Here is a 59943-nt window from a genome sequence, read left to right as displayed (position 1 = left end):
GATAATCAACTGTGGTTATATGTGGGGCTATTTGTCAACAAGTCAGTCAACGTGTCGGTAACTTATCTAGATAATCAAACAAGTGAAGACTTTAATATGTTTGTGGGGAAGGAAGGTGAGGGGCGTCTAATTTGGCTTCGAAGGACATTTGGACTTTGTTAATTTTTATATCTTCCTCTATATATACAATTCATGTATGTAACTATATTCCTCAAATCTCATATATGTTTTAGCCCCAGTTTTGATACATGTTAACAGGAAATATGATATAATTGTTAGTACGTGGAAATAGTAACTACATAAGTTCAGACGTACCAATATTAACATTTTTCAAATCTTATTACAAGATATAATTTCTTTTTATTGGTCTAAGCTCTATGATAACCTGCAATTCAATTCATTATGAACTCTTAATGCTGCGCAAATAGTGTTCATGTTAACTGGAAAGCAGATATGTTAAAGTCAAGTAATAATCCTAATTTAAAATGACATAATCTGTTAAATACTGGCTTAATCATGTTAACACTACAAAATGTAAAAACGACGAATCAATGAATAAAAACCCCACGATTTGAGGCAGGGACTTAAATTACAGTCTGAGTGATTTTAAGGAGGATTCACATCACACATTCTTATCAGTGGCGGATCCGGGGGGGGGGGGGGGAGTTTTATTTTTAGGATCAATGCATTTGAATGGGGACATGTAGTTGAAACCCCCTCTTTGTCCTGGGCTAGGAGCCACTTTTATAAATGGCTGGATCAGTCCCTGATTATAGTGTTGTATTCGTTCATACTAATTATAATTTGTAACAATTTCTGCAATGACACAGCTGTGTGAACTTTGAGAAGTAAGTTAAGTGAGTTATAAATCAAAATGTGGCGATTACATATTAAAAGAGCGTATAAGCAAAGGATTTTTAATACTTTAAAGTGACCTTGCAGTGTATAGAGTGTAATAGCATATAAATCTCATGGTTACGTAATACAGCACCAATTAAATATTCAACACTAATTAACCATACACAATTTTAAGTGTTTTCTTTCTTCATTCTAAGTCAAGTATTTTAAATCCAATTTATATGAAAAATTACTTCCTTATTGCGAAAAGAAGATAATTTTGACTCTAGTCCAGGGTCAAACAGTGCAAGGTCTGAAACATATCAATTATCGGCTGCAAGGCGTATAATGACAACACCTTATTATCGGCTATTGTTACAGCAGATACAAATTGGATCTCTGTTGCGTGCTTGCTTTGTCAGATTTTTGTCTGAGTTTCCATACGTCAGCATCGTACTATGGATTTTGCAACTATGTACAACAGATGTAAGCATGTGTTTCAAATTGCAGTCGTAGTACATTGGCTTTTGTAATTATAATAGATAAGAAGGATAGGGGGTATCCGATGTCCAGAAAATTTGAGACTGTGTTTCCGATGTCCAGCAGATTTTTGTCTGTGTTTCCGATGTCCAGCAGATTTTAGTCTGTGTTTCCGATTGTCCAGCAGATTTTTGTCTATGTTTCCGATGTCCAGCAGATTTTTGTCTATGTTTCCGATGTCCAGCAGATTTTTGTCTGTGTTTTCGATTGTCCAGCAGATTTTTGTCTGGTTTCCGATGTCCAGCAGATTTTTGTCTGTGTTTTCGATGTCCAGCTGATTTTAGTCTGTTTCCAATGTCCAGCAGATTTTTGTCTGTGTTTTCGATTGTCCAGCAGATTTTTGTCTGTGTTTTCGATGTCCAGCAGATTTTTGTCTGTGTTTCCGATGTCCAGCAGATTTTTGTCTGTGTTTCCGATGTCCAGCAGATTTTTGTCTGTGTTTCCGATTGTCCAGCAGATTTTTGTCTGTGTTTCCGATTGTCCAGCAGATATTTGTCTGTGTTTCCGATTGTCCAGCAGATTTTTGTCTGTGTTTCCGATTGTCCAGCAGATTTCCGTCTGTGTTTTCGATTGTCCAGCAGATTTTTGTCTGTGTTTTCGATTGCTATAGTAATACATCAGTTTTATTTCTATTTTGATCTCGGGTTTACTTATTGCATCTTCCTGAACGAAAGTTGGCAATATGATGTCCTAACGTCATCTCAATATCCAGTCTTTCATATATTTTTTTTTATAATATTCGACATAGTTTACCCAGTTGATAGCATGTTAATGTGGTTTTAAATTATTCAGATTTAGATTTGATTACAAAAGTTGACAAACCAAACACAGTATTTAAAACCAAAAGATGTTTTTGAAGTAAACACATATTCTGAGGATATTTAAATGCCCAGTGTTCTTACAAAAAATAAGAATGAATATTGTTTATATCATAAATAAAAAAGGCTTAAAAAAATGAAATAAGTTTTATTGTGTTTGGTTATTTTCGCAATAACGTATCCTTCAGAGTTTTACTAATATTGTCGTTATTATTATCATATTTCATGGACAAACAAGCTACAAGAAGCCTTGCGTTTAATACCTCGAACTTAAATTCTTTAACACGAACAGCTAGGTCCACGGTCATTGGAATTAATATACTGCACAACATATAAAACCAAGACAGATATCAGCAGTCCGAATAGCTAACATACAGTTGATTGAATACAACATAAAACATTGTATGGATGTATAAATACAGCTATCACGTCCGGTCAGTGTGTTGTAACTTGTATTTCTGCTTTGTAGCGATCTTATGAGTTATGGCCCTTTTAATCAATTTGTACAGTTGTTCAAATGTCATACTGTTACACCACTGTCCCAGATTAAGGAAGGGTTGGGCGGCCGCTGACATGTCTCATCCCGCTCCATTCTGTTTATGCATGTCCTAAGTAAGTAGCCTGTAATTCTTGTTGCTGTATATCATTTTTGTTCATTGCTGCTTTTTAACATAAATCATTGTTTTTTTTTCGTTTGAATTATTTAACACTCATTTCAGACCCTTTAATAGGTGACTATACAGTATGGGTTTTGCTCATTGTTAAAGGCACCACGGTGACCTATTAGTGATAACTTCTTTGTCATTTCGTTTCTCTGATTGAGAGCTGCCTCTTTTACAACTATGTCAGGCATATCTTATTATTTTTATATTTTTAATTTTTTTTTAAATATTAAATCTGTATGTATGTACTTGTTATAGAACAGAATGGAATTCAGTAGGATCCCGTCTAGAACAAATCGGAATTCCAAGATCTACTTGTAAAAAATATGATAGGTGGGTCTCACTTCCCAATAAAAGAGTTATTTTCTTTTTTTTTTATAATGAAACAAACGTATATAATCATTTTTTTTCAATATCTAAAAAGAAAAGAAGTTATGAATTCTATACACCACATCAGAGCCTTTCTCTAAGCTCGCCAGTCTTAAACAGAATTCCTTCAAGTTCTAATGAGGTACGTACTATTAACAAAACGTTAGTATACATATATTTAAGACAAAAACATGATAAATATTCAATTATGTTTCAAAATTAATATTCTGGAGACAATCTTGTTAATTTTTACAAAATTAGTTTTCTTGAATTCTGTTCATATTGTAAACTCGAAATTATTTGCTTATAAAAGTGCCCTAAATAAAACATTGTCAAATGTGATTACAAATAAAAGAATTTTATGTATTTTTCCATATTTTGCTTGTAATAAAGTATTGAACGTAGTATCATATTATAATTTATTTTGTTATCCAATTATCAAGTGCATCAGGGGAAAAAGTAATATTAATCCAGAATAATCCATTAACATATCAACCATAGCAATATCCTGGATCAAACTGGAAATATAGTGCAACCTATAATCTTCCCAGTACTAATCTGGATATTCCAATTTCTATTATTTATATTTGAATTTCGATTTCCACTTTGATGATTCTGGGTCCTAATAAGTTTCGATTTGTACTGTAACTCGTATAAAAGAAGATGTGGTTTGATTGCCAATGAGACAATTCTTCAAAAGAGACCAAATGTCACAAATTTCAAATAACTTTAGGTCACCGTACGGCCACCAACAATGAGCAAAGCCTATACCGTATAGGCATCTATAAAAGGTCCAGAAGTGACAAATGTAATACAATTCAAACGAAGAAAAAAAAAACCCGGCCTACTTCAGGTACAAAATAAAAAACGAAAACAAATATGTAACATAGCTGTATACAACCACTGATTTACAGGCTCGTGACTTGGGACAGACACATACAGAATATGCATAAAATTTTTAATAACATTGTGCATAAAACTAAAACCCAAACTATTTCGAACTAATGTACGTGTTTTTTTTTTAATTGTTTATTTAATTTTGCATTTATAGTATCTCGAATAAATATTCATGACTGTAACAAGTAATTAATCTTATTTATTTGTATAACACACACAGATATTTCCAGTCGTTATAATACTTGTCTAAAATTTCCTTTACTAAGTTTTCTATATATCTTAATGTATGTGTACATAACAATCTTTTATTGTTTCTAGGAAAAAGAACATATAAATGAAACAGAAACTCGACAATAATTTATATCATCATTCAACGTTTTAAAGAAATCTATATAATATTAAAAAAAGGGACTGTTAAAGTCTTTCTGTCTCGCATTTTAATATCAATCTATGGATAATTTTCATCAGCCTTGTACCAGTTCATTGTAATCTAAACTGACCTAAAATGTATGTTGTGAAACTTGTAATATACTTAAATAATACTTTTGTTAAGAAAAAACAACTTTTAACTGCTGCTATTAACTCAAGCATGAAAATAAAAATGCCAACTTACCTTACATTAATGTATTATTTCACTTGTTTTTGCTCAAAATATAAAATATAGTTTAAATAAGATTTTCCTTGTCGTTAACTTGTATCCGGAAATATTATAAAATGGAGCATAAGTGTACTCAAGGATACTATAAATCGAAACAAAGGTACATATGTATGTCGTGTGTATTGTAATTTAAATGTGTAAACCGGAATCTATTTTACCTGCTATCGTCTAAATTTAGTCACATTTTATCTATTTTCTTCACAAGGATTTAAAATATGATCCTTGCTTTATCCTCTTTGAACCTTGCGGCTTCCACTCAGTGATAAGTCAAGCCGACACATGATGTCTACTTCCTAATCCTGCTGATCGTTCTCGGAATTCAGCCATTCATAAAATGTGACAAACTGGATTTCCAAAGGGTGTAAACACATTCTTTAAACAGGGGATCCGCAAAAAAAAGTTGATCGATTACAAGTGACTTACTTCATACACATTATATAACCTTTAAACGTGTTGAGAAAAAAATTCATAGAAGTCATAGAAACTAGTTCATACATATGAACAATTCACCCTAGATGACACAATTTTTTTCTATTGGTTGATATAGAAGCCAATAAACCATAATTAAAAGATATATTTAAAGAAGATGTGGAAACCAATAAACCTTAATTAAAAGATATATTTAAAGAAGATGTGGTATGAGTGCCAAATTGGCAATGAGACAATTCTCCATCGAAGTCACTTTGTAAAAGAAAAAAACAACAACCCACTAATGGTGAAAATACGGTCTACAACACACGGAGCCTTCGGTCACACCGAACAGCAAACTATAAAGGGCCCCAAAACATGACTAGTGTTAAACCCTGTAAGTCTTGAATATGTATAAAATATTTGTCACTGGACTTTTAGCAAATAACAATCGATCAATCTTAATCGAAATACACTGAAAATATGTATTTTTTTATAACTAAAACGGCAAAATTAAAAGCAAAACTAACATTAGTTCGAGGAGTATGAGCGCTCATCCCATAATTTGGCTTGCCATATTCTTCGTGTTCCTTTTCCCAAGCAAGGAGCATGTAGTTCAGACGTTGTAGTTGTTTTTATATTTCGTTTCTAGTTTTGAACGTACATCATGTTTTCTCATTTTATGATTTCGGAGTCTTATATTGCAGATATATATGAGTTTTTCTCATGTCGAAGGCCAACACGGTATGTTGAACTATAATAGTTAATTACACCCACGTCAGTCTGGTCTCCTCAAGTGGATTATTGCCTAATTGCCCGGCATCATACTTCATTAAAAAAAATAATTTCAAAATAGATTCGTAAAAAGACATGAACAATGTTAGTATGTATACAGATTGAATGAAAGTACATGTATATAAAAGATTCTTTTCTTCAGATTTTTAATAAATTATGGAATCCTAATGCTACGTATTTTGTAGTTACGGTACTGGTTATTCGTTTCTACAACAACAGTAGATAGTATACGGTTGAACTCATTTCAAAATATCAGAAGTGGTTTATATGTAAACATTCATGTACTCTATTTATCTTTGCATTCAATCGATCTATATCCGTCTAAATAAATGTGTATTTTGATTCATACTCAGTAATTTGTGATTGTACTATTTTATTACAATAACTTCAAAGTGCTAAACATGAACTTATATACTATCAACATACAACTAAGTGGATATGGTATTGGTCGGTGTTGGAACTTATACAGGACATGGATATAATAACTAAGTACTTCCACCTTATTGTATCAATGAATTTTCATAACTTACCAACATTGATTTATAATACACGCTACTGGTGTTACTTTGGTGAAATCACGGACACGACACATTCATCTTGTTAAATTTTAAACATAAAAAATAAAATATATAAAGTGTTGTATATCCTTTTAAAGCTTTTAAACTCTTCTTTCAGATTATTGCAATTTTGTATATGTAACAGACCATTTTCATCAATTAAAACTCAATAAAACCTTTAGTTTGCAATATAATTTCCTTGTCCCGCGTTACACTTTTAGTTTTGTGAAATTCTGAATACCGTAAAAAACATATATTTTTTTTTACCAAACGATATAAAAGTTTGTCTAGAACAAGCAATTTATAAGTAGGCGATGACTTAATGTCGATTTTTCTCTCTCGAAAAGACGGAAATATGAAAAAAAGCGATCAAGATGATACAAATTATGTGTCCCATGCGCGCAAGGTTGCCGTAATTTTTTTTAAATTGTCTCAAAAAAGGGAATTCCAGAGCAATCCCCATGTCGAAAGTAAATAATTCTTATACTAGTATTTTGTACAAAGATCACACTTTCGCCTCATGTAATTATCAGGAATTTTTAAAACAAATTCTTTTTATTCGAGTTGATTAGCAATGTCCGACATTTTGTCCCCTTCAAACCAAATTAAACGTAGGGGTTACGTTTTCTGTTTTTCCATGATGTTTATTTAATACAGTGCCATTCGCTACATAAAAATCATTATCATAGATAAAAGTACAAACATTTATCTCTATTTTGATATTAAATTCCCATAAATTATGTCTAATATACGAGATATCAGATAAAACTAAAATGTCCGATACAATGTCCCCACATACGATTTTGACGTTATTTAATAAAATATGCTTCTAACGTTCCGTCTAACTGTCATGATTGCGGGTTTCACAGACGATTTGGAATACGGCTGTTTTATTTAGTTGCTTAATAAGAAAACTTTAAAATTAATGTTGTATGTTGAAGCTCTTTCGATTCATAAAGAAGGGGTGGGGGAGAGAGATTTCCTCGCGGAACTGAAGTGTTTTCCGGACTAATATAGTCGGATCCGCTAAAATACAAATTAATGGAAAAACAGCTATAATAATTGTTCCCGCTAATTCCTTTGCATACATTTGTGCAGAACTGCAATGCAAGATATGCCGTAGACTACCCCTTTCACCTTGCCATTCTGAAGTGCAAAAATAAATGATTTGCAGTGCATAGTGTATCCATAAAAAATCGATTGCCTTTATAATTATAGTGTATATAATTTTTAAATGGTTTCACTTCAAGTTACTTTTTTATTCTTAATTTGTTAATAAAACTAAAGCTAAACATTTTTTATCTAAGAAAAAAAAAAAGTCTTTTCTTAGGGAAAAAATCAATCCTTTATATAATTAAATGTAAAAAGACTAAGTCATCTGAACAACATGCATTCCAACGTTTTTATTTTGTCTTACGTCTTTGGGTGTGTAACGTTAGGTGACACCAGTATCGTGCGACGTCCCTATACTTTTGAACAAGTTGAAGTACCAGTTTTGTATTTTAAATATTGTGAAATACTATTTGTGTACATGTTTATAGTTGTAAATCAAGTTGCAATTTTCAGTATAACCGAAATACTATCTTGTTTAATAAACAGAAACAAAGTACTACTTGTGTATAACCCACTAGTACTTTTATACATCTATAATACTAAAATTACGAGGTCCAATTTGTCAGCCGTCATCACGTAAAAACGACGAATCACAGAATTCAACTTAATATATAACTAATATAGTACAAAGGTGTAGATTAAAAATTACACCACTCCAGGCCCTTTTGTTTTCCACGTAATTAATATTGCCAACAATTAAGAAGTTCCGGATCGAGTCCGCTACCGATACCAATAGTATATTCACCTGTTACCTATTACCTTATCTGTACGTTCCGCATCTGACAGGCGCACCACCAAACGTTGTATTCAGGATTAATATGCTATATACACGGGTCATAACCACAGGGTTGACACTACTAGATTGTCAAATTGTTACCTATTGTAGTATTTTAATCAGTAAGACTTTCTAAGATAACAATACGAATACTAAAAATATGTGACTAAAAATAAGGCGTATAGGTACAGTTTTTAATTTGTTAACGGGCATGACGTAAAACAGCGAAGCAAAGAATTCAACTTTATTTATAACTTATATAGGACAATGCTGTTGATTAAAAAATTTTGTTTTTTTGTTTTCCAAATAATTAATATTATTGTTTCAGTTCGACGGGTTCAAACAGAAAGACTTGAAAGCAGAGAAAAACTGTGTATCTTATAATCGGCATGACTTTATCAGATGACAATACTAATACTAAAATAAGGCTTGCGCATAGTTATATACTTTAATTCAGTCACGGACCCGTGATATCACTGGTGTGTTCTAGTTAATATAATTTCTCCTGAAAACAAAAAATAATTTTGGAGAGTTCATGCACCTGTATCTACTAAAGTATCGACATGATAACTTTAATACATCACATTTCTAGACAATGCAAAATAAGAGTTTTATGGTGAGGTCATACGTTCAGCAAATACAAGATTGGTTGATTTAACCATTGCCGTGACTTCAGTATTTTCATTTACTGTGGTTTCTTTTTTAAGAATACACGCATCCTAAATTAGACTACCGGAATTATATTTATTCGTTTTCTTTTAGTGATTGGTAATTAGCTAAATTAATTTGCCCTCAAACAGGCAACCTACATAACGGCCAAAACGTCATTTATATGCGTCATAAAATTCTATTTCCCAAATCAGAAAAAAACAATGAGTTTATACATTCTGCACAGTCAAGAGGATTCCTCTCTATATCATGTGTTTCGCCATACAAAGGCTGTGGTCGGTTTTATTTACAGATTTGAGTATCTTGGGTCTGTAAAAGCAGACGAATCAATGCGACAGTAGTAAACCGTTGTTGAAATCTCGAAGATCGAACCAAAAGACAAATAAAGCCAAAAAAAAAGGTAAGTCAGCCTTATCATGTTCATGTGACTGCGAATCTGTTTGCAACCCACATAATCACAATCGCTAGGCTTAAGCACCAAACAAAATATATTGTGCAAATGGAACGGGATTGTAGTTACGACATAAGGAACATATCCGATATCATCTGTGAAACGGATATTCCATAACGGTCAACTACCTCGTGATAGCGTCCGTAAAATTTACCAAGGAATGATTACATCCTCACTATTTGGAACTCTTGGTTTAATAGTTAGCAGCAACCCTCTATCAATTGGGAGATATACACTCCGTATGCGGGCGCTGCTGGAATGTTGCTACATGAAACTGTAAAGTTCACAATTGGTAAGCTGCAATCATATCTTTTGTCATAGAGTTTTATTTGCAGTTCAATGGGATAGATACGTTCAACATAGTCACCACATATATGAAGTCATCCTCATAATAATAAAGGAACAAATCGGCAAGAAGAGGGTCACAATTGGTTTCCATAGGAATGCCGATAGTTTGTTGAAAAACACGTCCTCTATTAAAACATTACAAATATGTTGTCAATCAGGAAATCAATCATCTTGATAATATCAGTTTTAGATAATGTTTTCGTTTGAATCAGAGTGATTCTTTACAAAAAAGCATGAATTGTTTTACATTGTCTTATCGGGGCCTTTTATAGCTGACTGTGCGGTATGGGCTTTGCTCATTGTTGAAGGCCGTACGGTGACCTATAGTTGTTAATGTGTGTGTCATTTTGGTCTTTTGTGGATAGTTGTCTCATTGGCAATCATATCGCATCTTCTTTTTTATATGAGCTACTCGACGGGTGCCACATGTGGAACAGGATTTGCTGACTCAGTTTTTGGTGGAGTTCGTGTTGCTAAGTCTTTAGTTTTCTATGTTGTGTCGTTGTACTATTATTGTGTCTGTTTGGCTTTGTCTTTCTTGTTTTTTGGCCATTGCTTTGTCAGTTTTATCAGTCTATGAGTTTAAATGTCCCCCCTTATTTCTATCAGTTGAGATTTAGCTGTTACTGAAAAATAATAGAAATAATCCCGATGCTATAAGTTGATGTTCTCTTCGATTCATTATTGCACATTTGGTAGTTAGTTTTATACTTGCGTGATACATATTTTTATTTCTAACAATCTCGTACAACTGCATATATATATTTACCTAAAAAAAGTATCGCACCAAAATGTTATACTATCATTTATAACCTTTAAAGTACTAGTATATGAATTTTGTTTTTGAAAAGATAACATGTTGCTTAGTCTTTAGTTTTCTATGTTGTGTCTTCTGTACTATAAGTGTCTGTTTATCTTTTGATGTTTAGCCATGGCGTTTTCAGTCTATTTTCAATATATGAGTTTGACTATCCCTCTGGTATCTTTCGTCCCTGTTTTACAGACATAATTAAACTAAAAAGGTTGAAGAAAAAAACTAATCTAAATAACGTTCTATTAAAAAAAACTAAGAGGAGGTCGTTCGTTCTAAAACTGAAAATGTTAAACTATGGAAGTTATAGTAAGAACACATCAAAATCCCTTTTGGTTTGAAAAAAACAGAATATTCGTCATTAGTTACGATAACCCTTACCATGTCTAATACCAAGTGAAACCTACTTTTACACGAATCATTAATTCTAACCGTATTCGTATTCCATGGAGCCTTTGTGCTGTGTAGTTTTTACCATTTTTGCTACAAATCATGAGTTGATTTTGAAATAGCGGTACCTTCTCGCGCATAGCTTGACGATTAATTATTCCTAGATTTGCCTGTTCAATGATGATTAATGACAAACTTTGCACCAGTAATGACCAAGACTCTGCTACAGCAATTCATTCAAGACGGGTAGTATCGGTGGTTCTGGGGGAAAAGTGAAACAACAAAACACCAAACTCCCAGAAAAATCCAAAACGGAAAGAGAATCGTGTAAACCTGGCTTTACAACTAGCCAAACCTCTCACCTGTATAACAGTTGCTCAATATTCCACCATTTTGCCAACGATGTGGGAACAAAACAAACAGATATAAAAGGCAAAAATGTAAAATTAGCGCCACAGCAGTCAAATTTGTGTTACGATTTCAATCTCTATAAAAACAAACAAATTTGTCAACAAAGATAGACAAAGAAGCTTATAGACACAGCACACGAGTAAAAACAAAAGACAAGAATACAAAAAATCACCATAGCATAACAGCACAATTAAGTACCGAGCCACGTCAAATGGACATAAGCAAAAAAGAATTAATAGCAAAAGCAATATACACAAATACGGTGGTTTCAATGAACAGTTTTGTGTTTGTTGTTTCTACTGACACATATTCTCATTTCCAAGAAAATGACCTTTTTCTTCTTGTTAGCTTTAAGCAAACATTTAAACATTGTTTGATAAAAAAAATGCATTTGATTTGATTAAATATTTTTTTTCGTTATTCAGTTTTTTTCATTTCTTTTTTTATTTCTTTTTTTCTTTATTATTTACGGTTGTAGACTGATAATTTTGAATAAACTCATGATAGATTCGAGGACTACAATTTTACACTTACAACAGGCGCGCGTTTTGTCTACAAAAGACTCACCAGTGACGCTCGAATCAAAAAATGTTTAAAAGGCCAAATAAATTACGAAGTTGAAGAGCATTGAGGACCAAAAATTCCTAAAAGTTTTACCAAATACAGCTAAGGTAATCTATTCATGAGGTAAAAAAGCCTTAGTATTTCAAAAATTCAAAGTTTTGTTAACAGTTAATTTATTATTATAAACATATCAATACTATTATCGCTATTTTACGAAATTGTCTTTCGATCTTACTGTTTGATAATTTCCTTTCTCAGGACAGTAGGTTATATAAACAATTAACGCTAGAAGTTAAGGGTGCATGTACTGTTGTCAATGAAATAAACAACGTTCTCTCATATGTTAAATAGCGATAAACAGATTAGCATTGATCATTTCATCTCGATTGCTTTTCTCCTTTCGCTGTAACGACTGAAGCTAGAAAATCAATCTCCGAGGGTATCACCAGCCCAGTAGTCAGCACCTCGGTGTTGACATGAATATAAATTATGTGATCATTTTTATTTTCCTGATACAAAACTTTGAATTTTTCGTAAAACTAAGGATTTTCTTATTCCAGGCAAGGCATAAATTACCTTAGCTGTATTTGGCACATTTTTTTTGGAATTTTGGATCCTCAATGCTCTTCAACTTTGTACATGTTTGGCTTTATCAATATATCGATTTGAGCGTCACTGATGAGTCTTATGTAGACGAAACGCGCGTCTGGCGTACTAAGTTATAATTCTGGTGCTTTTGATAACTATTTAAACCACTTGGTTGATGTCACTGCTGGTGGACGTTTCATCACCGAGGGTATCACCAGCCAAGTAGTCAACATTTCGGTGTTGACATGAATATCAATAATGTGGTCATTTTTATAAATTTCCTGTTTACAAAACTTTGAATTTTTCGAAAAACTAATGATTTTATTATTCCAGGCAAGGGATAGATTACCTTAGCAGTATTTGGCACAACTTTTTGGAATTTTGGATCCTCAATGCTCTTCAACTTTGTACAAACTAAGGATTTTCTTGTCCCAGGAATAGATAACCTAAGCCGTATTTGGCACAACTTTTTGGAATTTTGGATCCTCTATGCTCTTCAACTTTGTATTGTTTGGTTTTATAACTATTTTGATATGAGCGTCACTGATGAGTCCTATGTAGACGAAACGGGCGTCTGGCGTACTAAATTATAATCCTGGTACTTTTGATAACTATTGTTGAGATGACAATCGATAATCTATAATTCTCTTATGGTTGTGACCTGATTTATATTTCTTGCATGGAGTGATAATTCTTGTGTTACACTGTTTGAAATGTGATACGTAACCTACTTTGATTTGTTTGGCATATCAAACATCATGAGACGATTTTACATTTCCATTGACGTTTCGTTTTGTCATTGATGATCTACCAAGGTTAAGACGATGTACATTTCGTTCATGGTAATAGAAATGTGTGACACCTTCAATAATATACAGAACACTCAAATATTTTTCTGAAAATTTTTCAAACTGTAAAATCTTATTTTGTCAAATGTTAATAAAAAAAAAGATTTAAAATGTGTTATGTCTAAATTTTACATTCGAACATCACATGCGATATCATATTTGAATGTGCAAAATACTAGTTCAATGATTCACGGAATTTTTAATTCACGCAACGCTCACAAATGAGAGTGTTGATCATAAGATACATAGGTTTAACATTTTTTGAGAATTGGATATTTAAAACCTATGTATCTTGTGAGTTTATCATAGCTTTTCTAATTTTTCATATTTAAAAGTATACATTAATAAGATAGTGATATGATAGAACAACTACATAGACACGAAGCACCTCAATGAGAGACCTAACTGTATAGTAACTTGATATTCTATATATATATATGTGCCTGTCCTAGGTCTGTAATTCAGTGGTTGTCGTTTGTTTATGTGTTACATATTTTTTTTCATTATTTTTTTGTATATAAATTAGGCCTTTAGTTTTCTCGTTTCAATTGTGTTACATTGTCATTTCGGGGCCTTTTAGCTGACTATGTGGTATGTGATTTGCTCATTGTTGAAGACCGTACGGTGACCTAGAGTTGTGACATGTGGTCTTTTGTGGAGAGTAGTCTCATTGGCAATCATACCAAATCTTCTTTTTTATATGAGTGACTTGTTATAAAAAAATACAAAAATAGTTTGATATACGATATGTCACATATGCACTAAAAGAGGCACGAAAAATACCAGAGGGACAGTCAAACTCATAAATCGAATATATAACTGACAACGCCATTGCTAAAAATGAAAAAGACAAACAGACAAACAAAACAATAGTACACATGACATAACATAGAAAACTAAAGAATAAACACGAAATCCACCAAAAAACTAGGTGATCTCAGGTTCTCTGGAAGGGTAAGCAGACTCTGCTCCACATGTTGCACCCGTCGTGTTGCTTATATGATAACAAATCCGGCAGGTCACATTCATAAAACGGAAGGGGATTGTAGTTACGACGTAAATAAACTCATCATAGATACCAGGACTAAATTGTGTATATACGCCAGACGCGCGTTTCGTCTACACAAGACTCATCAGTGACGCTCGAATCCCAAAAAGTTAAAAAAAAAAAAAAAAAAAATAGCCAATAAAAGTTTGCCAAATCCAGCTAAGGTAATCTATGCCTGAGGTAGAAAACCTTAGTATTTCAAAAATTCTTAAATTTTGTAAACAGTTAATTTATAAATATAACCATAGCAATGATAATTCATGTCAGCATAAAAAAGGAACACATTCGATATCATTTGTGAAACGGTTATTCCATAACGGTCAACAAACTCGTGATGGCGTCCGTAAAATTTACGAAGTGATTATTTCAACTTCAACATTTGGAACTCTTGATTTGATAGCTTTCTTGTATGCAAAAACCCTCTATAAAGAAAATCAGGATAGGAAATGCAAGCACGGAGATGTATCAATTGGGAGATATATACACCGTATGCAGGTGCTGCTGGAATGTTGCTACTTAGAAATGGAAAGTTCACAACTGGAAAGCTGAAATCATCTCTTTTGTCGTAAAGATTTGTTTTCAACCGACCCTCATTTTCAATTTCTAGATGTAAGTCAAGATATGAGGCCAACTTAACTGTATCTGTTGTATCCTTTATTTCTAGTTCAATGGAATAGCTGCGTTCAACATAGTCACCAAATTTTGAATTATTTGAAATCATTTGCTTAATATCTAAGTATTAGATCCATATTACCAATGTCATTTCAACTGATCGGGCGGAGCTTACGTTTTAATTTGCATAAGGACAGTCTATTTGAAGATGTGTGTGATAAGGATGATAGCCGTTATAATTATTACTGATTTCTAATCACCTATCAGTGTCATCAAAGGAATTTAAAAAACAATGACTGGACACTTCATTGATGAGTTTATCCTAAAACACCTATCTATAGATGGACTGGTTTATTGTGAGGGAATCGGTTAAACTCCGCCCAGTCAAGTGAAATAAATTGAGTAATACTATAGCTACACTCGATGATGTAACTATATACATGTATTGTTATAATCAATATCTAAGTATAGTAACAATTTATAGGGTATCCTATCTATCATAAAATGTTTAGTTCCCTTTATGTTGTACCATTAAATTTTTATTGTGTTTTTGTGTATCGTATTAGTTATTTTCTCCCGAAACTAAAGTAAACATTTGCTTTATATTTATTGTGTAATTTCATTAACCAAAGGTAATGTATTTAATTTCCGAAAAATACATATTTGAAAAACAAGTAAACTTTTGTTACCATGACATTTTTTCTGTACAAGTTTGTTTGACAGTTATATAAAGTTTACAGGTAACACTTCATCAGGTGCAAAGGTCGATGATGTAACTAAACCGCATCAGCAAGCAGTCGAGTAAGGCCACAATCACATTCACTCTTTATACACTTATATGCGTGAACTTTTTCCTTCACTTTAACATGTTTAAACACTTTAACAAGTGTGGACTGTTTCCTGTGCTTACATCACCGACCTTACATGCATTAGATGTAAAATTGTAAACTATATTCGTTTTTACTACTCTGATATGATTTGTTTTAAACCACCATCTTCAAAACCCTACTCATAATTTAGTTTGAAGAGTAAAAAAACAAAAACGTACCCGTTTGAATTGTTTTACATTTGTCAATTTGGGTCTTTAATAGACATGTTCATTGTTGAAGGCCGAACGATGACCTATGGTTATCAATTTATGTGTCATTTGGTCTATTGTGAAGATGTGTCTATTTTAAAATATACCACGTGTTTTATATAAATAGATTCGTACCAAGAGCAATATCATATAAATTGTAAGACGCCGAATTAAATTAAAGTTGATGCATGACAAACCCATCCAATGTCATTGGTATCATCAAATCTTGTTATAATCTCCATGAATTGGATTTGATCGAACATACTTTTTACTTTTTGTGCATGGTCCAGTAATTGTTATGTACATCTCAGCTCAACAAAATTAGTATTGACTTACTGTTCTGTACGTTCAATTTGTTTTGTCTTAGTCGCCCATTGTGAGTAGTTATCATTCCATTGCGAAGTCATATTTGAATTATCTGGATACGAGTGAACATTATAGTAACCTATATTTTCTGGTTGACAATATATTTTATTTATTTCCCAGTCATTTAAGGTTGTACCCAACACTTTCACTTAAATCTATTTGGCTCATTTAATTTTCAAAGTTACTTTGACACTTTGACAAAAATATAAAGATGTCAAAAAATTGAACCAACCATTTTATTAGAAAAATTACACTAGTTATATAGCAGTTTGACAAACACTAATTTTGCTCATTGAGAAGTTTAACATTCTCTTAACAACACAACGCAATTAAAACGTTAAGCTGATTTTACAGAGTTATCTCCCTGTAGTGTTAGGTATCACCTTAATGATTAAAATAATAGAATACTATCGATAAAAGATGTGTTTTGGTTGACTTTTGCAGATGGCAATGTTTTCGGTCAGATTTGCAGAAATCTGTAGACATTGTAAAGTGATATTTGAATGAAAAGAAGATGTAGAAATTGAAATCATGAGTAGAGGGACAGTTAATACAATGGCCTTTAGGAAGAGACAATCTAAAAAAGTCTACAAAATAATAAACTTCACACAAGCAACTCGAACCAACCAAAACAGTCAGCTGGAAAGATAGGTTTAACTAATCCTTAAACTTTCAAAACAGAAATAAATAACTTTTTTGAAATGGTAACTTATATCCAGAAGACATCTGATAAAGGAATTTCCGTTTTGAATTTACCTCGAACTTATGTATTTTTGTTACTTCACTTTCTACATAATATTACTAAAATATCAATATCGAATAACTGAAATTAATTAATTGGCATATTGAGATTTCCATCTTACACCAATGCTTAATTGTCTTTCGAAAACAGATTCTTTAAAATGAAATATCATTATAGAAAAAAGTAAAATCACAAAAATACTGAAACCAATTCGGAAAGTCCATAATCACATGGCAAAATCAAATAACAAAACGCATCAAAAACGAATGGACAAGAACTGTCATATTCCTGACTTGGTACAGGCATTTTCAAATGTAGAAAATGGTGGATTGAACCTGGCTTTATAGCTAGCTAAACCTCTCACTTGTATGACAGTCGTATTACATTCCATTATATTGTCACCAATGCTTGAACAAAACAAACAGACACAATAGTCAAAAATGTCAAAAATAGGGGTACAGCAGTCAACATTGTGTTATATTAATCACCATAAAAACAACAAATGTAACGAAGAAGCACACATCAAGTTAACATCCTCATTTTGATTATATTATACGATTTTATTTGTCTATGTAAAATGCATCCATCAAGGAAGGAGGGTTTTGAGTACTAGTGTAAAATTGCGCTTTGAAATTCGCACAGGTAGACATGAAATAATTTTGTCGTTCAAAGTATGCATAAATACAGTCACGCAAAATAGATGTAACAAAAACTGACTAAACAGTATAAAGTAATAATAAATAAAATAATAGTGTGGTTCAAAGTATGACGGGATACATGAGTACAGATAATAGTTATCAAAGGTACCAGGATTGTAATTTAGTACGCCAGACGCGCGTTTCGTCTACATAAGACTCATTAGTGACGCCCAAATCAAAATATTTATAAAACCAAACAAGTACAAAGTTGAAGAGCATTGAGGATCCAAAATTTCAAAAAGTTGTGCCAAATACGGCTAAGGTAATCTATGCCTGAGATAAGAGTCACGTCAAATGTATATCACAAAAAAGTAGGTTAACAGTAAAAGTACTATTATACTATTATACATAAGCACTGAGTTAAGTCAAAAAGGATATTAAAAAAACAGACTTAACAGTAAAAGTAATATTAATAAAGACAAATATAAGAATAATATAACACCTAATTAAGATGATAAACAACGTCAGTACGCAAAATCTATACTTCAAGACCATAGTGTATTATTTATGAAGTTGATACGGAATATTTATCAACAAGTTCTGGGTACCTTCCAATGAACTTTTTTAGAAAAAGGACGAGACGTTCTTTGACATACCCCTGGTTGATCAACTTTCTGCTGCTCGATGTGCGTTTTTCATTGTTGATGATCTATTTGTGTTACCAAATTACTCAAATCTAACATCATTTGGTCTCTGATAGTCAATTATCTCATTTTCAATCATACCACATCTTCTTTTATGTATATTGTAAAATAAAACGAAAAATGACAAAATCAAAACGATAACGACTGTGACTCTCATATGCCTGTCTTGGTATAGGCATTTTTTTTATGTAGAATTATTTTGATTAAACCTGGTTTTATACTAGCTAAACCTCTCACTTGTATGACAGTTGCATACAATTCCATTATATTGACATCGATGTTCGATGTATGACTAACAAATAATCTTTAGTTTTATCACGCAAAGAAATAAGGCAAAAAAATTTAATTATTTAAAAAATTTCGACTATTCTGTTACTTATTAACTCTGCTGGTTGTAAATAAAGACAACAGTAGTATACCGCTGTTCAAAACACATAAATCTATGGACAAAAAACAAAATCGGGGTAACAAACTAAAACTGAGGGAAACGCATTAAATATTAGAGGAGAACAACGACACAACATTAAAATGTAACACACACAGCAACGGACTAAGCATTAGACAAAATCCGATGAGAATATCCAATATAACATCAAAACCAAATACATGAATTTGGGATAAAAAAAGTACCGTGACACGTCTTATAGTAATGTGAATTCACACTCAAAAATAGGAGAAAACAAACGACACAACGGAAACACAACGTAAAAATGTTACAAATACAGAAACGAACTATGATATAACAATGGCCATTTTCCTGACTTGGTACAGGACATTTTTAAAGAAAAAAATGGTGGGTTGAACCTGGTTTTGTGGCATGCCAAACCTCGCACTTTGATGGCATTGTTAAATATAACATTAAAATGACAACATATTAATACAGGACTACAATACAAATAAATAGCAGAACGTATTTGGCAAAGAAACACATGAATAATAGATAACAAAAGGCATCAGGTTTAAAATTCATTACGTCAAAAACGCGCCTCGTCCAAACAAGACTTACCAGAGACGCCCAGATATAAAAGTTCGAAAGTCAAAAAAAGGTACAAAGTAGTACAGCTCTGAGGATCAAAAGTTGAAAAAGGTTGTGCCAAATACGGCTAGGGTTTTTTGCTTGTGATAAGAACATCCTTATTATATAGAACAATTTATGCTATTGCAAACAGTAAACTTTATCAAATGAATATAAAATATTTACATGATAAAACTGACGTCTTAACTAATTATAGAAAACAAAACCCGAATACATAATACATTGAAGACCAACACAGAAAATAGACACACCCGACTCAGTGACAAACCAGGCCTGAACGCAAAAAGTCACAACCATGACGTCACATGCGAAGTGGTGAAATGGCACAATATTACGACATGCAGACATATGAATTTCTGAAACAGCACAAATATGACGTCATATTTGAAAAATTATGTCTAAAAAATAAGATAGAAATAGGATTGATTTAAGATTATAATAGAACTAAATACTGATATTACATTTAAACACAATGCACATTGGAACACTAATCAATAGCAATATATATATTTTACTAGAACACACCCGTGATATTAAGGGTCCGTGACTGAATTAAAGTATATAACTATGCGCAAGCCTTATTTTAGTATTAGTATTGTCATCTGATAAAGTCATGCCGATTATAAGATACACAGTTTTTCTCTGCTTTCAAGTCTTTCTGTTTGAACCCGTCGAACTGGAACTTATAAATTATTGGTAATATTAATTATTTGGAAAACAAAAGGTCCTGGAATGGAGTATTTTTTAATCAACAGCATTGTCCTATATAAGTTATAAATAAAGTTGAATTCTTTGCTTCGCTGTTTTACGTCATGTCCACTAACAAATTGAAAACTGTACCTATACGCCTTTTTTTTAGTCCAGATTTTAGTATTCGTATTGTTATCTTAGAAAGTCTTACTGATTAAAATACTACAATAGGTAACAATTTGACAATTTAGTAGTGTCAACAACGTTTGGTGGTGCGCCTGTCAGATGCGGAACGTACAGATAAGGTAAAAGGAAACAGTTGAATATACTATTGGTATCGGTAGCGGACTCGACCCGGAACTTCTTAATTATTGGCAATATTAATTACGTGGAAAACAAAAGGGCCTGGAGTGGTGTAATTTTAAATCTACACCTTTGTACTATATTAGTTATATATAAAGTTGAATTCTGTGATTCGTCGTTTTTACGTGATGACGGCTGACAAATTGGACCTCGTAATTTTAGTATTATAGATATATGTCTGGTTTGTAAAAACAGTATTTATCATGAATCGATTTAGAAAACAAAAATCCGGGTTACAAACTTAAACCTAGGGAAACAAATCAACTATAAGAGAATAACATAGGAACATCAGGAACACTGAAGGGCAACAAAATAACGTCAACACACTTAGAAATGCACTATTTGATAACAACTGCCATTTTCCTGACTCGGTACAGGACATTTTAAGAAAAATAATGGTTGGTTGAATCTGTTTATTGGCATGACTAACCTCCCTCCAAAAATATCGCTAAAACATTACGTGACAGAAATACAAAACAAACACACGCAAGAAATAAAGGCAACAGTAATATACCGCTGTTCGAAAGTCATAAATCGATTGAGAGAAAACAAATCTGGGTTACGAATCAAAACTGAGGTAAACACATCAACTATAAGACGAAAACTACGGAACAACAGAAACACTGAAGTACAACAAAAAACTAAAACGACAATGCAACACACACAGAAACGAACTATAAGATACCAACTGCCATTTTCCTGACTTGGTACATGACATTTTTAGCAAAAACGGTGGGTTTTTGAACTTGGTTTTGCGGCTAGACAAACCTCGAACCTTTATGTCAATGTTAAATATAATATAAAACGATAACACTCCATGACAGGACTACAGTAGAAATAAATGTAAGAACATTACAAAACAAAGAAATACACAAATCAACAAAACAATAGGACATTTTGACATGCCAATAGTTATCAAAAGTACAAAGCTTATAATTTGATACACCATACGAGCGTTTCATCTACATAAGATTCACCAGCGACGCCAAGATCAAAATAGTTAAGAAAGCCAAACAAGTACAAAGTTGAAGAGCAATGATGACCCAAATTTACAAAAAGTTGCGCAAATACGGCTATGGTTATTTATGTCGTGGATTAAAAAATCCTTATTATTGATAATAGTTCGTACGTATGCAAACAGTAATTATATAAAAATCACTATATAATTTATGTGCATGTCAACACCGATATATAACGCAGTCATTTTGATTTCAAATATTCATTAAGTTTTGTATATATTCCGCCTGTCATTAATTTGGCTGTGATTTACTAGTAGATAGGAAAAGAACTGTTAATACAAGGCGAAATCAATATAATAAATATGACCCATCGAAACAACATTTGATACAAAAGATTTGTACGATTCGCTCGTGTACATAACAAAGTATTATATTTAAGCGAGAGAATTTATGTATCAAAAAACAATACTTTTAGATATTTAGATGATATATTGGCTCTCAATAATGACGACTTCAATATGTATACTTAAGGAATTTATCCTGTTGAACTTTCTTTAAATACATTTGCAAACTTTAAGCAAATACTAAGAATGACCACAGCCCTTTCCTCGATCTTGATATATATCAATAACAGGATGCTTATTACAAAAATCGCTCGTTTATGTAACAACGTATTATATTTAAGCGAGAGAATTTATGTATTACTGAAAAAATATTACACCAGGGTTTTCGATATCACAAACTAGTCAAAACATTTATTAAATTTTATCATCGGTACAAGGACATCATTCATAAATAAAACTCAACATGCAGACATCTAATGACGGCGTGCATAAACATGAGTCCATAACGACGTTATTTTCTAATAATTAAAATTGACGTTCCGACATTTAATACATGGTTAGTTTCGAAGCATGGATACATGTGTCACAAAGAAGTCAAACTTAACATTATCTTCCCGTTTTAAATAAAAACAGTTATATTTAAAATATTGAAACTTTATTGACTGACTCATAATTTAAACTTTTATTTTTAATCATAAAGACAGCGAAGTATAGATCTGTGCATGGAATTGTCAATATTAATTGCTCCATCTTCCCTAAGTTCAAGTTCCGAAAATACATAAATTACGGAAAGCGCAGGAACTATAGCGGGAATACGTTTGATGAGTATTTGTTCAAGTGGGTTGTTGTTTACAATGACAAAATTAATAATACCCATGTATAACTTTTGATCAGGGGAGATACGTTATTCCCCATTTGTTCGTTGACTTTTTACGCAGAACAGTCATCTGTTTGTTTGTTTTGACTAAATAATAAGGGACATTAATATCGTCTGCTTTAACGTCAAAAATTGTGCCTGTTGAAACAAGTTCATAGAGTTGTTAGATTTCATCGGCGATCTCTTCATCTTTCGATTCCTGATCACGTTTTCTTTAACCATTTTTAAATTTGAAAAGTTCTCAATTTGATCTATGTTTAAGCACTCATTATATTTTGTGTTTATACAATTCTCACAGGTGTAGCATGATAACCTTCTGATGTCTACTGTTGCTGATTTTGTAGAACATACTTGGTGAATTTTTCTGTTTTCTTTCACCAGTTTGAAATATCGATCTCGATTTATATTAATTGTTTCTATATATCAAAAGATCCTACGAGAACATTTTGCATCTTTAGAAGTTTTGCATAGATTTTCTGATTTATTTCGTGCACCTTGTATCACACGCTGCCCACGGATGATAGACAAGTCAGCTTGTTTTTTATGTAACAACCGGCTGCATCTTGAGGTCCACGAGCATGTGAAGTTTTAAAAAAATTCCTCACAATTTTGTCATATCCTAAAGCGGAACATCAATAACTGATATCTCCTATGCAGTGACGACTTTTGTACTGGGCACTACACCCGTCGGTAAACTCATGCATGACAGACACGTCGTATGATATCGAAATTAAGTAATCACAAATTAATGTCTGGACCTCATGTGTAAAATGATGACCATTCTTCTGGTCCGGACTGATTACAATAAAATGTTCTGTTATAATGTTTGGGTCATTTTTATTACTATCTATTCCATCATACTCCAAAATCGCGTGTCTATGTAAAATTGTCACATGAATAGAATCTTGTTGTTTTTGGAAATACGAAGACTGGATTTCACACTGCTCTGTACATTTATAGTTTTCAGAGAAATCATGGATTGCAACACAATGCGTGACTGGTAAATTGTTAATAAAAATTTTCATTTGCTTTGACTGCCAGTAAGCTCTAAATTGGTGGGATGGAAAATTCTCAAGTAGTTGTTTTAAATAATCAAACATGTCACATGCCTTTGACCTTTATTTTTCAAAAACAAGCTTTCTAACTACTTTGTCGCCTTTTATTTTTACATTTTGATATTCATATCGTTACCATGAGACCTCGACTGCTACATTTTTGTTCAATTCCTCTGTTAAAAAGTCAAGTTTGTCAACACCACACTGCGTACATTCACGATTCAAACAAGACATTTTATGTTGGTGCGTATTGGCAGATCGGGGACACAATGTTGAATCAACAAGTTCATGTAAAGAACCAAAACAGAAAACGAACAATTTTCTTTTCCAATAACTGTTTTGTTTCGAAATTGCATGCATGACTTAAACAGACTTTTCATCTCAAAATGATGCCCCAAAAAAACAGGTAAGGTTTATCTTTTTGAGTAGCCAGACGAACAAAATTAGGCTACAGTTTTCAAAAACACGCTGACCTATCTTTATTTCAGGATATTCTCTTATGAAATCTAGATATATTTCAGTTGGTGTTTTTTTCAAGTATAGAGCACTGGTGGGATGAATAAATGTTTGGACCTAGACGGACACGTTTAATATCATTCTTATTGTTCGTAGATCTACTGCTGCTTTCTTTCAACCAAAAATCGTGCACCAGTTGTTTTGTTGTATGTCAAACGCATCACGCCTAGTCTTTCTTGATGTATATAAAAAGGAGGATTTTCCAGAGTGAAGAGCTTTAGTTCTGAAGGATTTGCCTTTTTTGATTGTTTTTCGATTGACCCCTAACTTACTTGCTTAACTTTTAACTGCCCCCTTTTTATTAGTTATGTTAGGACCACTGACAGCAGATGCAACTAATTGTAAGCTTTCTATTGCATCTTTATTTCTTTTGTGTTTAACTGACGTAATAATTTCTTTGATGCTCTGAATGGCCGATGTCTCTATCTTTTCTTTTTCGATCGATGAACGAAATTTTCAACAACCGGAGACTTCATTTTATTACATTGGTTGCAATGAATTACATTGATTTCCCAGTTAGATAAAAACCGATAATTTCACATGTGAAATAAACGTGGTTATTTCACTCTCTGACGTCATACATCAATAGGCGTTGTCAAGACGTCGATAACGTCGGATCAAAACAAATTGTCAATGCGTAGGAAAAAGATATAGTTCCTTACATTTTCTACATTAATTTCATAAAAAAAGCCATTTGCAAATGTAATAAAAAGAATAACTAATCGCCGTATTTGAATATCAAAATAAGACAACTTGTGACCGAACACCGCTATGGATTAAACTCGTGCTGCGCACTCGTTTAATCCATGCGTCGTTCGGTCACGCGTTGTCTTATTTTTGATATTCAAATACGGCGATTAGTTATACTATAAGTCCTCTTTTCGTCAACGTATGCCGAAAGAACAGCCGCTCTTTTGAATGAATAAACTGGTAATGCAAGTTTGAGTTTCTTAATTGATCTGTAAAAAAAAAAAAAAAAAATTCCGTGAAACCTCGAGGAATGAAAAAAAAATATCAAATAACCATTCACAAAAAAATATACATATAGTTTTACAATATAGGAATGGCATAGCCCCGTAAAAACGGCAAACTTCTGGAAAAAATCATTGATTTGAATAATTTAAAGGCATAACATCAAGACATATTGTTGTTTTTTTATAATTTATAATTTTTATCTTTCCTTTTTTTGTATGATCGCTTACATTTTAGTTACTATTAATTAGACCTACCTAACTTTGTCCATTCTGTTTGCAAAATATGTTTGTTCACCTTTATCTGAGATTTCTAATGTACTAGAACGTCTCCTATAATCTTTCATGTATTCGTTTCTGTTGCGTCTTATGTTGCGTCTTCTGTTTTCCTTTTGTCTCTTTCTTTCGTTATATTCTCGTTGTCTAATTGCTCATGCGTTTTCTTTGTATATTTTTTGTGTCTTTTTGGAAAAAATTCACACTTCGTGTACAAAATATACTAAAAGCACTAAGCTTTGCTGGTTCCAATATAGAATACAAGATGAAAATAAAAAGTAACAACATATGTACATTTTGTAAAGAAGAACCAGAGACCATAGAACATTTATTTTGGAGCTGTCCGATGGTCGCCAGTCTCTGGCATGCACTAAACATCTGGATTTTTGAAATGACAAATATTGAACTGCCTTTGAATATTATGATTATTTCATTTGGTATCTACGAAAATGTTAAATTGAATTTTGTTAAAAAATAAGATTATTCTACTTTCAAAATACTATATTTACCGAACAAAACTACAAAAAGTTTTGCCAAATTTAAATGCTTTAAAACACTATTTAAAGGAACACTTGAACTTAGAAAAATACATTTCATTTCAAAACCTCTCTGTAGAGGAACATAACATATTATACTGGAGTCCCTGGGCCCGTATCATAAAATAAATAATAAATAATAAATTTTGATTGAAGCACCACTTATGTATATTACAAGAACAAATAAGATTTCAATGTTAAAGATATTTTTTTTTTTAACCTATTATTGCACCATCATATATATTTAATTGTTGTTTTATTATATAATACTTCGTTTGTGTGAAAATGCCATTCTGTATACCTTTGTTCATACATGTTGTGCTAGTCTATTTGTTACAATAAAGAAAACTCATTATAAAAAAAAAATATTTCACAAATAAAATATCTCCATTTTATTGCAAAAAAGGTAACTTGTTTGGATCTAATCAACCTTACACAATCCTCAAACGAGAGCTTCCTTTTGAAGTATATTTATAATTGGCTGTATTAGGAGGGTTGTTTTTTATATTCTTCGATATAAATTCAATTTACTAAAATTTCTTTGTAACATATATACATATATTATAATAAAAAAATCAAAGAAAAAATACAGCATATTTATAATATCAAATTGCAAAACGCAAAATTGGATTTATGTTGTAACGTGTGGAACTTGCAAATTACAATATGTTGGTGAAACAGAAAAACCATTTAACATCCAACTAAATAACCATCGGTCATTTTATACAAAAGAAAGAAAAGAGGGACGAAAGATACCAAAGGGACAGTCAAACTCATAAATCTAAAACAAACTGACAACTCCATGGCCAAAGAAACTGCCCAATTACAAGACACCTTTTAATAGCAGGACATGATTATGAAAACGTCACATTTCAAATCATTGAGAAAAATCAAAATTGGGATACACAAGGAAGACAAAAGAGAGACAGATTTTAGATGCACCATTTACGAACTCTTGAACCTGATGGACTCAATGAGAGGAACGAAAAAAGATTTAAAAACAAATCAAAACCATAATTATCTAGAAATTATACAAATTAATTTATAGAAATTCATACAATTAATCGAACATCTATAAATGTGTTAAACTTTTATTCCAACTTTATTTAGTTGTAGCTACAAACATATTTTATGCAACATCAATCAATATGTTACCCTTTTCCACAAATCTTGTATAGATTAAGCTACAAAAATAGTTTTTTGTCATGCATCCGATTTCACCTTGAGAGATGAACACACCTGATGAAGCTAATTTGTTTAGCGAAATATTGCGTATTTCTATTTAAAACCTAATAGAACTTTTTAATGTATTAATTAGTGTGTTTAAGTATTTTCACAAACTGTCCACGCTTAAATATATTGAATGCTGATTGTTGATATTTTTAGACAATATACATTTGTTATCATGTATATACGTTTTTGGGGTCTTTATGGCTCGATGTTCGGTGTGAGCCAAGGCTCCGTGTTGAAGACCGTTCTTTGACCGATAATGGTTTACTTTCACGGTCTATTGTTTTACTTACAAATGGCAGTTTTTTTATATGGTCAGTGCTTCCAAAGACTATAATTATCAATATAGCCTTGATTTTGTAACACTGAAAAGCAAAGGTACAACAAATAGTGTGTTAAATGAAGCTTTGAAACGCGTTAACTGAGTGTATACACCAAGGAAGTGGTAGTTTAACATGCAAGATGGATGGATTTCTACAACAATGTTGTCTACGCTCTCTCATATACCATACTTGACTGCATATAGATACATCACCAAGACAAGCAGTCAATGTAGCCACATCTCATTGTTTTAACTAGCCCGGGGTTATCATATTCCAGAATAAATTACGTCATACACTTTTTGTACCAGATAATGCAAGAACTAGCTAAAAATCTATTATAGTATACAAGACCAGATTATCACTATAAACATGAGCCACATTATCAAGCTGAACATCTCTTCCATTCATTTACTTCAAATCTTATCGGTTTTATTTCTCTCCTCAATGTTTTGTTTAAATTAACACACATTAGAGTAAATCATAATATCAAGTAATGGGCTATATGTATAGCAAAAATAAGACGGTAAAAGAAATGTCAGTAAGATTAAATTCAAGCATAGAAATTTCAATAACAGTGTAATACTAGTCAGCTGATTATCCCTCAAAACGGAAAGTTATTAGCATTAAGCAATATGCATATACAAAATTGATTATATAATAGCAACGGATCACTAAAATTTTATTAAATACATTAATAGTTCATCGTACATAATACATTTTGATGACAATGGCATTTAGAGCTTCAGCAAAATTAAAATCGGATGTATAGATGATTCTGAATAGAATAAACGATATTTCATTTATATTTGTTAAGGTTTTAGGTTTAAAAAACTCATCATAGATACCAGGACTAAATTTAATATATACGCCAGACGTGCGTTTCGTCTGCAAAAGACTCATCAGTGACGCTCGAATCCAAAAAAGTTAAAAAGGCCAAATAAAGTACGAAGTTGAATAGCATTGAGGATCAAAATTCCTAAAAGTTTTGCCAAATACAGCTAAGGTAATCTATGCCTGAGGTAGAAAAGCCTTAGTATTTCAAAAAATTTAAGTCTAATATTCGGTTGGTCACATTTGAGAAAAAGAGGACGGATTGTGGTAACGATAATTTAAACAAATGTTTCGTCATCTATGAAGAGATATTCCATTTTGTCAGAATTTATAAAGATTACAATAACAGGCTAGTGATAAAGTAGATGGTCAACGAAGACCACTCGGCCACCGATGCCCCTAACTAAACTCGTCGATGAAAGACCGAACGGATACAGTAACTGGCAGCCAAATATATGAAAATGCATCGAAAGAACATTTGTGTATTTTTATGAAAACATGTTCAAAATAGTTTGGAATACGACATGTTACGTTTCTATATACACTTAGTATATGGTATCATTCCAATAATGTGATGAACTTAAAAAAATCATTTAGTTCCTTTTATTAGGAAATGCCTGTTAGGAATACAACTGTTGTTTTGCAGCTGTTTTCCATTTGTTTGAATTTTAAATTGTAAAATAACAAAAATCTCCGAGGAAAAGTCTAAACGGAAATTCCCTAGGGAAATGACAAAATCAAAAGCCTAAACACTTCAAACGAATGGATAACAATTTGTCATATTCCTGGTTTGATACAACCATTTTCTTATGTAGAAAACGGTAGATTAAAGCTGGTTTTAAAGCTAATTAAACCTTTCCTTGTATGACAGTTTTTGATCATTTAATGTTGCTACTTTTATTTTGATTTTTTTCCATCTCCAAAACCGTCATCATAATATAGTTTGGAGAAACTAAAAACAAATATATTAAACCAGTTTGTGAAAAGCACAATTATAGAATGAATTGTGAGATGCTAACTTAAAGTTAATGTATTATATCCGTACTTCAGTGACGTTTGAAATCAAACACTGGAAATACGTTTTCAATTTGGTAGATGAATAAAGACTTAACTCCGAAACAGTGCTGACGTTGCTTTTCTAGTTTTAAAGGACAAATGAGCATACCATAACGGAGGTAAGTTACCACGGTTTCTTAGTTGGGATAAGCACAAGCTATGAAACATCTGAAAAGTTAAATCGTTTTTGTATATTGAATTTACCCCCTTATAAATAACATCAAAGTGTGTCTTGTCAGTACAAAGGCTTTGAAGAAACAATGATTTTAACTGCATATTTCGAAAAGAACTACCCGATATTATAAATTACTTCCAATAGCATCTGTGTCTTTAAATCGCAATGTGATCTCCCTTGACTTGACCGAACAGATTTTTAACATTTTGTGCACGGTGATAATTAGTTCAGTATTGTAGTTGACAAACATAATTATAACCAGTCTTGACTGAAAGAGGACTGAAAGATACCAGAAGGACATTCAAAATCATAGATCGAAAATAAACTGACAACATAATGGCTAAAAGAGAAAAAAAACAAACAGAAGAATAATAGTACACAAGACACAACAGCGAAAAATTAAGACTAAGCAAAACGAACCCCACAAAAAACTTAGGGTGGTCTCCGGTGCTCCGAAAGGGTAAGCAGAGCGATCTACATGTGGCACCCGTCGTGATACTTATGCTATTACAAACTCGGTAGGTCACATTCGTGAAAAGGAACCGAGATTGTAGTAACTAGTTGTCAAAGGTACCAGGATTATAATTTATTACGTCAGACGAGCGTTTCATCTACATAAGACTCATCAATGACGCTCAGATTAAAATAGTTGTAATGCCAACCAAGTACAAAGTTGAAGAGCATTGAGGACCCAATATTCCAAAAAGTTGTGCCAAATACGGCTAAGGTAATCTATTCCTGGGATAAGAAAATCCTTTGTTTTTCAAAAAATTCAAAGTTTTGTAACAGAAAATTTATAAAAAAGATCACATAATTGATATTCATGTCAACACCGAAGTGCTGACTACTGGGCTGGTGATACCGTCGGGGACGAAACGTCCACCAGCAGTGGCATCGACCCAGTGGTGTAAATAGTTATCAAAGGTACCAGGATTATAATTTATTACGTCAGACGCGCGTTTCGTCTACATAAGACTCATCAGTAACGCTCAGATCAAAATAGTTGTAATGCCAAACAAGTACAAAGTTGAAGAGCATTGAGGACTCAAATTTCAAAAAGTTGTGCCAAATACGACATTAGGAACATATCCGATATCATCTGTGAAACGGTTATTCAGTAACGGTCAACCAACTCGTTATGACGTTCTTTAAATTTACGAAGTGGTGATTGTAACTTCACCATTAGGAGTTATTGGTTTAATAGCTTCCTTGTAAACAGCAACCCTCGTTTAAGGAAATATGTTTTGTCGGCCATTTTGAGTTATCTTTTGTTTGCAATTCATTTTTAGATTATCATGATAACATTAAACATTATAGTAACCTAAGTTTTCTAGATGACAACAATTTTTCAAGTTGCTTAATGATAAAAATAGAAATTATTTGTATATCAATAACAGGGGTGGTTGTATTCTAACTTTGCATTCCCAATTTTCCGTAAAATTTAATGGTGGTGGTCTTTGATAAAATAGATGTTGGCACTCTAACCACGTCTTCATATATCTATTTGACAAACGAACTAGCAATAAGTTCGCATCATGCCGTAAATACAGTGTATTAAAATTGTAAGAAGAAAACAGGAGAAATAAGTTAAAAATCGTGATTAGAAAGACAGTCAATACCATGATCAAAAGGCAAAATATCAAACAGATAACTTTACCTTTTAATCAAAAGATGGTCTAAATATAAATAACAAGTGTTTTACGTTTAATGTTATATTTCAAATGGCCATAAAAGAGGGAGGTATGGCATGCCACAAACCCAGGTTTAACCCACCATTTTTTCCTTTAAAAAATGTCATGTACCAAGTCAGGAATATGGCCATTGTAATATTATAGTTCGCTTCTGTGTGTGTTCCATTTTAACGATGTGTTTCCGTTGTGTCGTTTGTTTTCTCTTACCTTTGAGTGCGAGTTAACATTACTATAAGACGTGTCACGGTACTTATCTATCCCTAATTCATGTATTTGGTTTTGATGTTATATTTGTTATTCTCATAGGATTTTGTCTAATGCTTAGTCCGTTTCTGTGTGTGTTACATTTTAATGTTGTGTCGTTGTTCTCCTCTTATATTTAATGCGTTTCCCTCAGGTTTAGTTTGTTGCCCCGATTTTGTTTTTTGTCCATGGATTGGTGAATTTTGAACAGCGGTTTACTACTGTTGCCTTTATTTACGTACAAATAACAGTTTTTGTTGTATGGTCAGTGCTTTCATTGAGTGTATTTATCATATAGACTTGCTTTTCTAACACAGAAAAACAAAGGTACAGCAAATAGTGTCTCTAATGTAGCTTCGACACAGGTTTACTGATTACCCTGTAAGTTTGACATGCAAGTTGAATGGATTTCAATAATGTTGTCTAAATTGTACCACTGTGTCTAAACCACACCGGCAAAATAGCTCGGACTCGATGGTGTCTAACATCCGGCACAATGACGGAACATCAATAGACTAAAGAAAGGTAGGTTTCTCCTTATTTTTTTATTTGTTTTATGATATCGAAGAATATATATACATATAAAACTATTTTCTATTGTGAGATGCAATATTTTCTACAACTGTTCTATATTAACGGAGAAATAAGTAAAAATGAATGTCAAAATGACGAATTGAGTGAACCTTGCCTCGAAATTGTTTTATTTCTCGTTAAATTGTTCACATTGTACGGAAAGAAATGTACGGGAAGATAGATACTGACACGGAGATTGTAAAACAAGTGATTATGAGCATCTCAATATTTGTATCTCTGTGAATGGAACGAAAGAAATGGGTCATGTCAAAATGGAACTGGCCGGTTTTGTCAATGTTTAACACCCTGTTTCGTCATAAATTTCACAATGCATAACCCGGTTTGGTCAAATAAAAAAAAATCATAATCGCATTACACTATAATTGATTATTTAACTTCAGCGTTGAAAGGAGTTTTGTGGGTCGTTGGAAAACAAGTTCTTTCACCGGACAACGGCTTATTATTTATATGAGTCTCAGATTCAAATTAATAATAAGCAAACACTTGAATTCCTACTCTTATAGAACACAAATATTTTAATATTACTTTGCATTCCGAAATTTTTTAACAGCAGATTGAGGTTAAAACTCTCTAAATATGCATTTTCTATATGAATTCTGGGAAAATATGTTGAACATGTTTAAACTTGAAATTAAAGTTTACGGTCTTAAAAATCGAAACACACAATTGATATGTGATTTTCTCGCACAAAAGAATGGGAACTTTTTTTTTTAGAAAATGAATGCAGGGGCGGATTCAGCCATTAAAAAGGGGGGTCCCCAATCCAGGACAAAAAAAGGGGGGTGTTCCAACTATATGTCCCCATTCAAATGCATTGATCGACCAAAAAAAAAAAGCAGACAACAGCCGAAGGCCACCATGGGTCTTCAATGAAGCGAGACAATCCCTCACCCTTTCCCCCAAATAAATCATCGAACTTTTTTCTCATTGTTTGAGGCATACGTTGACCTAAACTTGCTTAATTCATCATCATGTTTGTCTCTAAAAAAAAGTTGTCTCATTGGCAATGTTTATGGGATTAGTGGTTACCGTCACTTCTTCTAAATAAGACCTAGATATAAATGACGGTCATGTTTTGCAAACCAACTTTTATTCACATTGAAAATACAAAATTGTCAGATATTTTTTTCAAAAGTTATCTTGAAGTTTCATTTGAATTTGAATTCTAAAAAAATTGAATTTGAACTGTAAAAATAATGTGAAAAACATGCCTATGAAAATAAATGTGCCTACCAGAAACGGGGAGCAAGTTACAAATCTCACTGCTATGTTATGGATGCTTAATTGTGAAAACTCGCGTTAGTGCCCGAGTAAGATAGTATATATAGTACCAGAAAATCTGGCAGGGCTGCATGCATGATTAATTTGTGCAGAATAGTATAGATTATAATCGGTTTGTGACTGTTCGTCAATGATTGAATGAATAAAGGTATTAATAATTGATAGTAAATATTGTAAACTAAGTGTATAGTATAGTAAATTCACATTATGGCACAATCAAAACACATCCTTTTATTTTTACATACTACTATAATAAACAAAGAAAATATAATAACGTTATAAAATAATTAGATACCAGTGTTTACTATTGAGTATTTATATTCCATTTAAAATTAGTTTGAAGTTAAGTGAAATAAGGGATACGCCTTTCATTAGGAAAATGTGTATTACCATAATTACCTATGTCCAAAAGTGCCCCTTTAAAATAGATTTTAACACGCCAAGTTAACTTTACAATAAATATGTATTTAAATTCTCCAAAGACAATGTTCAGATCCGTGTCAACGTTGCTTTTCATAAATTGTTTGTTTAAAAAAAACCCCGGGTAATATATAGACGAAACCAGGTGATTGTGTAGTAAACAACATTGACGAAACCGGTTTATTTTAATTTGACATGACCCTTTTCTTTCGTTCCATACACAGAAATACAAGTATTGAGATGGTCATAATAACTAAATTTGCAATCTTCGTGTCAGTATCTATCTTCCCGTACATTTCTTTCCGTACAATGTGAACAATTTAACGAGAAATTAAACAATTTCGAGGCAAGGTTCACTCAATTCGTCATTTTGACATGCATTTTTACTTATTTCTCCGTTAATATAGAACGGTTGTAGAAAATATTGCATCTCACAATAGAAAATAGTTGTATACGTATATATATTCTTCGATATCATAAAAAAAATAGAAAAAGTAAGGAGAAACCTACTTTTTTTAGTCTATTGATGTTCCGTCATTGTGCCGGATGTTAGATGTTACTGACAGAACTGGCATTGATTCAATTTAAGTACTTACCATTAGAAACATTAGACACATTAACAATCTGAATATCTATTCAAATCATTCACTTAAAATCTTTTCCTGCTTTTATTTTTCTTCTCAATATTGTATAATATATCAGCACAGATTATAATAATAAGTAATGGGCTACATAATAAGACGGCAAAAAAATGTCAGTAAGATTAAATTCAAGCATAGGAATTCAAAGAAGAGTGTAATATAAGGTAGCTGATTATCTCTGAAAAAAAGGAAAGTTATTAGCATTAAGCAATTTAAATATAAAAAATTATATAATAGCAACGGATCACTTTAAATTGATTAAATACCATGATGATACATCATACATACTATATGTTGATGACAATGGCATTTAGAGCTTCAGCAAAATTAAAATCGGATGTATAGAGGATTCTGAATAAACGATATTTCATCCAATCTTAGTTTAGATTTAAGGTTTAAAATTGATTTAAACAAATAACATCAATTCCAAACTAAGCACCAAAAGAAAAGAGATAAACCCAGCGTAAATTATCAAAGATAACTTTAAATTGTACAAAATTATATTAGTTAATCTGTACTGATTGAAATATATACATATCATTAATATATATTACTGTATGTCTTGAAAAATTGTTACACGAGTGCCGCAAGAAGAGTCGGATATGCTTATTTTTCTTGACCAGATGGAATCAGCCCAACTTTTTTTGTGGGGATCGTGTTGTTCAGTTATAAGTTTTTTGTAAGCAGTGCTTTATATATTTCCATCACAATCCACTCACGTCTAAGTCATTACAGCTGAACGAACGTGCTGGGCCAGCTCTCCTTTACCCGCTATCTTCTATGAGGGTTTACAGTTAGATGATCAACGACTTGCTACTTTAGATGACAGTAACCAATCCAACGCCGTACAGTAAACGCAGTAGTTGGGCCGTCTCCCGCGTTAACATGCACTCCAAAACCCATTGTATCATGGGGGAGAGTTATGCCGATTAACGTCCGAGGACTGTATCCTAGGTGTTAGATGATTGACCTTCATTTCACTGCCTCACGGCTTTGGTCCTGATAACCCTCTTGTCATCTTTAGAACTACGTCTACGACTCTTCTACCAGTACTCCATTATCGAGGCTAGCGGGCTGCCAAGCTGACCAAACTGGCCCTGAAAGCAGTCGTTGTAAAGAAATAACAACCAAAGTAGGAAACAAACCAAAAAGAACTCACAAAACCAAGATGGCGACCTCCAAAATGGCGACCACTACTCGTTCCTGACCGATGGCACAAAATTGTTCAAACGCTCATCAAACGCGTTCGGGCACCGAGCCGACCGTGCGAGGGCTGTATAGTCAGTCAAGGTCGTTAAACACTTCCATTTGTTTGTTGTATATTTGTTCGTCTTTCCGTCGACTTTCGTTTTGTGGTATGTCGTCCGACTTATGAATTTTCCCTTAGTATCCTCAGCATACTTTTATTTGATTAAGTTCGTAAGTCAATGTAGACTGCTGAACCCCTATTTTTGACATTTTAACCTATTTTGTATTATAGCAATGCAAATTCGCACTCAGCAAAACAGATAAAATACATCTTTCACTATCGATATCCTCCATTTCATATCAATAAGTATGAACCTGCTTTGTGTATCACAGATTATTTGATTCGAATTTCCATTGTAGCTCAAGAAGTAAAGCAAAAACCGATTCCTTAAAGGTTTAACAAAACTTATTATTGTTATTTTTGTTACTTTCAATAGTAGATATCGGTTTAAAAGGGGTTTGTATTTTTTATCCGGAATTATTAATAAACCTCATTGCTTGTTAAAGTAAAATAACAAAATATACCGAACTCCGAGCAAAATTCGAAACTGAAGGTCCCTAATCCAATGGCAAAATCAAAATCCAAAAAAAAAAACATCTCAAATGTATTACAATGGCACCACATTCCTTTTGTATTGACAACGATACGTAAATGAACCAAACAACAACATGATCGGTAAAAATTTCTAAAAACAGTTGAAGTTGGTACATTGCTAGAAATGAATAATTTCAAAATAGTCTCATTGGCAATTCAAAATTTCAAAAAATATAGCCACCACATCTCATCGAAATGTAACTAAACAACACACGCTTTTAAAAGCATTGTAAAGTCAACTATCTTCTTACACCGGAACAAATGTTTTGTTAACTTCAATTTTTCATAAAAAGGTACAAACATGTCTTTTTGGATTCATGTGAGTGTTTAAATGACCACGTGATAAAAACACAACTAGTTTCTCCTTTTATTCCTAACATCCCCTTTTCATAAAATGGTGGGAAAATGTGTTTTTTAAAAAGTCATGTTAGTTTGCTTATAACACAACAATTCACTTGTTGCGTCGTTTTGACTGTTTTGAAAAAATATCGAATCGATCAAAACAGACAATGGAAGGAATTAAAATAAAATTGTTTTGCATGCTTTCAAAAATAAAATGTCACAATAAGAAAGATTCCCACTAGAGTCCAAATTAATTAGAAGTTATCAATTACATGTCATCGAACGGCTTTCAACAATGGGGAAAACCCATACCACAATGCAAACTATAAAAAAATCGCCATGCCAAATGTTATCTAATTCAAAAGAGAAAGCAAGTCTTTTGACTTTAATGCAATAATCAATGCTTACATTCCGAAGTTACGCCACGTCAACGAAACAAAAGATCTATGAATATTATATATCTCCTTAAGATAGGCGTGGCTTGTAAAACAGATGAACTTACAAAGTGCAGCATTTATTTTCCACAAATCGTATCATTTCATTTAAGTTTAGTGTGTTATCTTGGATGGATAAAATAATGCAAACAAAATAAAAACTGGTAAATGATTTTAAAGATGGAGAAAAAGACTGTAATGTGCGTACTATGTATAATCTATACAACAAATATTATTTTGAATTCATTTGAATTGAGACAACAAAATTACGAGATAGAGATAAATACAAAATTTGTAACTTTACCTACGACTAAGATCGTGGAAACGAGCTTTTGTGCTTGCGCATACAGTTGTCTCTCAAATGGTGTCTGCTGTGCGGCTAGTTATCACATATCTTCGAAGGAATGCTATCTTGTTGGCACGGATTCTTGTTATAGTAAAACAGAAATAGAAAGTGACTGGAAAATCCTTCGTATAAAACTATGTAAGTAATTTTGTGTTTTACAATGCATTAAATCATAATGAATATGTCTTGTTTACATTTATGTACCAAATGGACTAAATTTCATATGATCTGATCATGTTTGTCTCTACGAAAAAAATACTTTAATTTTTATTCTTTTTTGGGGCAATATTCTGCCTTTAAAAGATGGTTATTGCTAAATGCATACTCAACTTTCAAAACATTTTTCAATTTAAATGATTTTTTTGTTACTAGCTTAAACGTATCAACAATAAATCATAATCAACAACTCGTCAAGGGCTTTGATGGCCTTATTCGTAAATTAAGTAACTCGTCGGATTTAGGTTTATCTTTATCAAAGGTCTCTCCGTTTAAATACGCTTCTGTCAAAAAGATTTAAATCACAGGTTTTTATCGATTGTTAAGGAAGAGAAGTTGGGTCTAAATTTCAATTGACGGTATATTTCAATGATGCTAAAAGGTTCTTTATAACAGTTGAATCAAACAAATGATATTCAATACTTGTAAAAAGAATTTTTCAAATACCATATTAATAATTTCGTCATTTATACAAATAGTCGTTCAAACGATTTAAATTCATCCTCTCAGAAATTGCATGTTTCATTACTTTCTAGACCACTTCATTTCTGCTATATTACAATGCAAGCTCACGGAATCCATCCAATTAACATTACACATAATGTCTTGGGAAACAATCAGTGGATGCTATAGTCACACAATTTAATAAAACAATTTAATATATAACAACAATTAAAAACTGAATTGGGGGATTACCTTGCTATAAAATTAGTTTTAATCCAGTATTTGTTAGGTTTTATGGACTTCTACCTGTTTGATTTTACCTTGGTATTTGGTATTTTGGTTAACCCATATTTCTTTATATTTGGAAGTTTACAACGAAGTCAATTACTCATACAAGGCTCGCAAGATTGATATTGTTTTAAAGGACTGCAAAGGTTATCAATGAGCTCTTCTAATTATGAAAGCGAGACAGGGATTGATTCGTTTTGGTTGAAATACCAGTTATGTTATAAGTATAGTTTTGAAATGAAATTTGATATAAAACTAAAAAAAATGTCGATGTTTTTGGTTTTCTGTCTGGGCATATGAAATATACATGATATGGAATTTATTCAAAGTGAAGACTTTTCCTTTAATTTCACAACTGATATAGTTTTGCAGTCTGAGTATCTTTTCAAGTATAATTGTTTGATGTGAACATGATTTAGTCATATCTCCGATTGGATTGTGATATTTTGATAGCGGGGATACACCGATTGCAGAGAAAATAAAAACCAGTTCCTTTAAGAGTTCATTCGTTTTCTTCATTTTATTGATTGGCTTTATTTTTTAACAATATTTAGAAGATTTAAACATTCGCAAAGTTGATACTTAAGTAGACATAATTACAGAAATTGAATCATAACTCAAAGTGAAACAGAATTTTGATAATCAAGCAAATATCTAATATGAATTCTAGTACAAAGATTAGTGTAACGATATAGGATTAAACACATTTTTTCTAGAGGTTTTTTGATGTGTAAATCGGGGCGGTTAACTCAAAAACTGAGTAGAAGCCCGAAGGAATTTATGACAAACTTGTAAGTAATAACCTCGGTTTACACATCAATAACTTCTTGTGTTTAATCTTTATAATTCTTAAGCCAAATAATCGCGATTTTGAATAAACATTTTCTTTGTGTAAAGACTACAATAAATTACCATCAAATGCACAATTGACAGGTCGTAACTAAGGAATTGGCCGCCATGTTGACTTTCTAAAATCCATATATGTTCGATAAATGCAACTGAATTTTAAATGAAATAGCACTTACTTAAAAAAAACTTATCTTTATGAGATATTATCCGAATTTGAAAGGTACAGGAAACGAAAAATCTTTCGCTTGAAAGTTTTCATTCGTATGACGTCGTGTTTTGCCATTACGTATCATAGATATCAAGATTTAAAGTATAACGCCAGACAGGTGTTTTGTCTACAAAGTCTCATCAGTGACGCTCGAATAAAAAATGTTAAAATGCCAAATAAAGTACGAAGCTGAAGAGCATTGAGGACCAATAATTCCTAAAAGTTTTGCCAAATACAGCTAAGAGAATCTATTCCTGAGGTAGAAAAGCATAAGTATTTCAAAATTTCAAAGTTTTGTTTACAGTTGATTTATAATTATGAATATAGCAATCATAAGCCAAGTCAACACATAAGTGCTGACTACTGGGATGGTGTTAACCTCGGGGAATTAAAACTCCACCAGCAGTGGCATCAACCCAGTGACTGTAAATAAATTCATCATATATATCAGGACTGAAATTTTGTATTTACGCCAGACGCATGTTTTGTCTAAAAAAGCCTCATCAGTGACACTCGAATAAATAAATGTTTAAAAGGCCAAATAAAGTACGAAGTTCGCTAAATCATTCATGTAATGTTGCGAAATTTAATTTTTATTTAAATTTCATACATTTTGAAGCTTTAATGCATTATTTCCGTTTTGTTATATATGCATAACAATAGAAACAATTGTAATGTAGACTTTTTTCATTCTCAATTTGCTGAAAATCACTAAATCCCTACATACATATGTATCGCGCATAAATAGTGAAGAGAACGAAAGTAGTTTTTGATACATGGTTTATTGAAGTGTAAACGAAGGACAAAAATCTAATTGACTAATCCAATTTAAGTATTCATAGATATGCAAATCATATAAGACTTATTACTAATTAAAGTTAATTTTACGAACTATATATATAGATATATATATTTCGTCACTACAAATGACATAAACCGCTGTCAATTTCAATTTTCTAATATGATAATTCAGTCTAATTTATCGGTAGCAACGTTTTATCCTTTCTCCATCGGGATAAGAAACCCATGACTCTGTGGCATATTATGTTAAGTCCATATATGTTGTGCATCGTAAATGGTCGTATTTTCATTTGAATGAAAAACCTTGTAGATGCGAAAATGAATGATTGTCAGTCGTAAAAAATGTGCAACGGTATTTTGTTTTTCATTTTGAAAGTCAATGAATATGGGATAACTCTAAGAAACACATTTTTCAAAACCAATAAACGGTTATCTGAAATTTAGTCATCAATAATAGATCTGAAACTTTCGGAGCAGTTTTTATATTGTCATCAGACTTTTTAAATCTCGCATATAGTCTTTAAGTTGATATGCATAATTAATATTAAAAACGTTTACAACAAATAAAGGAAACAGTAGTATATCGCTTAACGAAAGTCATTAACCGATTGACAGAAAACAAATCTGCATGGGTTACAAACTAAAACTGAGGGAAACACATCAACCATAAGAGAAACACAAGGAAACAACAAAAACACTGAAGTGTAAAAAAATACAAACGACAATGCAACATACATAGAAACGAACTATTAGATAACAACTGCCATGTTCCTTACTTAATACAGAACATTTTAAGAGACAATGGTGGGTTGAATCTGAGTTGATGACTAGCCAAACATCGCGCTGTATGGTAATGTTAAATATACAGCTTAAATGACAACAGTTCATGAAAGGAATACAGTAAAATAAAAGCAGAAATATATCAACGCCATAAAAAATGACATCAAAGGTACATTTTAAAAATTTGATACAAATTGAGATTAGGTTTGTTATTATGTTATATGATGTATTTTATAACAATTACAAGAATATCAATATGAAATATGTTAGGTACATTGCTATACGTGTCTATAAAATATTTCAAAACATTTCAGGTTTTCAAATTTCTATCTCATTTTCAAACAAGTGCAGGTAATGTAAACGTTTTGTTATATTTATTTTCAGTACAAAAAGAATACTTTGAAATGATGAAGACATGGAATGAAGCTAAGGTATATTTACCGTATTGTAGTATTTCAAAATAATATATAATGTTATGAACCGTCAACTTGTTATACGCTACTGGAAAAATAAAGTTTGATGGCGTTTATTCTCCTTATTACCTTTATTTTTTTTTTGCTGGTGAACCAGTCCGCACCATACTAGTAATTTTTCAATGAAGTCCTCAAGTTATTGAAAAAACCAGGACAAATTACATACCGAATAAACTCATCATAGATACCAGGATCATAGAAGTGTGTGTTTGCTCTGCACTTTCTAGCAAATGTACCTATGCATTATTTAAGTACAGGATTAAATTCTAAGCGCTTCTTTACCGCTTCATACGTTATTTGACAGTGTTTTTAATTTACTCATTATTGTATTCTATTGTTTTGCCAATGACTTACTTTGATTTGAGCGTCACTGGTGAGAATTTGGAAGACGAAACCTGCGTCTTGTGTACACACATATAAGCTTGGTATCTTTAACAAATTCTGTTTTGTTTTTCCGCTAGTCGATATTAAAAAAAAAAGAGATTCATCGTACTCCAGCTGTATGATACATGATGAACAATAAAATTAACGGTATTAATTTTCTTGCACCAGATGCGCATTTCGACAAAACATGTCTCTTCAGTGATGCTCGTGGCCAAAATATTTGAAATCCAAAGCTTATATAAAAGATGAAAATCTATAATCCAAAAGGTCCAAAAAAGTATAGCCAAATCCGTGAAAGGAATCAGAGCTTTGCATGAGGGAGATACATTCCTTAATTTATAATAATTTCTATCATTTTGTAACAGCAAATTTTAATAACACAAAAAAATCCGTATTTTCATGCCAGTACCGAAGTACTGACTACTGGGCTGGTGATACCTATTCGTGTACCTCATTATATGGTAGCTCTTTGTCTATAGTTGTCAAGTTTTCATTTCAGATAAGATATATAATTGTTTATAATAACAAACAGGAAAGACTTACAGTTCCTGAGTATTTCAGTTAAATGTTGATTTTCAGCGTCTCTTTATTTTATTAAGTTTATTTCATATTATCTAAATATAACTTCTTCTATATTTAAAAAGGCGGTTCCATTTTTGTCCATAAATCTTTAATTTGATTTTGGTGATCATCAAAATAGTTACATGCAATTCTGTAAAGAGAGTGTAACTCAAATTTGTGTTTTTTTACTGCGAAGATTATTTTTAAAAAGGTATGTGACACAAACAACCTGTGAGTATTGCCATCTAAGTCAAGTTGCTAAGATACAAACGTTCTCTTCATTTGAACTTTTGAATTAAATTCTCTCTTCTAAATAATTTGCAAACATTACTTCAAGATAGGAAAAACAAAATCTATAATGTTGCTAACATACTGTGTATGATAAAGGGTCCCTCATTGACCCTTGATCTTGATTTCACGGAAATTGCACCGTACGACTTGTTATTTACCACGGAGAAAAAAACAAGAGAACAAAAAGAAGAGATCATAAGCTTCCGAATGATACATTATATAACCGTGTGTATAGAAGGTGCATTTACTGGTTAAGGTCAGTCTACTGAAACCATATCTAACAGATAAATGTCTTTGTGATATCAGTTTAACTGATGGTTAAATGGTAACCACACTAGCAAACGACACAAACAATTAATATCGAAAGACATCTGATGAGCAAGTGTAGGTTAAAAGGTTTAGAATATCTTCAGATTAACGTAATGACGGGCAATTACTAGTGAGTTTTCATGCTATTTTATTCAACATTTCAACATTTGCAGGAGTTTTGTGAGACATGGGGAGGAAGATTGGCGACAGTTTCAAGTATTTCTGAGAATGAGTATATGATCAGACGGCTTGGTGGTAAGTTACTCTCACGAAGCACTTTGGATTAAAACAGAGACGATTTCAGCTTCGGTATTGTGAACGTTCCATTTCTATGTAGCATCCCGACAGGGCCTGTATACGGAGAACATATCCCCCATTTATTAAGATATTCCCCGGCTTGTATTACCTTTAATAGTTTATTTGATAGAGAGTTCCTGCTTTCAATGAAGAAATTAAACCAAGAGTTCAAAATGGTGCAATTGAAATCCTCCCTTCGTAAATTTTACTGACGCCATTACGAGTTGGTTGACCATTATGGAATATCAGTTTCACAGATGATATCGGATATGTGACCTACCGAGTTAGAATTTTTACCATGTTTGTAATAACATGAGCAACACGATTGGTGCCGAATATGGACAAGATCTGCTTACACATCCGGAGCACCTGAGATAACCCCAGGACGAGATCTGCTTACACATCCGGAGCACCTGAGATAACCCCCAGGACGAAATCTGCTTACACATCCGGAGCACCTGAGATAACCCCCAGGACGAGATCTGCTGACACATCCGGAGCACCTGAGATAACCCCCAGGACGAGATCTGCTTACACATCCGGAGCACCTGAGATAACCCCCAGGACGAGATCTGCTTACACATCCGGAGCACCTGAGATAACCCCCAGTTTTTGGTTTGATCTTGTTGCTTAATCTTTAGTTTCCTATATTGTGTTTTGTGTACTATCATTTTTCTGTTTGTCTATGTCTTTGTCTATTCGTTTATTTCTGATCTACGAGTCTGAATGTCCCTCTTGTATCTTTCGCCCCTCTTTTCTTATCGTTAAAGAACTATTGGTGTCACTAAGTAACTTACATCTAACATCATTTAGTCTTTGCTGGTCAATTATATCCTTATTAACCAGTTGGACTCAAAGTTTGTTGCATTTGTTTTTAATTTTTGTTTGGCTGCAAGAGTGTTATCTGCCGAATTCAACATGTGAATATTTTTAATCATTTCATTTTATTTCTTTTCTCCAAAGGGCATAAATGAATATACAATGATAATTTAATAATCCTTTTAGATAGTATTGACAATCGTTTCTTTTGACTTTTTCAATCGTTGTTTACTATTCATTCATTGTGTATTGATTTTTCCATTTGATAAAGGACTCACCGTTGGGAATTGTACTCGAAGATCGGTATTTTTGATATTTTTCTTTTTCAATAGATATATGATACAGAGATATGTTTTACATACTAAATTATTAAGATAGACTATCAAATGTTTAATGATTCATAACAAGTATATTTTGAGACGTTCCACTCTCATGGTAATACATGGAATTGACTTGTACAAGAGTATCATTCATTGCATCATATTAGGTATACAATTGCAAAAAAGAATGAAACCTGAGGAATATTGTCCAAAGATGTACCTTAACCCTTTCAGTAATTGTTAACGTTTCGTAACATTAGAAAATGTCTGTACCAAGTCAGGAATATGACAGATGCTATCCATTCGTTTGATGTGTTTGAGCTTTTGAGTTGGCCATTTGCTTAGGAATTTTCCGTTTAGAATTTCACTCGTAGTAAGGTTTTTTTGTTATTTTACTTTTTTTTTTCTTTTTTTTTGTTTTTTTTTTTATGTCTGATCTAATATTTCAAGCAAACGTTCTATTTATATAAATGGAATATAGATATGTATGCAACAAAAATTATTTGAAAGACAATAATTATTATTCTGAGACTTTTCATGTTCAATATCAGTTACAAAGTTTGCAAATGTGCTTCGATTTTACTGAGTAAGTCGTATTATTGGCTTAATAAATTCTTAAAATAGATACAAGTATTATATTTTAGTTTGCGCATTTTTTGTCGGACATTATTTAACATTTCCATACAGCTTATTTGAGCATAAATTATTTTGATTTCTTAAACATTGAATGAAGGTTCGAGTATCTATTTTGATAAATCTTTTTTTTTTACGTTGAAATAATAAAAAAACACAAAACCTTTAACATTTTAACTTTTTATGACTATTTTCTAGACTGTTTTTTGGAACATAATTCTATTAGCTTCTATTTTTTTTTAAATAAGTTATACTGTGAAATTGAAAAATGTTTTCAAAACATGTATAACTGCCACTGCAATTGAATTATATATACTTTTGGTCAATTTATTTTGTCATTTTATTATGTAAAGAATCGCTTGTAGGAAAACGAGTTCGTATACGTGTTAGCGCTGTCTATGGGTAACGTCATGGTATCTATAAGTAATTGTCATTGTTTTCTAGCACTAAATCATCCATTTGTATAGACGTGTTTTGAAATACATAAACACAACGCATTCTTCAATATACGACCACGAGATTGGTGCCATGACCAGGATACAAAATGGATTCGACGAAAGTATATTCGAACTGTAAATAGAGCCGCCGTCACCAAATTGATCAAGCAACTAGATTAGTTGAACATCAAGCCAGACGGAAAGGAAAGCCTAACAGAATCGGTCTTTGGAGATTCGGACAAGAATGTTCGTCACATAAATAAGACCACAGTATTCTAATAAGCAGACTTAGGGGGAAAGATGCTTTTACAGTCATTTATTGATTGTAGCTACGTCGTTTTATTGATTATAGCTACGTCGTTCCAGAATAAAGGCAGGTGCATTTCACAGCCACTACATTATTTGAAGGGTCTAAAACTAGCACAACCTTTGTCAAAGTAAAATAGCTTTGAAATTTCATTACTCATTGAAGCAGACCACTTCTGGGATTTACACATGATCCATGTCTTAACAAGTCACAAAGGAGAGGATCATAATATTAGAAGGTTTGAGAAATAAGAGTCCCTTGAAAGAAAAGTTAGGGAAAATAGTTATCAAAAGTACCAGGATTATAATATTATACGCCAGACGCGCGTTTCGTCTACGCTCAGATCAAAATAGTTAAAAAGCCAAACAAATACAAAGTTGAAGAGCATTGAGGACCCAAAATTCCAAAAAGTTGTGCCAAATACGGCTAAGGTAATCTACTCCTGGGGTAAGAAAATTCCTAGTTTTTCGAAAAATTCATAGTTTTGTTAACAGAAAATTTATAAAAAGGACCATATAATTGATATTCATGTCAACACCGAAGTGCTGACTACTGGGCTGGTGATACCCTCGGGGACGAGACGTCCACCAGCAGTGGCATCGACCCAGTGGTGTAAATAGTTATCAAAAGTACCAGGATTATAATTTTATACGCCAGACGCGCGTTTCGGAAAAACCCGATGAAAATCCACAACGCATTCACAACATTCCGTATCAACCCGTCACGAAAGATTCTACACAGATTAAAAATGTTTCTGATTGCCGTTCCAAAAAATAATACAAAGATTCCGAGTTTGAATGACTCTCTACACTTATATTTATCAACTTGAAATGAATGCAGGGACCTCTTTGACACTAGAATAATACTACAACACTTCCAGACGAGTTAAAAGAAGGATCACAATTTCAAACGCAACTTGATTCAGTGATAAAGGAGTAGGTCCGGTAAGGGCCGATTTCGGCCTCAATTTTCAAGTTCATCTAACGAAAGATTTCAGACACTTTCTAAACACTTAAGTGTCTATTTCAATTGATTCAATTAGTTAATGGGGAAGATTTAACTAAATATGTCATTTAAAACGCCCCGATTCAAGCTTAAATATGAAAAATCTATCAAATATGCCAAAAATTGTCACTTTTCAGATGATTTTTGTCAAAAATGAAAGTGGCCGCATCCGTGTTCATCCTCAACCTTTATATATATTATGTATTATCATCAAATACAACTTACAGTTCAATATTATGAATGAACACAAATGCGGCCACTTTCATTTCAGAAAACCGTCTAAAATTTAACTAAAATGCTACAATTGTGAAGATTTCAGTAATTTAGCATCACTTAATGATGCTAGTACCCGATATATGTGCATTGTTTTGTCAAAAACAGCCCATATTTATGTAGCAGAAGCATTGTACTTTGCAATAAATATCTAAACGATTACATTTCCACAATTTTCTAAAACTGCTATATTTTGAGGCCTTTATGTGTGATGCATATAAAATTTTCTTAATTAATACATTGCTCATTGAGACTTTTATTGCATAGGCCCGCGACCTCGAGTATGTTGAGGATTAATAGAAACTATCACAGTATCACGCGGAAATTACACTTGTACTTATACGCGTTAGCACTGTCTTTATGTTACGTCATGGTATCTATGTGTAAACGTCATTGTTTTCCATCGTTTAGGTGGTTTTGCTGTAATTTGCCATCTTGGATTATAAAAAAAGAAATGCTAAGGTCCAGATTTTCAAACTAGAAAATTTGATGCAGGAATGCAGATAACAAATGTGAATTTTCATTGAAAAGAAGCAATTGATAAGGATATACCTTATAAATATTAATATTTTACAAGTGTATATTATTTTGATTGATTTTTTTTTAATTGGTATTTTAAGGGGAGGTAACAATGCATTTTCTGAAGGAATTTACATTATTTTCCTATTTTGTATTTTAGCCGGAAAAAAATGTATGTTGACCCTATCTTTTCTTGAAATTCTCAAAGCCTTGTCTAAAAGCTATCTTTTCGTAATTTTTTTTCATTGTATTAGATATGAATGTCTTTTTTATAATCGTTTGAGAAGGGAGTTTTACGATGAAAAAAAATTCAGTTGTAAATACTTCGAAGCGTTAAACACGAGTGCCAAGTTCAATTGATTTTTTATTAAACAAACTTATGGGTATTGAAAATTATTTGATCACATTAGTAAATATTTAGAACTATAATATAGTACAAAACATATTTAAATGTAACCAATTCAGAATATGTGTCTGTTAATATTTTAAAGAATATGTTTTGATATGCTTATGAGTTGGTCAAACTGTGACTGTCTCTCAATTATAGAAAAAATCATTGGAATAAAGTTTTTGCACATCACGTACCCTTTAATTGGATTAGAAATATATTTATTTGTAGCTATTACATTTCAGATGCAACCTCAATATGGCTAGGAGGAACCGACTTGAAATCTGAAGGTACATGGGTGTGGAACAATTATTCGCAAGAAGAAACAGAAAAGCTGATTCAACCAACTTTTTGGGGACCGAACCAACCAAACAACTTTGACAATCAAGACTGCCTGTCATTCTATAAGTTTTTAGACGGCTATGCATGGGATGATGGAATATGCGAGCATCTAAAAGCTTTTATGTGCGAGAAGTGAAATATTTATATCGTATCTACTTTATCAATTTTCCTGTGCTGTATCTGTATGAGTTCGTTTGGATACCAATACTTGATTTATTACAACGGAAGAGAGAGTGCCGTTCATTTGTACTCGATAACAGTTTCAAATCTCCAAATGCTCGGTGCACGCACAATAGTGTCTTCAAGTTGGTTCCATTCGATTACTGTTTTTATGACAAGGAGTTTGAATATCGTGGTATTTTGCCTGTTCTTTACGCTTTGTTTTATATTTTGTAAACATATCCTTCTATACTATATAGTTTAATTAATTGAATTTTGAATCCATATTAGTGCAATCTTTATGTCTTACTTTCATTAAAGTAGGTCAGTATTTAATGTTATTCTCTCTTCATTCAACAGGTTTTTCAACAGTCCAACATCTTTGTATACATGTGTTAACGCAACATCATCAGCGTGAAGAAGAAATAGTTAATTTATATTACCAAAATTTGCATCAGCATTAGGCCAGCGAATACCATCCGCAAGATTGTTAACGTATACAGAATTCAACGTTGGAAACCTGTGACAGCCTTGTATTTTATCGTTTTGAACCGGAAAAGTATTTGTCGAGTTGTTTCCTAACTTACCAGCACGTTGAGTCGCATTGTAAAAAGACTGAATTGCTCTTAGAAACTTCCGTTTATACTCATTTTCATCAGCTTAGACCACAAACTATAATTATAAAAGAACTTCTTCGAATCCCCGTAACAAACAGATTAATCTTCTTTTGTGACTAATATTCTTAATAATTGTTACTCTCATAACGAAACTATTTCAAGAGAATCAATTATCACAAACATTACACTGTTTTGATCGAACAGATTTTTAATATTTTACACAAAAACATATTTATTTATATTTGATTGGAAAACAAAGTGTTACAGCTAATATTAATCCATTTCCACTTTGCTAATACGAGTGCTGCCTTGTAGCGGCATTAGCCTGCTCTTTTTCGAAATCTACAAGACAGTCTTTTACATGCAACAGATATTGGTCTCACTAATTAACACGGGTCAACCCTTATCGTCCTCTTTCGATGGACTATCATCAGTTTCAAGACCATAATCACAATAATGATGTCAAGGGAGAGCCGAAAATTCAGTCCCTGGAATTCAATGAGATCGAATTACTCACTTGCATGTAAATAATTCATAATCAATATTTTAGCATATTTTGTCAAAATTGAACCATACTGGCTGCTAAAACCGAATTATTATTTCACTATTTATGTTCATTAATGATTGAGCAAAACAAATAAAATATTTATTTTTTTTATTATCTCGTAGCTAGTGGCCCTTTTAAAACGATATCAATCGATAGAATAATTGAAAAAAATAACTGCTTTATTGCTGACTTGGTACAGGCATTATCCATTTTGATACCGATGGAAATAATTTTACAATTGCAAATTTATATTGGTTTATATTTTTATTCTATGAATAAAATAGAGCATGCACATGTACAGTTACCTTGAATGTTTGGTTAGAAAGAAAGTTAAAGATTTTCCAGTTGCTTAATTGTTTAAATCGTCGATATATTGCTATCAATACCAGAATTGTTTGTATTTAACTTCAAAGTCAACCGTTTCCAGTCAATTTATGTCGCAGGGTTTAACACACGTTTGATAACAAATTAAGACACTTGTAAAACAATGGCGATAGCCCAAATTGTTCTTCTTCAAGGCGTTAATTAATGAAGGTCAGGTATGGTTATCAATTAAGAAATAATTCTATCCTGCCATGCTCTATGCTCATTTTAACATGGGTAGGCATTATATTTGTTAATATCTTAATACCGAGCGTTAGCGAGGTATTAAATGTTTACAAATATAATGTCTACCCATGTTAAAATGAGCATAGAGCATGGCAGGATAGAATTATTTCGATTCTAATAGGAATATTTGAACTTTTTCACTTCGAAGCGGACCTATAGTAGACGCTCGAAATGTCACCATTTTGATTTCATGACCCAAAAACGTTATAGAAAATCAGCAGTTTATCAATAAAAAAAGAACAGAAACATTTAAACTTTTTTTTAGAATGTTTTTATTTAATTTCCTAGCAAGCAACACCAACAAATATGTCCATTTTGATCTCTGGCGTTATTCAATATTCATCTGACGTTGCAATTTCAATTGTGACGTCAATCACGTGCAACCCATGTTCTATTTGAATTAGAACATGGCTTTGTACCCAAAGCTTAAGAAGAACGTCATATTAGAATGTTAAACTGTTCGCATCATGCCCAATTCACAGTGGAAAATGTTAGAAGAAAACAAGTGATCAATTACAGATGATGAGTCGATGGACAATAAACACCTTGGCAAAAAACAAAAGAGACAAAGAAGTCCACGAAATAAAATTTAGATAAAAAACACGTACCAAACTACTAAAACTAGTGTTCACTATTAAAATAACGTTAAATAAACTGTCTTAAGGTAACACTACAGTCTAACGATGATTTTTTATCATATCATTTTATCACATAATTTTGAAATAAGTATTATTCTGCACAGTTTGTAAAAATCCCAAAGTTATTATCATATCACAACAGGGAGTAAATTGATAATGAATTTATGTAATAAAAGCACATGGTAATTAATCTAAATATATAGACATTTGGGAGGGGCTTATATGTCACTCATCTGTTGATACCAGTGTCCAGCTGTTAATCCCTGACCACAAGATAAATATTGTAGTCTTATCTCATTGTTTTGCAACACAAATTATTTATATAACATGGAAGTGAACAAAGAAAAAGAAAAAAAAACTAAAGGGAAAAAATCTACCAAAAAAGAAAAAAAGTACTATGGAAAAGAGTGGGGAAGTATTTTTGAAAGCCTCTGACTGCCTTTATAAATTTCTTCTCTTTAGTCTTCTTCATCTAAATACAGTTTTATGAATTTTAACTAATTTTCAGTTTAAGTCTATTTTTTTCTGTCCCATTAAATTAAATGTATTTTCAAGAAAAGGGTGGTCTTGATCTTTTTATGAACATGTTTTTTGATGCACACTTTTAATGTTCAAGCTAATTTCAGACAGTTTATTTCTTTTTTAAAATTCAAATGAAAATTATTCTTTATAGATAGAGAATAATGTTGTAAACATTGATTAAATGCAGCTGGTCAATCATATTATTCTCTTATCTTAGATTGTCTGGAAAGAGGCGGAGCTTTGTCTATATCTGTGACGTCAAACTCCCGCCAAATGCCAAGTTAGTGTTGGACAGTTGACATATAATGCAAAATTTACAGCATTAGAGCATCAAAGACACAAAGTGTGTGGTTCTATTGATATAGTAATGGTATCAGAACACTCCTTGGATGTTCCAAGTGGAACGTTTGTATTTATATTGACTTTATAGGGGTTCTAAGGGGGAAATTAAGTTTTTTAGGTCTTCTCTCAGAACAATTTTTCATGAAAATTGTAAGGAAAAAATGAAAATAGAAACTTTATGGGTAGCCCCTTTGGCCTGACTTTGATATATATGATTAAAGGGTGTATTTTCTACAATACCGTGACCCAGTTCTTTGATAATTTGTTTCTAAATGAATGTATAGGTCTCCAAAGATGAAAGGTGAAATGGGGTTTGGCACTCAGCAGTTAAATTAAGATATCTTCTATCTGGAGGCATATATCAAAAATCTGAGACACGGTTTTGGAGATTGTATATGGTTGATTACTGAGATGAAAACAAATTTTTACTACCATTTGACATGAATGTGCCATTTTCATCCAAGTTGGAAGACCACTTTTTTTGCAATTAATGAGCTATATTTTGAAAGAAATCAAACCAAAAATAAATTTATCTACAGATTGAAAAAGAGTTATATTTCAGCTTTAAAATGAGTTAATGATTTTAAAAATCCATTGAGTAGTTTTGGAGAAATTAATCTTTAAAGACTGTTGATTGGAGTCAGAAAATTCTGACTGTAGTGCTACCTTAATTGATCCACATATAACCAGAAAAAAAATGGAACAAATGGTACAAATGGTACGTTTTTTTTTTTTTTTTTTTTATAGATTTAAGGTTTATTAAGGCTTGCTGTTCGGTGTGAATGGTTCTTACTAATGAAGGCGGCATGATGGCCTTCAATTGCTTACATAATAAAATGCCTGTACCAAGTCAGAATACGACAGTAGTTATCCAATCAAGTAATGTGTTTGCGGTTTTGATTTTTCTATTTGTTAAAGGACTTTCCGTTCTGAATTTCCTCGAAGTTTTTTGGTATTATTGTTTTTTTTTTAAACTTTTCACTGTCATCTTCGGGTACACGTAATAGTTCATTCATCATCTTCATCGAACACACATATTGACGTATTTGTTAGGCTTTTATTAGACATATATTACAGTACGGTGCTCTTTTTCTACCGATTAAGACTTTTCATCGTGTGTGTACTTACATAGTGCCATAAGAGGTGTAGGATTACCTTACCTTTCTTGACTAGGTTTACTTGACTAGTCAGACATTTATAGGAGTCTGCAATACAATCAAATACAGAAAATAATCTATAAATAGCACCTCCGTCATCCACCAACATGAAAAAGCAGTGTACTAGAAAATACATATATGATCATTATACTGACATTCTTGTAGCATGTGTAGCTCAAGGTGTGATACCAAACTTGATGAAATATTTTCAAGCAAAACAATAATAGCTTATGAAAAGAATAAAACAAATAGCAGATCTATTCACAACGACAAAATTAAAATAAATTGATATAGGTAAATCCCTGATGATGGCGGGCCTACAAGGATTAACCCTATCATAAATGTTATACATTTATCAGTAGCATAAAATACAAAAACCGCCGAAACACTAAATTAGTGTCGGATTGATGTTAAGCAATTGCAAGTCTAGAAATACTAGCATCATGTGATCAATACTTTGTAATATAATAACAATAAAGTACTTATAGTATGTAGTATACGGAGTTTTCCGAATAAGAGTGTTTGCTATCGGCATTCGGATTGTTGTTGGAATACGTGGATGCTAGGTTTCACTTTTATACAAAGTACAAAACTATTCAAAATGTTGTATCGAGGGTACAATGCTCTCTGTGTTCTTATAGAGGAATCCGTAGGTGGAATCCTTGTACTTAAGGCTAAATGTCTACTCCTATACAATATATCACTATTTCTCCAAACGGCCTCTATTACAGGACCTCCTTTTTATATTGATTGCCAATTTATTTTCGTCCTGAACATTCTTCTCATATATGTTATGATGGTATGATACTAAACCCCTAACGGGAAGGATTGTGCCTGATGTACATATGATGAAATCATAATCTTTCAGTCAGTTTAATTGAAGTCTGGAGCTGGCATGTCAGTTAACTGCTAGTAGTCTGTTGTTATTTATGTATTATTGTCATTTTGTTTATTTTCTTTGGTTACATCTTCTGACATCAGACTCGGACTTCTCTTGAACTGAATTTTAATGTACGTATTGTTATGCGTTTACTTTTCTACATTGGTTAGAGGTATAGGGGGAGGGTTGAGATCTCACAAACATGTTTAACCCCGCCGCATTTTTGCGCCTGTCCCAAGTCAGGAGCCTCTGGCCTTTGTTAGTCTTGTATTATTTTAATTTTAGTTTCTTGTGTACAATTTGGAAATTAGTATGGCGTTCATTATCACTGAACTAGTATATATTTGTTTAGGGGCCAGCTGAAGGACGCCTCCGGGTGCGGGAATTTCTCGCTACATTGAAGACCTGTTGGTGACCTTCTGCTGTTGTTTTTTATTTGGTCGGGTTGTTGTCTCTTTGACACATTCCCCATTTCCATTCTCAATTTTATTGCAATATATTTACCACTATCTATCACTAGGCGATAACCAAGCATATATTATAGCACACCACGGTATTCTATTATCTTTATACTATATATATAAACAATAATTCTTTATTTGTCATATTATAGTAGACAACTATCCTTTATATTGTAGTAGACCACTATCCTTTATATTGGAGCAGAACATTAGTCTCTATTCTTTTTTGTTTATTTGTTCTTATTTTTTTCTCGTTATTCTCATTTCTGTAAATTCCAGTTATAATGTGTGCTGTCCTATTTTTATATTCATTCAAGTATCTGATACACTAACCTTACAATAAATTCACACATCAAGTATTAAAACGTCTATGTAAAGAAAGACAACTCGTACAAATACTAAGCATGCAAGGTGAAAAAAAAACCAAACCGCAACCCACAAACTTATTCTTTACATAAGACAATGTCTGTACCAAGTCAGGGATATGACAGTTGGTATCCAATCGTTTGATGTGTTTGAGCTTAATATTTTTGCCACATGATTACGGACTTTCCTATTTTAATTAGTGAACATCATAGTAACCTATATAACTTTTGGTTGACAATTTATTTTATTTATTTTCCAGTCATTTAAGGTTGTACCCAACACTTTCACTTAAATCAATTTGGCTCATTTAATTTGCATAGTTACTTTGACACTTTGACAAAAATATAAAAATGTCAAAAAATTTGAACCAACCATTTTATTAGAAAAATTACACTGGTTATATAGCAGTTTGATAAACACTAATTTTGATCATTGAAAAGTTTAACATTCTCTTAACAACACAACGCAATTAAAACGTTAAGCTGATTTTACAGAGTTATCTCCCTGTAGTGTTAGGTATCACCTTAATGATTAAAATAATAGATACAGTACTATCGATAAAAGATGTGTTTTAGTTGACTTTTGCAGATGGCAGTGTTTTCGGTCAGATTTGCAGAAATCTGTAGACATTGTAAAGTGATATTTGAATGAAAAGAAGATGTAGAAATTGAAATCATGAGTAGAGGAACAGTTAATACAATGACCTACAGGAAGAGACAATCTAAAAAAGTCTACAAAATAATAAACTTCACACAAGCAACTCGAACCAACCAAAACAGTCAGCTGGAAAGATAGGTTTAACTAATCCTTAAACTTTCAAAATAGAAATAAATAACTTTTTTTAAATGGTAACTTATATCCAGAAGACATCTGATAAAGGAATTTCCGTTTTGAATTTACCTCGAAGTTATGTATTTTTGTTACTTCACTTTCTACATAATATTACTAAAATATCAATATCGAATAACTGAAATTAATTAATTGGCATATTGAGATTTCCATCTTACACCAATGCTTAATTGTCTTTCGAAAACAGATTCTTTAAAATGAAATATCATTATAGAAAAAAGTAAAATCACAAAAATACTGAACTCAGAGGAAAGTCTATTCGGAAAGTCTATAATCAGATGGCAAAATCAAATAACAAAACGCATCAAAAACGAATGAACAAGAACTGTCATATTCCTGATTACGTACAGGCATTTTCAAATGTAGAAAATGGTGGATTGAACCTGGTTTTATAGCTAGCTAAACCTCTCACTTGTATGACAGTCGTATCACATTCCATTATATTGTCACCGATGCTTGAACAAAACAAACAGACACAATAGTCAAAAATGTCAAAAATAGGGGTACAGCTGTCAACATTGTGTTATCATATTAATCACTAAGAAGCACACATCAAATTAACATCCTCATTTTGATTATATTATACGATTTTATTTGTCTATGTAAAATGCACCCATCAAGGAAGGAGGGTTTTGAGTACTAGTGTAAAATTGCGCGTTTGAAATTCGCACAGGTAGGCATGAAATAATTTTGTCGTTCAAGGTATGACGGGATCTATCTATCTACATAATACTTTTTAACTTCAATATGTTGAAGATTACAAGAAGGCACATACTAGGGAAACAAATTAACTAAACATATTAACATTAATTTCAAAAAACATTTTTTTTTTTAAATTTTTTTGTATATAGATAAAAACATGGTTTGGTTTAGCAGTACATATGTGGTTTTGCACCAGACTTAAAAGCTTCTAAGTCTGGGCTACAGGCTACTTGGTATGGTAGGGAATTCCACAACCTTATTGTTCTAGGAAAAAATGAATATAAATGATAGTTTGTGGGAGAGAATGGCTGTATAAATTTATGTTCCTTAGATGGTATTAGGTATGTATTTACTGGGATGGAGACTAATTGGTGTTGGATTTTATATAGCATGGTGACGGATGCAAGATTTCTTCTTTGTTGTAATGTTGGCCATCTTAGATGTTCAAGCATGGCTGTTACACTGCTTTGATAGCTGTATTGGTTGAGTGTATACCTGGCAGCTCTTCTCTGTACCATTTCAATTTTATGTATTTGTTGTTTCTGCCACGGGTCCCAGACGACACTACAGTATTCTATTTTTGGTCTTACGTATGTTTTGTAAGCCAGTTCTTTTGTTTTTATGCTGTTTGTTTTTACATTTCTTTTAATAAATCTCAGTGATGCGTTTGCTTTGTATGTGATGTCATTTATATGAGAGTTCTATGTCATGTCTTTTGTGATGGATACGCCAAGATATTTTGCTTTGTTTGTTGATTTTAGAATATGATTATGTAATGTGTATCTATAGATGATTGGTTTATGTTTTCTTGTTATGTGGATGATTTCACATTTGTCTGGGTTAAAGGACATAAGCCATTCTTGCTCCCATTGTTCCAGTTTATGTAGGTCTGATTGAAGGGTGTGACAGTCATCTAATGATGAAATTGTTAGATACACAATAGTGTCATCTGCAAAGAGGCGAACATTACTTTTGAGGTTGTCTGGCATGTCATTGATGTAAATTAAAAACAGACAGGGCCCGAGAACAGAGCCTTGGGGGACGCCTGACAATACAGGACAACTATTTGATGTGCGACTGTCAACCACCACTTTTTGGGATCTATGTGATAACCATGCCTCTATCCAATTTGTTGTTTTGTTATTTATTCCCATGCGTTTCAGTTTTAGGATAAGTCTTTGGTGGTCCACCTTATCAAACGCTTTTGAAAAATCCATGACAACTACGTCAGTTTGTTTACCGTTTGTCATGTAATCAAGTATTTGCTGTGCAAAAGTTAAAAGTTGTGTTTCACAGCTAACTTTTGATCTAAAACTATGCTGCAGTGGGTATAGTAAATCGTGAATGTCTAGATGTTTCATTATGGATGATACAATTATATGTTCTAGTGATTTACTAAGAATACAGGTTAGAGAGATGGGCCTATAGTTTTCAGGTTTAGATTTTGCTCCCTTTTTGAAAACTGGTGTAACCAAGGCCTCTCTCCAGTCGTTTGGTACTGTGCCTGTATTTACTGATGAGTTAAACAAGTCAGATATTATAGGTGAGATTTCATGATGAACTTCTTTTAGAAAATGAGGTGCATAAATACAGTCACGCAAAATAGATATAACAAAAACTGACTAAAAAGTATAAAGTAAAAATAAATAAAATAATAGTGTGGTTCAAAGTATGACGGGATACATGAGTACAGAGTCACGTCAAATATCTCACAAAAAAGTGGGTTAACAGTAAAAGTACTATTAATAAATAAAATAATTTTGTCATTCAAAGTATGACAAGATACATCGGTACAGAGTCACATCATAAAATAATTTTGTCGTTCAAAGTATGATGGGATACATAAGCACAGAGTTAAGTCGAAAAGGATATCTAAAAAAAACCAGACTTAACAGTAAAAGTAATATTAATAAAGACAAATAAAAGAATAATATAACACGTTATTAAGATGATAAACAACGTCAGTACGCAAAATCTATACTTCAAGACCATCGTGTATTATTTGTGAAGTTGATACGGAATATTTATCAACAAGTTCTGGGTACCTTCCAATGAACTTTTTTAGAAAAAGGACGAGACGTTCTTTGACATACCTGTGGTTCATCAACTTTCTGCTGCTCGATGTGCGTTTTTCATTGTTGATGATCTATTTGTGTTACCAAATTACTCAAATCTAACATCATTTGGTCTCTAATAGTCAATTATCTCATTTTCAATCATACCACATCTTCTTTTATGTATATTGTAAAATAAAACGAAAAATGACAAAATCAAAACGATAACGACTGTGACTCTCATATTCCTGTCTTGGTATAGGCATTTTTTTATGTAGAAGTTCTTGGATTAAACCTGGTTTTATAGCTAGCTAAACCTCTCACTTAAATGACAGTTGCATACAATTCCATTATATTGACATCGATGTTCGATGTATGACTAACAAATAATCATAACTTTTATCACGCAAAGAAATAAGGCAAATAAATTTAATTATTTTAAAAATTTCGACTATTCTGTTACTTATTAAATCTGCTGGTTGTAAATAAAGGCAACAGTAGTATACCGCTGTTCAAAACACATAAATCTATGGACAAAAAACAAAATCGGGGTAACAAACTAAAACTGAGGGAAACGCATTAAATATTAGAGGAGAACAACGACACAACATTAAAATGTAACACACACAGCAACGGACTAAGCATTAGACAAAATCCGATGAGAATATCCAATATAACATCAAAACCAAATACATGAATTTGGGATAGAAAAGTACCGTGACACGTCTTATAGAAATGTGAATTCACACTCAAAAATAGGAGAAAACAAACGACACAACGGAAACACAACGTAAAAATGTTACACACACAGAAACGAACTATGATATAACAATGGCCATTTTCCTGACTTGGTACAGGACATTTTTAAAGAAAAAAATGGTGGGTTGAACCTGGTTTTGTGACATGCCAAACCTCGCACTTTGATGGCATTGTTAAATATAACATTAAAATGACAACATAATAATACAGGACTACAATACAAATAAATAGCAGAACGTATTTGGCAAAGAAACACATGAATAATAGATAACAAAAAGCATCAGGTTTAAAATTCATTACGTCAAAAACGCGCCTCGTCCAAACAAGACTTACCAGTGACGCCCAGATATAAAAGTTCGAAAGTCAAAAAAAGGTACAAAGTAGTACAGCTCTGAGGATCAAAAGTTGAAAAAGGTTGTGCCAAATACGGCTTGGGTCTTTTGCTTGTGATAAGAATATCCTTATTATATAGAACAATTTATGCTATTGCAAACAGTAAACTTTATCAAATGAATATAAAAGATTTACATGATAAAACTGACGTCTTAACTAATTACAGAAAACAAA

The 59943-nt window shown here is 32.3% G+C and overlaps 1 protein-coding gene and 1 long non-coding RNA gene across 3 annotated transcripts in view; one reads left to right on the top strand and one right to left on the bottom strand.

Moving 5' to 3' along the window:
- LOC143063360 (uncharacterized) overlaps positions 1 to 5058 on the bottom strand; it is a 10464-nt gene extending 5406 nt beyond the window's left edge. The window contains exon 1 of one of the 2 annotated variants that reach the window (XM_076235471.1): positions 4940 to 5058. The gene's annotated coding sequence lies outside the window, so the exon portion shown is untranslated. Of the gene's footprint in view, positions 1 to 4736; positions 4862 to 4939 lie in introns of those variants that run through there. The other variant, XM_076235470.1, reaches the window with a different exon arrangement.
- Positions 5059 to 37561: 32503 nt separating this feature from the next.
- LOC143062210 (uncharacterized) lies at positions 37562 to 49092 on the top strand. The gene is made up of 4 exons (XR_012974607.1): positions 37562 to 37908; positions 41741 to 41787; positions 43548 to 43629; positions 48618 to 49092. It is a non-coding gene; the product is annotated as an uncharacterized LOC143062210 (long non-coding RNA).
- Positions 49093 to 59943: the final 10851 nt, after the last annotated feature.

The sequence above is a fragment of the Mytilus galloprovincialis genome, chromosome 2 (assembly GCF_965363235.1).
Source record: "Mytilus galloprovincialis chromosome 2, xbMytGall1.hap1.1, whole genome shotgun sequence".
Lineage (NCBI taxonomy): Eukaryota > Metazoa > Mollusca > Bivalvia > Mytilida > Mytilidae > Mytilus > Mytilus galloprovincialis.
This window is presented reverse-complemented; position numbering and strand designations above follow the sequence as displayed.